Here is a 72,089-nt window from a genome sequence, read left to right as displayed (position 1 = left end):
GAAGACGGAAACACTTGCACAACATAAGAGAGATAAGGATGCATTTGCTTGTATGGAAGAGGAAGAACTCCCTTGCTCGCATCACGTTCTTGAGTAGCATGGAAAATGATGTCATGCGAGAGTTTAGGCGTTTTGAAAATGCCAAGGAGATGTGGGAAGCATTAGCAGCAAGATTTGGTCATACATCGGTGACCAAGCTGAGACAGCTCACTATAAGGTTTGACTCGTATAAGAAGCCTCATGGTCAGTCCATGAAACAACACCTGAGAAAGATGTCGAACATGATTAATGAGCTGAAGGATGCTGGCCATGTTCTGACTGATGAGCAGCAAGTGCAAGCAGTGATTCGTTCTTTGCCTCAAAGTTGGGAGCATATGAAGTTGCACCTAACTCACAATGAGAACATCAAAACCTTTGAAGATGCAATGCGCCACTTAGAGCTAGAGGAGGACCGCCTCTTGGCGGATAAGCCGGTAATTGACATTTACTATGCAGGTTCTAGCTCACAAGGGCCTTCGAGCTCTAAGCGTAAGCGTCCTGATTCGTTCAGAAGGTGGAGAGGTAAAAGAGCGAGTTCTTCGGGGAAGAAACCAAGAGATGAACAACACCAAAGAGGAAAGCGTCCTCATGAGAAAAAGATGTCAAGAGTGAAGTGCTACAACTGTAGCAAGAAAGGCCACTTTGCTCGCGATTGTCGTGAGCCAAAGAAGGTTAATTCATCTTGTATTATTGAGAACTTTGTTTATGTATCAAGTTCTATATTTCTAACTGAATCAAATCCTTTGTAGACTGTAGATTCGGGAGCAACAGACCATGTAGCGAAGGATAGAGAAGCCTTCGTAGAATTCCGACAAGTTCCAACGGGAACTAAATGGATTTATGTAGGGAACAACTCCAGAGCCGAGGTTAAAGGAATTGGCACCTGTCAGTTGATTATGTGTGGTGGACGCACTTTGTTCCTACATGATGTATTATATGCTCCGGAAATTCGTCGGAACTTAGTGTCTGTTTTAGTGTTGATTCGACTTGGTTTTAATTTGAACTTCCATAGCAGTGGTGTAGACTTGTATTTAGGTACGAGCTATTATGGTTGTGGTTATTTTCTAGATGGTTTTATTGTACTGAATGTTGATTCTGTAAATGTCAATGTTTGTTATTCCCACTTCACGTCTTCTACTTCGTGTGATAATGATGTGAATGTTTGGCATGCTAGGCTTGGCCATATAGGCCAACAACGAATGAATAGATTAGCCAAAGAAGGCTTAATGGGCAATATTGAAAAAGTCGATTTGCCCACTTGTGAACACTGCCTAGCTGGGAAAACAACAAGGAAACCATTTGGAAAAGGAACAAGAGCTGAATTTCCTTTGCAGTTAATCCATTCTGACATTTGTGGTCCAATGAATGTGAGGGCTAGACATGGGGCTGTTTATTTTATCACATTTATTGATGATTATACTCGATACGGATATGTCTATTTGATTTCTCATAAATCTGAGGCTTTTAGTTGCTTCAAGATATTTATGAACTTGGTGGAAAATCAATTAGATAAGAAAATAAAAGCATTGAGATCCGATCGAGGTCGAGAATATCTATCTGATGAGTTCATAAATTTGTGTGATGAAAAGGGAATAGAAAGACAGTTGTCTATTCCCTATACTCCTCAACAAAATGGTGTTGCGGAAAGGAGAAACAGAACCCTACTAGAAATGGTTAGGTCCATGATGGCGCAGGCTAACTTACCAATCACCTTTTGGGGTGACGCTTTATTAACTGCTGTCTACATACTTAACCGTGTGCCTTCTAAATCGGTTATTTCCACTCCGTATGAGTTATGGACAAGTAGAAAACCCGTTTTGAGTTTTCTGAAACCTTGGGGTTGTGCCGCTTATACACTTGAATCTTCTCATAAGTATGGGAAATTAGGTCCTAGAGGTAAAAAGAGTATCTTCATAAGGTATTCGGAAACCTCAAAAGGATATGTATTTATAGGTGAGCAAGAAAGTGGGAGTATAACTGAATTTGAATCACGAGATGTCACATTCTTAGAGAATGAGTTTCCTAAGAAGGGCGAAATAGGTGAGAACTACTCACTATTTGAAACCTTGGATCCTGATAGTGAAATCGATAAAGTTCGTCCAAGTGGAAGCAATGTGAGAAGTGAGGAATTGAATTCGACTCAATCTCAATTGCAACCTTTTGATGAGACGATTCCGTCATTATCTAATCCAAGTGGGAGCATAATGGAGAATGATATACCACGTGTACAATCTCCCATACGGCGAACAAGTCGCAAAAGTATTCCCCGACGACGTTTTGACATTGAAGGGGAAACTTTCATGATCGCTCTACAAAATGAAGATGAGCCAAGGAATGTAAATGAGGCTCTAAATTGCCCTAACAAAGAAAAATGGATGATTGCAATGAAAGAAGAAATGGAGTCAATGAAGTCAAACCATGTTTGGGAACTGGTTGATCTTCCAGAAGGACGCAAAGCTATTGGGAATAAATGGGTTCTCAAAATAAAACGCAAATCCGATGGCTCAATAGAAAGATATAAGGCTCGCCTAGTGGCGAAAGGGTATAATCAACAGGAAGGAATTGATTATGAAGAAACTTTCTCTCCTGTAGTGAGATTTACCTCAATTCGCCTTATTCTGGCAATAGTGACAAGCATGGATCTTGAATTACATCAAATGGATGTAAAGACTGCTTTTCTAAATGAAGAATTAGAAGAAGAAATTTACATGGAGCAACCAGTTGGCTTCGTTGTGGAAGGCCAAGAACAAAAAGTATGTCGACTTCTAAGATCGATATATGGCCTTAAGCAGTCTTCGAGACAATGGTATATACGTTTTCATAATGCCATAGTGGCGTTTGATTTTGCAATGATTGATGAAGATCATTGCGTGTATATCAAAAGATCCAAAGATCAATTTGTGATTTTATCATTATATGTTGATGATATACTGATTGCCGGAAGCAATATGGAGTTGGTTAATACTATTAAGAGTTGGTTATCATCCAATTTTGAGATGAAAGATATGGGTGAGGCTGCATATATTCTTGGAGTTAAGATTTCAAGAGATCGTTCCAAGAGATTATTATCTCTTTCGTAAGAGACTTATATAAATAAAGTTCTTGAACGATTTTGTATGCAAGACTGTAAACCCATGGATACTCCTATTGCAAAAGGTGAAGGATTGAGCCATAGGTTGTGTCCTAAGACTCCACAAGAGAAGGAACGAATGAAACATGTTCCTTATGCTAGTGCTATTGGAAGTTTAATGTACGCTATGATGTGTACAAGACCTGACATATGTTTTGCAGTTGGGATGGTAAGTAGGTACCAATCCAATCCAGGTCAAGCACATTGGAAAGCCGTAAAAAGAATCATGAGGTATCTAAAAGGTACTGCTAATTATTCACTGAGTTATCAAGGCAAGGATCTGCGACTTGAAGGCTACTCAGATGCTGATTGGGGAGGAGATTTAGATGAAAGGAAATCTACCTCTGGTTTTGTTTACTTACTGAATAATGGCGCCATATCTTGGAGCAGTAAGAAACAAACATGTATAGCATTGTCCACGATGGAAGCTGAGTTCGTGGCGTTGTCAGGAGCAGTACAAGAAGGTGTTTGGCTTAAGAGATTTTTGGATCATTTAGGTGTTGCTAAGAGTGCTGAAAACTCATTGTTAGTCAATAGTGATAGTCAAGCAGCAATAGCATACACCAAGGATCCGAAATATCATGGCAAGACCAAACATATAGATACCAAGTATAACTTTGTCAAGGATATGGTAGCACGAAAGGATGTGAACTTGCAGTACATATCTACGCATAGAATGATAGCAGATCCTATGACGAAGCCAATTCCTAGAGATGTTTTCAATGGTCATGTAAAATCTCTAGGACTGCGTAGATGCTGATGTACTGAATATTGTAATTTCCCTGAATGTTCACATTTAAATGAAATTGTTATATCATTATTAATGCCTATGAATTTATTTAATATTTATGCATCTTAATGCTTAGTGCATTATATCGAGAAAGTATGTCTGACAGATGAGATTAGCCCACTTACACGGGTAATCGCCTCTATTTACTGTGCGATAAATAGAGATGAGACAATTTTTAGGCTTATTATCTAGGTGATAATCGAGAGCTCAAGCTTAAAAAAAAAAAAATGGTTCCTTAGCTAAGTGCTAAGATGAGGACATAACATTTACTATGTCTGAAAGTAAAATAACCCACATATTTTACTTTATCTGTCTTTGATGCCAGATGTGAGTTCTAATGGATTCTTTAGAGGAGTAGATACGTGAACTCAAGTTTAGACATTAGGTATGTCTGAACTATCATCTGTACGGTATTGAATGTAAAGACATACGCTCCACGGGAAAGGAGTTAATACCGTAATACGTATTTCATACTACGTATGCATTAGACGACCGATAAGAGTGGCAAAAGTTTTTGATCTCAACTTTATGCCGTGTGAGACTCTTGAGAATATGAGTTCCTCATTTAGTGCCCTCACGACTCTAACTTATTCTCAAAGTTTCTATTCAGTGTTCGCTATCTTAGGATGTTACCAATGGTCATGAATGATACGATCTAATGGGGCATTTCTAGAAAAGTGAGCTGGACTGAAATAGAGAGATTGAAGGAAAGAGGAAGATCAGTTTATTATGATGTCACATTCTATGTTTGTATTCACAGGTCGACCAATTATGATTTTAAGTAAATCATAGTTGTGAATACAATATACGAGATACTAAAAGAGATCAAAGGGGATATAAATGTGACTGATTGATCTAGGGGACTACATACTATATCTACTCGGAAAACGTTGTACCCAATTTTGAGCTGCTATGTATTCCTAACAGATGCATCGCAACGAGCTCTCGAAGTATGCTGGTCGCACGGATTATTTGCTAGTATGAATATTGCAAAGAAGAGAGAGAGTTAATGTTTAGCCCACCATGTGCGAGTGGGAGATGATGGATTTTCTTTGTGAAGATGGGCCGCCCATGATGGGCTAACCCAGCCCATGAAAGACAATAACTGCACTTGGTAGTTATTGTCTAGAAACAAATAAGGTGAGAACACACGTAAGAATGTGTGTGCGAGTTGCATTTTTTATCATTAGAAAACTCATTCTCACTAAAAAGACAAAGAAGAAGGAACTTTGTTCAACAATCTAAGGATTGTTCTCTCTCTCGAGGCTGTGATAAGTGCATTTAATCTGTGGCAAAGAGGTATGTTCGTTTATGTGATATACTTCGAACGATCAGTGATTCAAGTATAGAATGGGCACGTTTTTTCCGCAATTTTTGTATTATGTTTTAGGAATATGTTTCCGTCAGAATGTTTTTACGTCTATTGTTGGATAAAACACCTTCTGAGCTATTCAAAGGAAGAAAACCAAATCTATCGTACTTTCATGTTTTTGGTTGTAAGTGTAACATTTTGAAGAATGCAAATGATAATGTCGGTAAGTTTGAACCAAGGTCAAATGAAGGTATATTCTTTGGATGTTCTGCTACTAGCAAGGCATATCGTGTTTTTAACAAAATCAATGTCAGATTTGATGACAATATGATGGGTATCAAAAGTTCCAATGAAGAAGTCGAACCATCACCAATGCAGATTATACAAACTTCTTATAATCAACAGTCTAAGTTACCAGAAAAACCCAAAGAAGAAATGCCTAATGACCAGAGATTTCAATCCAGTCATCCAAAGGAACAAATAATTGGTGATACAAGAGAAGGTGTATGAACTTGATCTTTATTTTGACAGGTTATGTACTCTCTCTCCCTCATCTCTCAAGTTGAACCTAAAGGGATTGATGAAGCCATCAAAGATGAAAGTTGGATTGAAGCTATGTAAGAGGAACTTCACTTCAACAATTCGAAATCAATGAAGTTTGGAAACTGGTTCCTCGACCAAAAGACAATCTTATCATTGGCACCAAATGGGTATTTAGAAACAAATTAGATGACAAAGAGAATGTGTTGAAGAAACATCTCAAAGAAATTTTGATGATCCTAAAACTATTCTTAGTATAATGTTTTACATTGATGATTGCAGATGTTCGTGATAATGTTTACAGAACTGAAGTGTTAAGATCATGGATCTATTCTGTCGGTAAAAACAACACCAATGGATCTTCAAAGATCAGCTACAAGACAATGTTTGTTCTAAGCTAAGAAGATCAGGAAGTTCACGATGTTATAGCAACGGATCATTTAATATGACCGTTGGTTTACTATTATAACCGTTGTTGACTGGACTTATACTAGCAGGAGAGAAGGAAGATCTTAGAATAGGTTGTCTGATAGTATGTCAGAACCAACACGACAAGACAGCAGCAAAAGCCATTTCGGGTAGCCTGCAAAGATTTGGGAAAGACTGTATGAGCAGTCCCATCCTTGGACAGCAGCACCAACGAACTCCTAACGGCTATCTTGCTTCTCCAAGACATCTCCAACGGGTTGTTTGAGGATGCCTATAAAAAAGAAGATCTTTGACACCAAGATGTTAAAGAGACATACAATAAAAAAATCCAGAAATCCGTGATAAGCTGTGTTCTTAGCAAAAAGCTCTTATCTATCTGTAATCCTTGCCACTTGTAATTGTGCTAAAGATTAAGTGTACTGAGTGAAAGCAGCACCTAATTCCTGATAGTGTAATCTATCTTTTGAAAAGATTGGTATGTGCCGATTGTAACTTGTTCAGCAAATTACTAGTGTATTCTAGCCCAACTTGTGGTTGTTCGTGGAGAGAGTGGACATTGGCTTATGGATAAAGCTGAACCATCATATATCTTTATATGCTGCTGTTTCTCTCTCTGTTTCATTCACTTAAGCACACAATCAATTCACCGTTTCCGAAACATCATCTTGACATGATCTTTACTTAGTACCTATTGTTTTCTGCAAAAAGTATAAAAATCTTGTTACAACCTATTCACCCCTCTTCTAGATTGTATTGTTAGCCCTAATAATTAGTATCACAGCTATGTTGCTCTTTGTTTGAAGTGTTTTTCTTTTGAGTATAAAGATCTTCTCTTATGGCTAACATTTGTGGTTTCCTTATCAATAACACTTGCTCATAACAAGCCTCCCTACTTTGATGGAAACAATTATAGCTACTGGAAGTAGACATGGCCACGGGCCGATTTTGGGTCAGAACCGGCCCGGTCAAACCTGGGCCCGCTATTCGGAACTGGAACTGGCCCGGCTTCGGTTCCAACAATTTTGGAACCGGGCTCGGAACCGGCAGTTCCGGGCCCGATTCCAAATTATTTTAAAAAAATTAATAATAATGAAATTTTAAAAAAAAAATTCATTAAAACAATTTGAACTCTAATTGCCATGCATTGTAAGTGTATTGATCTCTAATTACAATGCTTGGCTTGGGTGTATTGAACTCTAATTACAAGGCTTGGCTTGGGTTTTATACACAAAGAAATCCTAATGCCTTTTCGTTTCCATTCGATATGGGACTCTCGGCTTGCCTTGAACACTTTCAATGTGAGACTCTTGGCTTGTCTTCATGCAAATGCCAAGAGTCCCACATTGAATGGGAATGAAGAGATCATCAAAGGGGTTGTGTATAAAACTCAAGCCAAGCCATGATCATGTGAAGTTGTATGCCTTTTGTGGCTATGATCCTTTGCTAGTTAAGAGCAAAGGGTTCCATTGGACCGCCTAGAATCGGATCGGACCAATGGTCCGGTTCCCGGTTCTATGATTTGCAGTCCGATTCCTAGTTCTAAAATTAAGGGACCAGTCTTACCGGTTCGGTTCCCGATTCCGAGCGGAACCGGACCGAACCGGGAACCGATTACCCCTACAATTTACACTTTGATTACAATTTTATTGAATAATTCATTATTTCATAATTTTATAATTCATTATTTTTTTATTTCATAATTTATTTTTTTAATTTTTAAATTATGAACCGGAACCGGCCGGTTCGAAATCGGAACCGGAACCGAAACCGGCCAGTTCCGATTCACACATGGCCACGAATTGAAACCGCCGGTTCCGAACCGTGGCCATGTTTAATTGGAAGCAAATGATGCAATCCTATCTCGAGGCAATAGATCTTGACATGTGGGATGTAATTGTATAGGGAATAGATGTACCTGCTCAAGCTTTCATTCTGACTCAGGCTAAAGAGGGTGCAGCTGCTGTTGCTGCTGTCGTTGCTGCAGAAGAAGCTTGACAGAAAAGAGCTACTCATAATGCTAAAGCTAGACACTTGCTATATTGTTCACTGTCTTTATCTGAATTTAGTAGAATTTCTTCTTGTGTCACAACTAAAGACATTTGGGATCAACTCCAGCTGACATTTGAAGGAACTGATAGAGTAAAGGAGACAAAGATGAACATCTTTCTCGGATAGTATGAGCTTTTCAAGATGAAAGCGGATGAAACTGTAGCACAAATGTTCACCAGATTCACAGAAATAGTGAATAGCCTAGCTCACCAAGGTAAACTCTTCACTGATGGAAAGAAGAGAACAAGCTGCTGAGAGCATTGCCAAAGGAGTGGAACAACGTAAAAATCTCAGTATGAGAAACCATGAAGATTCAACCAATCACGATGAATGAGCTTAAAGGAATATTCACATCCTATGAAGTTAAACACCAAAATGAAAAAGGTAATTCGAAAGATAATAAAGTTATTGTGTTTAAAGCTAATCATGATGACATAGGTGATCAAATATCATTAGAAGATGAAGGTGACGATGAAGACATGGCGCTATTTACTCGGAGATTTAATAGTCTTATGAAGAAAGGAGATAAATTCAAAGGGAAACGATGGATGAAGTTCCCAGAAGAAAAGAGACCATACAAGAACAAACAAGACTTCAAAAGTAAGGATCTTATCTGTTATGAATGCAAAAAACAAGGCCACAAAAAGCCAGATTATCCATTGTTCAAAAAGGAAAAAAAGGCAAATACGAAAAGAAGAAGAGGGCACTGAAAGCTGAGTCATGGAGTGACACCGTGTGTGAATCCAACGATGGAGAGGAAGCAAATCTTTGTCTAATGGAAAATTCCAATTAGAAGAAGAAAATGAGATAAATAATCTTGAACTAACTTATGAAGAGATGTAGGAATTATTGAAAGAAATGTTTGAAGAACACAAAAAGGTTTCAAAAAGGGTTTTAGCTTTAAAGAAAGAAGTTCTTGAGCTCACTTCCAAAAACCTTGATTACAAGACTACTATTGAAAACTTGAAAAAGGAAAACGACCTCCGAGTGAGTGAAGTTATGAAGAGATGCAGGAATTTTTGAAAGAAATATTTGAAGAACACAAAAAGGTTTCAAAAAGGGTTTTAGCTTTAAAGAAAGAAGTTCTTGAGCTCACTTCCAAAAACCTTGATTACAAAACTACTATTGAAAACTTGAAAAAGGAAAACGATCTCCAAGTGAGTGAAGTTAAACTTTTTCAAGTTGAAAATAGTACTCTCAAGGAAGAAATTTCAAAAATCAACACCAAACTTCTCTTGGTTCAAAAAAATTGAAGCACATTCTCTCAATTTAAATTCCTCACTACAAAAAATGTGGTTTAAGACACGAGAAAAATGATACTGAGAAGAATTCCTTTCCAAAAACTCAAAAAAGATTGAAACAAAAACCTCATGTATATCTTTATAAGAACCATCATGTAAGACACTTCACAAGATCTACAAGCAAGTAATTTCCCGATTGTTCGATTTGCAATGAATTTGGTCATTTCAAGTTAGAATGTCCAAACAAGCAAATGAAGCCCAAAAAGATTCACTGGAAATCTATATGGATTCAAAATCTAACAAAAAAGGACCCAAGCTTACGTGGGTACCAAAGAAAAGATTAGAATTTTTTTTGGTGCATGTCATCTTGAAGAAAAACAAATGGTATCAAGACAGTGGATGCTCGCGATATATGATTGGAGACAGCTCCAAGTTTATAAATCTTACTGCTATAGATGGAGGTACTGTCACTTTTAAAGGAAAAGACAAAGGAATGATAGTTGGCAAAGGAAACATTAGGTTGGGAAATTTGATCATTGAAGATTTTTCCCTCAACAAAGGTCTGAATCACAATCTTATAAGTATAAGTCAATTATATGACAAAGGCTACAAAATTAGTTTTGTAGAAGGTAAGTGTACTGGTTTAAGCCAAGACAAGTCACAATCATTCACAGGTAAAAGATATGGTAACATCTACTTCCTTAATATAAATTTCAATGATGTTCAATGCCTAATATCTATAAAAGATGAATGCGATCTTTGGCACAAGAAACTAAGTCATGTCAATGCAAAGCAGATTTTTAAGATATCCTCAAAATATCTTGTTTGTGGCGTATCAAAGATCAACTTCAACAAGTGTGATTCTTGTAATGCATGTACCTTAGGGAAGCAAGTCAGATCCTTGTTCAAATCCATAAATACAGTTGCTACTAACAGGTCTTTGCAGTTATTACACATGGACTTGTTTGGACCAACAAGGACCATGAGTCTAGGAGGAAGAAGATATTGCTCGATGATAGTAGGTGACTACTCACGTTTCACTCGGGTGTTATTTCTATCTCATAAGCATGAGGCATTTCGTTCATTTGAAAAGTTTGCTTGAAAGATCCAGAACGAGAAAGGATATAGTATCACATCAATCAAGACAGACTATGGACGAGAGTTCGAAAATTAAAGCTTTGGTGAATATTGCGATGAAAATGAAGTTGAACACCATTTCTCCACAACCTATACTCCTCAACAAAATGGTGTTGTCGAAAGAAGAAATCGATCATTACAAGAGATGGCAAAAACCATAATGATTGAAAGCGGTACCCCTATATACTTCTGGGCAGAAGGAGTTGTTACTGCTTGCTATACTTTGAATAGAGTTCTTCTAAGACCACTGATAGAAAAGACATCCTATGAAATCTTCAAAGGAAGAAAGTCCAACTTATCTTATTTCCACGTGTTTGGTTGTAAATGTTTCATTCTTAAAAATGTAAACGACATCATCAAGAAATTTGATGCAAGGGCAAGTGAAGGTATTTTTCTTGGATATTCAACTACTAGTAAAGCTTATCGTGTGTTCAATAAAGATTCACAGGTAGTGGAAGTGTCCATAAATGTGAAGTTCAAGGATGATAAAAAAAGAATACAAGCAAGTGATTGCGAGGAAATCGTGCCCATGATTACACCATCGGTTATCAAACAGGAATAACAGCAACAAAATACTGATGTTTTTGAGCAGAAACCAATTCCTAAAGACTGGAGATTCAAGAAAGAACATCCTAAGGAGCAAATCATAGAAATGGTAGATGAAGGAATCAAGATCAGATCATCAGTAAAAAATTTAATGATCTCTCTGGCTCTCATATCTCAATTAGAACCCAAAGGAATGGAAGAAGCTATTCATGATGAAAGCTGAATTGAGGCCATGCAAGAAGAGTTGCAACAATTCCAAATCAATGAAGTCTGGGAATTAGTATCAAGACCCATAGATCATCCAGTCATTGGTACCAAATGGGTATTCCAAAACAAACTTGATGACAAAGATAATGTGGTTCGAAATAAAGCTAGATTAGTCGCTAAGGGCTACTCCCAGGAGGAAGATATTGACTTCAATGAAACTTATGCTCCTGTTGTTAGACTAGAAGCTATACAACTGCTGCTAGCTTATGCATGCTTTTGCAATTTTCAATTATATCAAATGGATGTGAAAACTGCGTTTCTAAATGGTTACATCAAAGAAAAAGTCTTTGTTGAGCAACCCCCAGGTTTTGAAGATTCAAGCAGAACTCAATATGCTTATCGTCTAAAGAAAGCACTCTATGGACTTAAGCAAGCAACAAGAGCTTGGTACGAAAGATTGAGTACATTTCTAGTAGAACATGATTTCGGGAAAGGTAAAGTGGATATTATTTTTTTTACCAAAAAGGCTCTTATCATTCAAATATATGTTGATGATATAATTTTTGGATCCACTAATGAAGCTTTGTGTAAGAATTTTGCCAGCATCATGAAAAATGAATTCAAGATGAGTTTAATCGGGAAACTCAACTTCTTTCTTGGTCTACAAATCAAGCAAACAAAGGATGGCAATCTTATTCATCAAGAAAAATATGCTAAGAAAGTAGTAAAGAAATTCGGTCTAGAAGGATGCAAGAAGGCAGAAACACCAATGTCTTATTCCTCAAGCTTGACAAGGACGAGAAAGGTAAATCTGTTGATTCCAACTTATACAGGATTATGATTGGTTCATTATTATAATTAACAACATCCAGACTCGATATTTTGTTTGGAACATGTCTCCGTGCACGTTTTCAATTTGATCCAAAAGAATCTAATTTATCAATCGTAAAGCATATCATTGGATACATTGGTTTATTTCCCAAGCTAGGCATCTGGTATCCCAAGAATTCAGATTCACATTGCTTGGATATTCAGACACTGATTTTGCAGGATGTAAAATTGATAGAAAGAGTACATCTGGTACTTGTTAATTGTTAGGAAGCATGTTAGTTTCTTGGTTCTTAGAGAAACAAAATTCAATTGCTCTTTCAACCACTGAAGCTGAGTACATTGCACTAGGAAGCTGCTGTGCTCAATTCATTTAGACGAAACAATAACTATGTGACTTTGGAGAAGAAAATTTGAACATTCCCGTTTTATGCGGTAATACAAATGCTATAAACCTAACAAAAAATCCCATATTGCACTCGCGGGCCAAACACATTGAGGCAATACATCATTTTATTAGGGATCTTGTGAACAATGGTGAAATACGCATACAATTTGTTGATTTGAAATATCAGCTAGCGGACATCTTCACAAAACCACTGGATAAGCAAGCTTTTGACTTTATCATAGGAGCATTAGGAATATGCAACCCATTCGAATAAGTTTCATCCAGGTATTTTTTTAAGTATCAACATTTCAAATATTGATCAAGGATTGGATAATCAATGGACATTAGGTACGTATCATATTTTTACCATTACAGTATTTTTTTCTCTCTTCTGCCGGTACTGACACAAATGATCACCTTGAATATAAAGTTTTTACTTCTTTGATTTTCTTGAAATATTTTTGCGAATTACTCAAAATAAATAAGAAAGTTACCGTTATTGAGTAACGGCTAGCCTTCTAAAACGTGGCTAAACTGCTCCTATTTATAAGGAGATAGTGCACACTATGAGTGAGCATGGTCCAAGTGGGTGGTTCTTACTATTGAACCGAGAACCGCCTACTAAGGACTGGTTCCGAAAAATTGAAACCGCGAATCGCCCCTTGGTTCCATGGATTCACCTGAGAACTGAACCGCCGATCCGGTCCAATTCTCGGGTGGGTCCATGAAATCGGTCCCACCAAGCTTCACACAAACAGAGGTGACCGAGAGTAAGAGAGAGAGGTGATGAACGGCCGAAAGCGCGGCTATGAGTTGATGGGAGTTGAGAGTCAAGGCCATGAGTCAATGGGTATTGAACTTGAGAGTCGAGACCATGAGTGAGAAATAGAGAGACGACTCAGACAATGTGAGAATGAGACGAGACGATCACTAACTTGATGGGCGTTGAGCTTCAGATCAGGAATATTAAGGTTTTCATTTTTCTTAAAAATTGTATATATTGCCGGTCCAGTTCGGGTGGATGGTTTACTCCTAGAACTAGAAACCGAACTAGTGCTCACCAGTTTTAGTAAATTGGAATTGGGAACCGGATCGATCCTCACGGGAACTGTCAGTTCCAGGCCGGTCCGGTTCGGTCCAGTTCCCGGCTGTCTGGGTGGTTCCCGATTCCTTTGCACACCCCTGGCATACACGTCATTCTTCACAAAACTGCTCTCCGCAACCGCTTCTGATTCTCTAGGTATTCTAAACCGTCCTCATCTTTTCCACATCTCATCCTCTCAATGGCTCTCAAATCACGAAAAACCATTGGCACCAAAAAATCCTCTTGCACAGCCATAATGCTGGCCAAAACCTCTAGGAAAGGACCTTCACATATTGACCTTACTGATCAACCTGAAGAATCTACTAAGGTGACACAAAGCCAAAGTGTGCCTGTATCTCAATAGGCCGGCGAACATGATGAATTAGCCACTACCAGAACCGCTCTTCCATCTTCAACCGAAGGAATTACAGGAACTGTGAAAACTCCTGAGTCTCGAGCCCGCGCATGAAAAGAAATGATTGTTGCACCCAATATTCCATTATTACAACTCGATGCTCCAATCCCAATTGCATCTACTCCACCGGGGAGAGAAGCACTCATTCAGTAGCAGCTGTTCATACAATTCATGGAAGAGAAAAACGCATTGATCATAGGTGAACAAACTGCCCCAATTGAAACGCTGGCATTACCTGCTTCACCACCTATTGGTGAGCCCTCTTGTCCAAAAGAGCATTCACTGCCTCAAAAATACTCTACTGACAAAAATGAAGGGGAAGTCCCCACTGAGAAGCCTGTTGAAGTAGTGCCACAACAAATTTCTGCTCCACCCATTGAACAAACAGAGCACAGTGAACCAGGACTGAGAAACGCAAAGATGATTACTGGGTATTCCAAAACTTTGAACTCACTGAAAGTTTTGCTCTTGATCCATCTTTTAACTCTGAACTATTTTTAAGTCAAGAACACAGTGATGCTTTTGAATCTTTTGCAACACGTGGTTCTTGTTGGAGTTGGCGAATACTTCAGGGACCCTTGTTTCTCACACCGGGTACGCCCACGTGAGCTTAGGGAAACTGAAGTGTTGTCCGACGACATGTGACCCATGCGTGCGGAATGCGGGGGTTCGGGGGCAGCGCCCCCGACACGGGTGCCCCGCTGCCCGGTCAGCGGGCGGGGGTTCGGGGGCAGCGCCCCCCGACGGGGGTTCCGCTGACCCGTATGGTGCGAGATTAAGAGATTTCATATAGGTTTAGGTTTTGGGCCCGTTTGGGGCATATATATATTTTACTCGTTTTTCTGATCATTGTAACGAGTTGAGTGGCTGTAAACCGAAAATATAGTGAAATCTCTTTGCAGGACGTAGCCCTAATCGAGGGTGAACCTAGGTAAATTCGTGCATCGTCTATTTTCTCTGTTTTTCTGCGTGATCGTTCTGTTTCGGTTCTCGATACGTCCCTTCAGTTCTATTCCTCATCGATTCGCGAATTTCGAGTATCTTGATGCCCATGGCATTTTGAGGCTCTGAACTTTTTGAAGAACTCGAACTCATATTTTTCTACTCTATGAAAGATGAAGTTCATCCTGTTCTTGTGTCGCTATTTTATTCCAATGTTCATTTTCCAAACAGGGACTCTTTTATCTTCTCTTTTGCAAGAAAAATTACAGTGTGACTTTGGATATTTTAGCTCAAAATCATCAAAACTGAGTATAATGTTTTCAAAAAGCTTTCTGTTGAGCCTGATAAGGCTTATAGTTTCATCTTGGAAACTCCCAATTTTACTCAATGTTCCAGAGAAATCATCCCCTTGAACTTGCTACCCCTTAAAGCAAATTTCATCAAAAAGATTTTGACCCTCTACCTACGTCCAAAATTATCTTCGACGAATGATATATCTCGTTATGAGCAACGAGTCATCTAGGCCATTCTCACCAAATCTACGAATTTTTTCCTGACTCACATGATCTTCATCCACATGTACTGCACTGCTAAGAGGAAGACCGGGAAGCTGCCTTATGGAGCCCTCATCACTCGCATCTTTAGGCACTACAACATTGACTTTATGATGTTGCTCCCAAAAGCTTACCCCATGTGGAAATTGAGAAAAAGACCTTCGACAAAATGATGCTGAGAATGACACTCGATGATTGGGTTAATCAGAAAGATGAAGTGATCCTCATAGGACAAAGAGATGATAAAAAAAAAAAGCACGAACTATTCTCCAAGCAAAACTGGCAGCACAAGCTGAGTCAGAGAAGAAAAGGAAGGCCTAGGCACTCGTATAGCGGTAGACCACTCGTAAATCTAGAATTGAGAGATCCCCATCTACAGCCGATGCATATGCTATTCCTACTGTTAAACTGGCCAAGCTTCAGGTTGATGTTCAGGAGATCAAGAACACTTTGTCCTCTCTTACTCGGTATTTGATGAAGATTGAACGGACACTGCGGAGCCTAGATTGCTACAATCTTGTTCGTCCTGAACCTGGAGGTTCTGAACCTCAACCTCCTGCCCCATCCCAGCAGAGAAAATGCCCTCACTCCTATTTTTTTTTCTGCTCATGTTTTCTTATGCTGATGTTTGGTAGTCGCTCTATGTACCCTGACTATATTTTGTTGAATGCAAGTTGTTTATTCTCAAAATTATCTTATCCTTGCATTTTCTCTTTTGCTGATAACAAACAAGGGGAGAGTGGGCCTTGATGTATATGACGAATAATTGCTTAGATCTTCATAGCATCAAAACAGGGGGAGTAACGTGCTGTTGTATTATACTAACATCCTTAGGTATCATGTTGTCTCTCAAAGCCTATATTCTGATGAATTCTTATCGCATTATTCATCATCTTTATAAAGACATCATATTTAAAAAATCTGTGATATTTCGCTTCTTTTATTACAAAAGATTATCTAGACATAATCTCCTTTCATTAACTGAAAATTTTATGGAGATAATCATCAAATTTGTATTTCTCACTAAACATCTTCACATAAGCAGATTTTTATTTTCTATGGCAACCTTATCAAAATTACTACTCACATTTGGGGATAGTTTTGTTGTCATAAAAAAGGAGGAGATTTTTGGAGAAACATCTCAAATTTTTTTTTATTATTCGAAAACTATCATTAGTATAATGTTTTACATTGATGATTGCAGATATTCATGATAATGTTTACAGAACTAAAGTGTTAAGATCATGAATTTGTTTTGTCGGTAAAAACAACACCAATGGATCTTCAAAGCTCAGCTACAAGACAATGTTTGTTGTAAGCTGAGAAGATTAGGAAGTTCATGCTGTTATAGCAATGGATAATTTAAAATGACCTTTGGTTCACTATTATACCCGTTGTTAAGTGGGCTTACACAAGCCAGAGAGAAGGAAGATATGAGAATAGGTTGTTTGACAGTATGTCAGAACCGCAACGATAGGATAGCAGCAAAAGCTATTTCGAGTAGTCTGCAAAGGTTCGGGATAGACTGTATGGGTAGTCCTATCCTTGGACAGTCGCACCAACGAACTCTTAACGGCTATCTTGCTTCTCCAAGACATCTCCAACGGGTTGTTTGAGGATGCCTGTAAAAGAGAAGATCTTTGATGCCAAGATGTTAGGGAGCCACGTTATGCGGCATGCTGCCTCAATTGAATGGATGAGCGGGTCATTGCCTCCGTTTTTTCTGCTTTGGACTCAAATTGTTAGCTTCCAACATGTAGAAGCCTGCATTTTCATGAAATCAGTTGTCTAGAGTGGCCACGAACAATTTACCTTGGATCAGTCTAATGCAGCACTCTCGAGTCGTGACCTCCGAGGCACTCACTCGCATGTCTCGTGTGTAAAGAAAATAATTCTCATCTCCTATTCTCTAAGTCGAGCGTCTGGCCAAGAAAACCAGAAATTTATTTTTGTTTATAAATTTCTCTTCAATCTTCACAAAAAAGAAAATTCTCATCACCTATTAATACCAATAATCCCTATCTTATTTAATATGCATTTCATTAGGGCGGTGCATCGTGAAGATGTGCTCCAAATTTTTTATTTGCCATAGCCCCACTAATAATGCTATTCACATATGTATAAATATATATGCATCGTATATTATTTTGTCAATAAGGCTATTACTTTGGCAGAATTGATTTTTCTTTATCGAATTGATTTTTTCTTATCAAATTAGTTTACTTTATTACACTACGGTAGAAAGAAATAAGTCTGATAAAGATATTAGTTTATTTTTTTAATCGAATTGTTGATAAACAATTAATTTCCTTTACAAAATTAGTTCATTTTATTTTTTATCGACTAGTAAAAGATTTTTTTTATGAGAGCATATCTTTTTATCTAATTTATAATAATAATTCATCTTTCATTGTAATCAAATCAATGTATACATCAATCATTGCACTTTCTTCTCGCCTAGTAAAATATGGAAAATAAATACTCACTATAAATTAAAATATTTCGATGCTAATATCAAATGTATTGAAATAGTTAAATTTTCATTTTTGCAATAGATAGACTTGAAATGTCACGCCCCGAATCTTATGGCACGCGACAACCCTACCGAGGTCGATTCAGTGCGACGTCCCAGGACGCGTCGCCGACCCAACGCCCAAACGACAGAGAACGATGCACAAGCGGAAGCAAACAAACACCCGTACAAATTAAAACCGCATGACCAAGGATAGCAGTAATATCATAAATATAACTTGCACTAATAACGGGGATTTACAATGTCTATTACAACAGAATAAACATATAAAAGCCAAAATGGGTCAACAGCCACCAACATCAAAAGGGGGTACGTGGCTCAGCGGTCAAGCACTATATCTAGCCGGGCTCCTCCCAAAACGTATTGGTACGCCTGCCATCCTCAAGGCTGGGGGTCTGAAAAGTTGGTTTTCAACAACAGTGAGAATAAATCTCAGCGAGTAGGCCCCCTAAACCTAAACTAGGATAACATGCACCTCCTGACAAGCACTAATCAACACACCAAGCAAATCATAAATAACTTAGGCCCTCGGGCCCAAATCCAATACTCACCTTGCCCTGCAGGTTAGGCACTTACAGTTCAAGAATAAAACATAGCACCCAATCACAGCACATGCACACATCACTTGGTCACAACGCATGTCATGCTTATGCTCGTGCAAATACGCGTGCTCACGCCTCATCAATGCATTTTCGCACGCTTGCACTCCAGCACACTTGCAATTATCAATTTCTCCTCCGACCCCCGTTAAACGCATCAGGTCCGACCCGCGTAAAACGCATCAGGTCCATCACTTCGAGATCGATCTCCGGCCCGCGTAAAACGCATCAGGCTCATGACACATAACCCGCGTAACACGCATCAGGTTGGTCATCTTCCGGTAATCCGGGCATCGTCCCGCGTAACACGCCTCAGGACGGGTTCACTACCCCGCGTAAAACGCATCAGGGCTTTATGTGATCACTCATTCACAAACACCAATTGTTATATGAACCCCGCGTAAAACGCATCAGGGCATTTTAGGTGATCACACACTCATGTCATTCGTGCACACTCATATATGCACATGCCATGCCAATGCTCGAGATGCACACTCATGGCCATAACGTTCACACTTGGGCATTCAAGAAATTCACAATGAGCATTCAATTGCACAACACCACTTGTTCAATTCACAACGCAATATGCCCAACGTACACCACACATATTCAATTTAATGAATCGATATGCCCAATCAGTCAATCAATTCAACTCAGCCATGGTACATCATCGGCACACGGAAATCACGCAATTAAGCCATTAAACTCGCACAGGTCTAAGGTCCACCAAGTCTATCCTTCTCAGCCATATAAGTACTCAACAAGGCATCACAAATTGATCACAACCAAAGACAATTCAGCCAATCCAACAGTTAATTCAACCATTCCCGGTAATCACACAATCAAGCCTCAAATTGATCGCGCCTTGTCCAATTAAATCCCGGTATGGACAGCCACCAAGCAGGTCATTCTAGGCCAATAAATATCCTCAAAATACTCTATTAGACTCCCCAAAGCATCACCCGAATCAGCCACCATGAGGACCAAACTAGACGCGTACTATAATCCACAATTGAACCCGAACTTAACCGAATTCGAGCCAATTCAATCCAATACTTCCAGCCATCGCACAGCACATTACGGGCCACTAATCCTCAATTAAATTGTCATACTAAGCCCGTAAAATAGCCACAAAATCAGCCACCATACGGTCCACAAATTTCATCCGCCAAGTCCACAATTTCGCCCAATTCAAGGCATCTATGCTTCGCCACATCACAGCACTCTATAGACCACTAAACCTCGATTAAATCATCACTCTCGGTCACCAAATGCGCCACAAATTCAGCCCCTAGCAACCTCCACTCGGTCCTCAATTTGCACCCGCCAAATTCACATTTTCGCCCAAATTAAGGTGCCTATGCACAGCCACCGCATAGCACTATACGAGCCACTAAACCTCAATTAAAATATCACACTAAGCCTGTATAATAGCCACAAGATCAGCCCCTAATAATCTCAACGATTCAACCCCTAAAATACCCTAATTAACCCTTAAAACCCGTCTAGAAATGTAAATTAGCCTAATTAGGGTTTAGGGTTGTACTCACTTGGAATCCTAGGCTCCAAACCAAGCTGAACAAGCGGCAAAGGCGATTGGACAGCGGCGGTTCCGCGCCGGCACAGTGGCGGTGAGTGGCGGCTCCGGCGAACGGCGGCGACGGTCTAGGCGATTCCACGGCCTAGAGAGGGAGAGAGGGACACGGCCAGAGAGAGAGATCAGGGCTGAGGGAGAGGGGCGAACCGGCGGCGAGCCGAGCTCGCGTGCTCGGGAGGAGAAGAAAGCCGGGCCGGGGCGGAGCTGCCGGGCGACACAGCGGTGCGATGGCGGAGCGAGGAGGACGGCGACGCCGGTAGCTGGTGGGGCGGCGTCGGGCGGAGGTGGAGGACGGTCGAGCGGCGTGCTGCGAAGGCGGGGAGGAGCTGCGGAGGTGGACGGGAGTCGGGGGAGAGAAGGGAGCGACCAGGCGACGGGGGCGGCCGACGGGACTGCTGGCGGCTGGTCGGGCGGCGCGGCGCGGCGGTCGAGCTGGCGACGGTGGCGCGCGTGACGGTCAGGCGAGCTCAGGCGATCGGTGTCGGGCAGCAGGGAAAAGGAACAGAAGCGGACGCAGAGGCTGGAACAGACGCGGCAGAGAAGAAGAAGAGAACGGAAGAAGAAAGAGAAGAAAAGGAGAAAGGAAGAGAGAGTGTGTGTCAGGGTAGGTCTGCATGGGCGTGGCTGAGGGGACGTCTGCATGGGGTGGAGACGTGCGCGGCCAGAGGAGAAAAGAGAGAGGAGAAGAAAGAGAGAGGGAGAGAGAGAAAGAGAGAGAGAGGGAGAGAGACGTGCGTGAAGGGACGTTGCACGGGGGTGGGTGGCGCGGCGCAGAGGAGAGAGGAGAGAGAGAGAGGAAGAAAAAGCTAGTTTTTGTCTTCGAGCGCGATCCAATGGACAGGGTTTAAACTAAAAATCGATTTAACGGTCACGATTCAAATTCGGAAAATGATCTAACAGTCCACGAAAAATCCAAAATAATACTATAGGACAAAGGGCCAAAATAAAATAACTCAAAACACACTACGAGGGAGGTCTACTAGTCCAAATGCGCACCCGGTTAAAATTTCACTTTCTCACTATTCTTGATAATCTCGACGTTGGCCACAATAATATCGACACCGTCCAATTTATTTCGTCCCGAAACTCCCGAAAATCGACTGCCAAGTTCGGGGTCTAAATAATGGCCAAATTCGATCGAGTGCGATTCTAGCAAAATCTCTATTTTAAAAACAAGAACCCAAGAGTGATCAGTTCCCGGGCGAGATTCTATTATAAGCGCACTGACGAATTACACGTTTTATAAATCCCAAAAATGGGCCGAAATTCGGGATGTCACAACTCTTCCCCCCTTACAAAAATTTCGTCCTCGAAATTTCTAATACAACCCAACTATTCGTACAAATGGGGATACTGGTGTCGCATCAACTCTTCACTTTCCCACGTCGCACCTTTGGTCCCATGGTGCTCCCAAATTACTTTGACCATCGAAATTTTCTTGTTCCGCAATACTCTTTCTATTCTGTCCTCGATCCGAACTGGCTTTTCCCACGTACGACACCCTGTAGTCCACGTCTATTTCTTCATAATTCAATACGTGGGTCGGGTCCGGTTCGTACTTCCTCAATATAGATACGTGGAACACACTATGAACCTACGACAAATTCGGCGGCAAGGCGAGATGATAGGCCAACGTCCCAATCCTTTTCAAAATCTCGAACGGGCCTATATACCTTGGACTTAGTTTCCCTTTCTTGCCAAACCGAGATAGTCCTCTCATCGGCGAGACCTTAAGAAATACATGGTCGCCAACTTGAAACTCCAACGGTCTACGCCTTCGGTCCGCGTAACTTTTCTGACGGCTCTGAGCTGTTCTCAACCTTTCCCGGATAGTCTTTACTATTTCCACCGACTGCTGAACCAACTCTGGACCCGTTATACTCCTTTCTCCTACCTCATCCCAACACAACGATGTTCTGCAAGCCCTGCCATATAGTGCTTCGAATGATGTCATTCTGATACTCTGCTGGTAGCTATTGTTGTAGGCGAATTCGACCAAATGCAGCTGTTCCTCCCAACCACCTTTAAAATCCAAAACACATGCTCGTAGCATGTCTTCCAATGTCTGAATCGTCCTTTTAGACTGGCCGTCTGTCTGAGGATGATAGGCCGTACTGAATTGTAACTTAGTCCCCATGGCCAATTGCAAACGTTTCCAAAAATTCGCAGTAAATCGGGGATCACGGTCCGATGTGATTGATACCGGTACTCCATGAAGACGAACTATCTGACGCACATATAATTCTGCCAACCTTTCTAGCTCGAAGTCCTTTCGCACCGCCAGGAAGTGCGCTGACTTGGTCAGCCTGTCCACTATCACCCAAATAGAGTGGTGTCCCCTCTGGCTCCTTGGCAATCTCGTTACAAAATCCATTGTAATATGTTCCCATTTCCATTCTGGGATTTCCAACGGCTGCAACATCCCACCAAGCTTACAATGCTGTGCCTTCACTTGTTGGCACGTCAAGCACTTAGCCACATGCCTGGCCATATCCGCTTTCATTCCGTTCCACCAATAGTGCTATCGGAGATTCTGGTACATCTTCGTGCTGCCCGGATGAATACTATAATTGCTCCTATGAGCCTCCGACAAAATCTCCTTCTTAAGCTCCAAATCATCGGGCACGCACAAACGTCCTCGAAACTTCAGAATTCCATCTTCGGACACTTGAAAGTCCGATTTCCTCTTAGTACCATCCATCTCTAGGGTCTTCTGAATCTCAGGGTCCGTAGACTGCAACGCCTTAATCTTGGCTTGCACTTCCGGTTCAATCCTTAACGTCGCCATTAGACTGGAGAGGTGTCCTACCTCGAATTTAAACTCTGAGTCTCGCGCTCCTTCCAATAAAATCCATTCTTTGACTAATAATTGCGCGATGCTCGATTTCCTGCTCAAGGCATCCGTTACCCGGTTGGCCTTCCCGGGGTGATACAATATGTCACAGTCATAGTCCTTCAATAATTCCATCCAACGTCTCTGTCTCATGTTCAATTCTTTCTGCGAAAACAAATACTTGAGGCTCTGATGGTCCGTGTAGATCTGAAACCTTTCTCCACATAAGTAGTGCCTCCAAATCTTGAGTGCGAAAATAATTGCTGCCAGTTCCAAGTCATGGGTCGGGTAGTTCATCTCATGAGGCCTTAACTGTCTCAATGCATAAGCAACCACCCTTCCATTTTGCATTAGCACACATCCCAATCCTTTGAGCGAAGCATCGCTATAGATTTCATACCCGCCCGGTCCTGAAGGAATCGTCAACACTGGCACCGTCGTCAATCTCTGCTTCAATTCCTGAAAACTCTCTTCGCACTTTTCCGTCCATTCAAACTTCATTTTCTTCTTAAGCAACTTCGTCAGCGGAGTGGCTATTGCTGAGAATCTTTCCACAAATCGCCGATAATACCCTGCCAGTCCTAAGAAACTCCGAACCTCAGTAACTATCGTCGGTCTCGGCCAATCCATTACTGCCTCAATCTTTGTCGGATCCACAGAGATTCCTTCTTCGGAAATTATGTGTCCAAGAAACGCAACTCGACTCAGCCAAAATTCGCACTTGCTAAACTTAGCATACAGTGCATGCTCTCTTAACGTCCTTAGAACCTTTTCCAAGTGTGCCTCATGTTCCTCGGGACTCTTTGAATACACCAAAATGTCGTCTATGAAGACAATGACGAACTGATCTAAGAATTCTTTGAACACCCGGTTCATCAAGTCCATGAAAGCCGCAGGGGCGTTAGTTAGTCCAAATGGCATAACCGTGAACTCATAATGTCCATACCTCATCCTGAATGCCGTCTTTGGGATATCCTCCTTTTGGATCCTTAACTAATGATACCCTGTCCTTAGGTAAATCTTAGAAAATACCGAGGCTCCCTGCAACTGGTCGAACAGGTCGTCAATCCTTGGGAGGGGATACTTATTCTTGACTGTCACTTGATTCAGCTGACGGTAATCGATACACAGCCTCAACGACCCATCCTTCTTCCTGACGAATAGCACCGGCGCTCCCCATGGAGACGCACTTGGTCGGATAAAACCTTTGTCTAGCAATTCTTGCATCTGAACCTTTAGTTCCTTCAACTCTGATAATGACATCCTATAAGGCGGCTTTGAGATTGGCTCAGTCCCGGGTGCCAACTCGATAACGAATTTCACTTCTCTTTCTGGTGGCAATCCCGGCAATTTCTGAGGAAAGACATCGGGAAAGTTACACACCACTGCTATATCCTCTAGCCGCACTTCTTCTGCCGACGAATCGACCACACTTGCCAGATAACCTAGGCAGCCCTCATCCAACAACTTAGTTGCTTCCACTGACGAAACCCAAGGGATCGAGGTTCCTCCCCGACTCCCTACAAACTCGAATCTAGGGTGTCCAGCCGGGCTAAACTGGATCACCCTACTACTGCAGTCCATTACAGCATTTTGCTTAACTAACCAATCCATGCCCACAATCAAATCAAAATCATACATTGGCAAAACTGCTAGGTCTATCCTGCTTTCTACGCCACCAATCACTATCTCGCAATCCGGACATCCTAACGATATGCATATCTTATCCATTAACGGCGTAGTCACACATAATTGCACTTCTAACAAAACAGGATTTAATCCAGCCACTTCAATAAACTGAGCAGATATAAATGAATGCGATGCTCCCGGATCAAATAATGCATACGCGACATGACCGCACAGCGAAACCGTATCTATGACCACGCCCGGCGCATTCTCAACTTCTCTTCGCGCCATGGCGTACACCCGTCCTTGTGCCGGCGGCCTGTTCACATTAGTCGGCGGCGGATTCCCAGCCCGATTCCCAACTCGGGGTTGATGCTGCATTGGGGGTCCTGCGGGGCGCTGCTGGGGACAACTCCTGATCTGATGGTCCATACTCCCGCATTTGAAGCAAGCCCCAAACCTGTTCTGCTGGTGATTCGGCTTTCCGATGTTCTTCCTGATCAGTGGGACAAATCTCCTGTTTCCCGCCATTAGTTTCTTCCCAAAACGGCTTTTGTCCTTAGCCGGTGCGAATCGCGATCCAGATGCGGCCGCTCTATCTACTTGCTCCCGCTCAATAGCCTGAGCTCTCTCATATAAATCCTCATAGGTCTTTAAATTCACAGGTATCAGCTGGCCGCGAATGTCGGCTTTCAGTCTATCCCGAAACCTTCGCGCCTTGTCCTCAGGGTGCTCCAACATCTTTGGCGCGAACCTCGACAGTCTCGCAAATTCTGCCTCGTATTGATCTACGGTCATCAATTCCTGGCGGAGCCTCATGAATTCTGCCAGTTTCCTTTCCCTGGCGCTCTCAGAAAAGAATTTTCCCATGAAAGTCTCAGAAAATACGGTCCAAGTTGGAGCGGTCCCTTCGGGAAATACCCTTCCTTTGGTGGCCTTCCACCAATCATCGGCGTTGTCCTGCAGTTGATACACAGCCAATGTCACCTTTTCGGCCTCGGTACACCCTAGCACTTCGAAAGCCTTCTCCAACCCCTCAACCCAACGGGGCGCGGCCTCAGGATCACCTTTACCATTGAACTTCGGCGGCTTTAATTTCAGGAACTGCTCTACTAACTTGGACATCGGCCTGCCCACATTCACTAGCGCTGGAATTGGATCCTCCTAATTCCCCTGATTCCCATTATTTCCATCATTCCCATTATTCCCATTAGCCCCATTGGCAGCAGCCATTGCGGCCTCAACAGCAGCAGCTATAGTGGCATCTCTCTCTTGGGCTAGTCTACCTCCCAGAATTCCGGCTTCCTCGAGAGCCCTCAAAATTCCATCCACTCTTGGGTCTTCAGCAACCCTCGCTTGCGGACCTATACGACCTCGACCTCGACCTCGACTACTCAAACTCATAAGATCACACCACTCACTTACCTGCTATAATCCCATTTAGGAATTAGAGACCTAAACCAAGCTAAACCGGTCTAAGGTCCTAGGCAGGTATACACAACAGTAGTCAAGCAACTAGCATGCGACCTTACACAACAGCACAACATCTCAACCAAGGAGATTCGCGTACTTACCTCGGGTCCTGCCGCACCTGCACTTTACGGTCAATTCGACAACTAGTCAATCACTACACAAACAGTCAGGAGGTACACGTAGCATGCCAGGTCTCCTTACTGGCTACCCAAGGTCATCGCTCCTTATCACTCCAGGCTTCGACCGAAATGGATCGAGCTGACCTTGCTCTGATACCAAATCAAACGGGGGATGTCACGCCCCGAACCCTATGGCACGCGACAACCCTACCGAGGTCGATTCAGTGCGACGTCCCAGGACGCGTCGCCGACCCAACACCCAAACGACAGAGAACGATGCACAAGCGGAAGCAAACAAACACCCGTACAAATTAAAACCGCATGACCAAAGATAGCAGTAATACCATAAATATAACTTGCACTAATAACGGGGATTTACAATGTCTATTAAAACAGAATAAACATATAAAAGCCAAAACGGGTCAACAGCCACCAACGTCAAAAGGGGGTACGTGGCTCGGCGGTCAAGCACTATATCTAGCCGGGCTCCTCCCAAAACGTATCGGTACGCCTGCCATTCTCAAGGCTGGGGGTCTGAAAAGTTAGTTTTCAACAACAGTGAGAATAAATCTCAGCGAGTAGGCCCCCTAAACCTAAACTAGGCTAACATGCACCTCATGATAAGCACTAATCAACACACCAAGCAAATCATAAATAACTTAGGCCCTCGGGCCCAAATCCAATACTCACCTTGCCCTGCAGGTTAGGCACTTACAGTTCAAGAATAAAACATAGCACCCAATCACAGCACATGCACACATCACTTGGTCATAACGCATGTCATGCTTATGCTCGTGCTCATACGCGTGCTCACGCCTCATCAATGCATTTTCGCACGCTTGCACTCCAGCACACTTGCAATTATCAATTTCTCCTCCGACCCCCGTTAAACGCATCAGGTCCGACCCGCGTAAAACGCATCAGGTCCATCACTTCGAGATCGATCTCCAGCCCGCGTCAAACGCATCAGGCTCATGACACATAACCCGCGTAACACGCATCAGGTTGGTCATCTTCTAGTAATCCGGGCATCGTCCCGCGTAACACGCCTCAGGACGGGTTCACTACCCCGCATAAAACGCATCAGGGCTTTATGTGATCACTCATTCACAAACACCAATTGTTATCTGAACCCCGCGTAAAACGCATCATGGCATTTTAGGTGATCACACACTCATGTCATTCGTGCACACTCATATATGCACATGCCATGCCAATGCTCGAGATGCACACTCATGGCCATAACGTTCACACTTGGGCATTCAAGAAATTCACAATGAGCATTCAATTGCACAACACCACTTGTTCAATTCATAACGCAATATGCCCAACGTACACCACACATATTCAATTTAATGAATCGATATGCCCAATCAGTCAATCAATTCAACTCAGCCATGGTACATCATCGGCACACGGAAATCACGCAATTAAGCCATTAAACTCGCACAGGTCTAAGGTCCACCAAGTCTATCCTTTCTCAGCCATATAAGTACTCAACAAGGCATCGCAAATTGATCACAACCAAAGACAATTCAGCCAATCCAATAGTTAATTCAACCATTTCCGGTAATCACACAATCAAGCTTCAAATTGATCGCGCCTTGTCCAATTAAATCCCGGTATGGAAAGCCACCAAGCAGGTCATTCTAGGCCAATAAATATCCTCAAAATACTCTATTAGACTCCCCAAAGCATCACCCGAATCAGCCACCTTGAGGACCAAACTAGACGCGTACTATAATCCACAATTGAACCCGAACTTAACCGAACTCGATCCAATTCAATCCAATACTTCCAGCCATCGCACAGCACATTACGGGCCACTAATCCTCAATTAAATTGTCACACTAAGCCCGTAAAATAGCCACAAAATCAGCCACCATACGGTCCACAAATTTCATCCGCCAAGTCCACAATTTCACCCAATTCAAGGCATCTATGCTTCGCCACATCACAACACTCTATAGACCACTAAACCTCGATTAAATCATCACTCTCGGTCACTAAATGCGCCACAAATTCAGCCCCTAGCAACCTCCACTCGGTCCTCAATTTGCACCCGCCAAATTTACATTTTCGCCCAAATTAAGGCGCCTATGCACAGCCACCGCACAGCACTATACGAGCCACTAAACCTCAATTAAAATATCACACTAAGCCCGTATAATAGCCACAAGATCAGCCCCTAATAATCTCAACGATTCAACCCCTAAAATACCCTAATTAACCCTGAAAACCCGTCTAGAAATGTAAATTAGCCTAATTAGGGTTTATGGTTGTACTCACTTGGAATCCTAAGCTCCAAGCCAAGCTGAACAAGCGGCAAAGGCGGCTGGACAGCGGCGGTTCCGCGCCGGCACAGTGGCGGCGAGGTGCGGCTCCGGCGAACGGCGGCGACGGTCTAGGCGATTCCACGGCCTAGAGAGGGAGAGAGGGACACGGCCAGAGAGAGAGATCAGGGCTGAGGGAGAGGGGCGAACCGGCGGCGACTCGCGGCAGCGGCGGCGAACGGCGGCAAGCCGAGCTCGCGTGCCCGGGAGGAGAAGAAAGCCAAGCCGGGGCGGAGCTGCCGGGCGACACAGCGGCACGACGGCGGCGCGAGGAGGACGGCGGCGCCGGTAGCTGGTGGGGCGGCGTCGGGCAGAGGTGGAGGACGGTCGAGCGGCGGGCTGCGGAGGCGGGGAGGAGCTGCGGAGGTGGACGGGAGTCGGGGGAGAGAAGGGAGCGACAAGACGACGGGGGCGGCCGACGGGAGGCTTTGGCGGCGGGTCGGGCGGCGCGCGCGGCGGTCGAGCAGCGACGGTGGCGCGCGACGGTCGAGCGAGCTCGGGCGATCGGCGTCGGGCAGCGAGGAAAAGGAACGAGAAGCGGACGCGAGAGGGCCGGGAGCAGGCGGCGGAGAAGAAGAAAGAGAAGAAAAGGAGAAAGGAAGAGAGAGTGTGTGTCAGGGTAGGTCTGCATGGGCGTGGCTGAAGGGATGTCTGCATTGGGGGGGAGACGTGGAGAAAATATTAGGTGAGTTTAATACTCCATGTCACCCATGCAGCACACCATTGAAAAGTTGACATCTGGCAATCCGGGCCCACCTTCTGACTCCTCTGTCTCTCTCCCCTGCTCCGTTGCTTTTGCGTTTATCGGACGTTATCTCTCTCTCTCTCAGTTCAGGACTCCGTTGCTTCCTCTCCGTCCCCCTGCTATTCCCGCTCGACCTGAATCTCCGGAGCCGGAGCCGCATGGGGCACCTCCGACGGCACGATCTCGAGGATCTCCTTCGAGATGGGGGCGTGGCGGCCGACGCGTCGAGGTCGGCGCGGTGCTTGGCGGCGCCCTTCCCGCCGTCGCACCGGTGGGAGGTGAGGCAGAAGGAGAGGAGGAAGAGCGCGACCATGATGAGGGAGCCGAGGAATATACCGACCGACCCACAGGAGGAGGACGAAGATGGAGGTCGGCTTGGACAGGTTGGTGTTCACGAACGACAAGTTGTAGACCGGCATCTTCGCATCGACCCTCCGCAAGAAAAAAATCGGGCCTTTCGGCGAACGGAGGCATGGGTGGTTTCAATCGTGAAGAAGAAGGGAGAGAGAGAGAGAGAGAGCGGAGCCGTGAAAGGAGCAGTGCAAAGAAGACGAGGGAGAGTGGGAGAAGAGAGGGAGTGTCCGTGCATCTAACGGAGGGAGGAGATGAGGGAAAAAGTAACGGAGAGACAGAAAAAAGTAACGAAGAGACAGAGGAGTCAGAAGGTGGGCCTGGATTGCCAGATGTCGACTTTTGAATGGTGTGATGCATGGATGACGTGGAGTATTAAACTCATCTAATATTTTCTCGGGAGACGTGCGCGGCCAGAGGAGAAAAGAGAAAGGAAAAGAAAGAGAGAGGGAGAGAGAGAAAGAGAGAGAGAGGGAGAGAGACGTGCGCGAAGGGACATTGCACGGGGGTGGGTGGCGCGGCGCAGAGGAGAGAGGAGAGAGAGAGAGGAAGAAAAAGCTAATTTTTGTCTTCGAGCGCGATCCAACGGACACGGTTTAAACTAAAAATCGATTTAACGGTCACGATTCAAATTCGGAAAATGATCTAACAGTCCACGAAAAATCCCAAATAATACTATAGGACAAAGGGCCAAAATAAAATAACTCAAAACACACTACGAGGGAGATATACTAGTCCAAATGCGCACCCGGTCAAAATTTCACTTTCTCACTATTCTTGATAATCTCGACGTTGGCCACAATAATATCGATACCGTCCAATTTATTTCGTCCCGAAACTCCCGAAAATCGACTGCCAAGTTCGGGATCTAAATAACGGCCAAATTCGATCGAGTGCGATTCTAGCAAAATCTCTATTTTAAAAACAAGAACCCGAGAGTGATCAGTTCCCGGGCGAGATTCTATTATAAGCGTACTGACGAATTACACGTTTTATAAATTCCAAAAATGGGCCGAAATTCGGGATGTCACATGAAATTTCAGGATGAGGTATTAGTTCACCATCTAATAAAAACTTATGAGAGGATATGTGCTATTATCTTAACTTCGAAGTTATACAGTAAAATTTCAACAAAAAAGAAAATATTATTTTAAAAAGAAAAACAATAATTTTGAAATACTAATTAGCATAAAAAGTTTAAGTCAATCTACGGTATCTCACGAATCCATTTTAGTAGGAACAACAATATAACTTACACTATAAATCCAACGATTTCAAAACTCGTATCTCGCTGAAATATCATGCAACGCTCATATTTTTACTTTTCCTAAGACTCATCGAGGTCGGCTAGAATATTAATGTTTAAGAGATATACATGATGAAATCAGAATTTGTCTATGTGCTATAAACATATAGTTTATATTAATGGTAGTTTAGATGGAAGTATGAAGTCGTTCCATTGAGATGACAGTCATAAAAGTAACAAAACATTACATAATGGCAATTCAATTAGTCTAATCAAAGCTTTTTATTTTCCAGGTTCACATCTGAAAACTTTTGTGCTCTATTAGCATAGCTAATTTGGGAGAGGATGACTCAACGTCCGGGAAAGTAAGCCCCGTTGCCTCTGTTCTCTTACATAACCAATTGAGATCTTATTAAGAGAAAATGAGGAAACTCTACTCTATTATGAGGAAATTCAGTCGATTGATATTATCATTGACATAGATTCCAAATATCTTATCAAATCATACGATGAAGAAACTAAATTTGTTCCCTGAATCAAACAAATTCTTCAAGAAGAAACTTCAATTACTTCTCAATGTTGATCCCCCTCCCCGGATTTCAAAATAGGCACAAGCTTCTTTCCAAAATATTTGGATTTTCAGGACGGAAGTGATGATATCTATACGGATGGATTATTCGTACTGCTCTTGAAGTATTCAATATTTCTATCTCAATGTTCCCAAATGCACGAGCCAATTTAAAAAGTTTGTACGTTTGAGGGTGCCCTTTCGTCTTCGTGTATGTGAGTCGTTAGTTATGCAATTCACACTATGCAAGTAATGTGATTAGTTGGTTAGCCACGTTTGTTGTGATTGACACATGACATACTTTCTCGTGATTGGAGCCCACAGATCCACAAAAATTGGTCTTTCGATACGCGATATTGAGCTTTAATTTGAGGTTGCCAAGTATTGGAAGGTTTGTATTTCTCAAAATGATTAATATTTCCTTTCCATTTTCTTTTGCTAATTGTCTAATATTTCCTTTGTTAATGTCAATCGTCTTCAATCTTGATGCTGGATGACACACTTTTCGTTATATTCTTTCTTAATTGGTTCACTCTTATTCGATGAAGTTACTAGCATATCAATGTAATAGGTTTTGTTTCCTACTGCATTAGGACTACCATTCTTTCTCTAGTTAGCCCAAAGTGTCCTTTCTTTTCACTCCTTTTGGCTTCCGCACCCCACTGGTTGATCCTACTAATTTTGATTTGCACTTTGCACGACATCCCCATGAGCTGTATGCATTCTCCGGCTAAAAGGTCGATTTCCGGAGCGACCAATCTCCTTCCCAACGAAACAGGACCAAATAAAGGACCTTCTAAACACACGCCTTGTGTTGGCAACACTAGTGACCACGGTAACTTCCTCTGCAGGTTTTGCCATTCTTGGAATCGAACTCGCACCCACGAATGAAACCTGATACGGAGCCCCTACCGCCTGATTTACATTAGGAAAGTCTTCATTCGACTTTTGGTTGACCGAACATATGAAATACAATAAATCCTTGTAGGAGTTGGATTACTAGTTTAAGTCGACCAAAACGGGATTTTCTATTTTAAATACAAGTATTATATTTTACAAGAAGTGGTTTTTGGCTTTAACACATTAGAGAAAACAAGAGGAGTGTTAAGGTATTCTATCTGTGAGTTCTTTGAGTAATTGGGTGTTGAAATGTCAATTTTATAATTACTACTTTTTTTCACCAAGATCATATTTTCTCAGTCAGTCCAACTCAAAAGACATTTGAATATATTTGTTAGGCTCAAATATGCAATTAAGAGGGAGGTGATGATTTTGCAAGAAAATATATACTAATTTTGTAGAATCAATCCCAATAAAAATTTGTGCTTTTACTTCAATGTAAATTAGCTTTTATAAACTATGGAAATTAAAAAGTTTAGAGAAAGAGAAATTGCAAACGAAATTTATAAAGTTTTGTTTTGAGTATGTCTACTCCTCTTTCCACCTCTAGCAGCCCAAATAGATTGAATTCCTTTAGCTTTCGGCAAAAGTACACGTATCACCTTGTTACAAGTGGAGAACTTGCAGCCATCTGAGAACTTGACTTCCTTCAACAGCAACCTCGCTGTACACCAAGTATAGTCGTTTTCACACTTTGTACACACAACGCAGTAGATTCTCTCCCCAAATTATAAACCACACACCTCCGAGTATTTACAAAGAGTCCATTGTACACTTCATCTCTCACCTACGCAAATGTCTTCGCTCTTAGGCTCCGTTCGTTTGGCGGAAAATATTCTCCCGGAAAATATTTTCCGGGTTTTCCGGTGTTCGAGGGGCGAAAAACGTTTTCCGTGGGTAAATATTTTCCTTCCCCCCCTCACAAAATAGCTTAAGTCTACGGAAAATGACTTCCGCTTCTTCAAAAGCGGAAATCATTTTCCGGAGCTTCTTTTCTTCTTCTTCACTAAGGTCGGCCACCGGTCGCGGGCCGCCGCCGCGGTCGCGGCCGCCGGTCGCGCGGCCGCCGCCGCCCGGTCGCTGCCCGATCGCCGGCCGCCGCCGCGCCGTCTCCGCGGCCGCCGCCGGTAGCCGGCCGCCGCCACCGGTCGCCGCCGGTAGCCGGCCGCCGCCGCCAGGCGCCGCGGCCGCCGGTCGCCCGGTCGCCGCGGCCGCCACCGCCGCCGCTTGCCCGATCTCCGGCCGCGCCGCCGCCGCCGGGCGTTGGCCGTCGGTCGCAGCCGCCGCCACGCCCGGTCGCCGGACGCCGGACGCCGCCGCCGGACGCCGCCGCCGGCCGCGAGCAGCAGCCGCCGCCGACCGCCGGTCGCCGGCGAAAAATATTTTCCGAAACTTTTTTATATTGGTCGCCGAACACCGGAAAATTATGTTCCGGAAAAATATTTTCCAGGAAAATGACTTCCAGAAAAATATTTTCCAAAAGGAGAATATTTTCCGCCAAACGAACGGAGCCTTAGTAGGTACAACCACTTCTCTCATATATTTAGAAATGGATTTGTCGTTCTTGCTAACTCTCAGGGACAACACTAAAATGGATATTGCAAGCTTACGAAAAAGACGAGCTCAAAAACCTCTCAACCATGTTTAAATTCACTTGTAGTTGTTATATCCATCAAATCATCTGTAAAAAATCTCGACAAAATATCTTGAGAAACATGTGCAGAACCTTGCTTCAAATCTGTGTCGTCAATCAAAACTTCTATTGGTGCAGGTTCTGATCACATCATTTCGACAATCTCCAGAGAATTAGTCCATCATTTTTGGTATAAGTAATCTTTGAAAATCATATTTCATTGCTATGAGTTGGGCCTTTGATTGATAATTAATATGCTTGAATTACAGAACAAACGGATGTAACTTATAAACAAACTCAGATTGTTACATGTTCCGCTAGAGATAAAATTATTTTCGATTTCTATCTGTGAACTTTTACATCATGTTACAACGGTCTCTAACATGCATTTGCATTGCGAAATTGAACAACCTTTTTGGATGACTTTTGGACTATCTATGTCGATTACATAATCATGTCGTGATTCAATCACATCATGCCCAATAACTATGACAAGAACTATTGGGCGATTTTAGTTTTCTCACATTTATTTGAATCTAAGTTACCCTTATTGCACATGATTTAAACTTCAATAATATTCTCACATGACATTTTTGGCTTGTCAATTACGTAGCCATAACTATGTTGTAAAGTAACTCAATTACATGGAAAAATTTGGATCGATATTCGACACAAACAGGAGTTGTGGCCCAAAATCTAAATTTCAAGAGATCGATAACATAACTCAGCAAATATCAAACTTTAGGGCTGTAAATAGAATTTCTCCGCGTTTAAATGATCTTCATTTTCTGGTTGCCCCCACTGAGAAAATCTCCGAGCCCCCCCACCAATTTTCAAGATTGTAGAGTTGTTGAGGGTAAAAGGTGTGCTGACTCATTAGCCAATGCAGCATTCTTTCGAGGACCACATTATGTTATTCATTTGAGTAACCATGTGTCGAACCACCAAGCAAATCCATAGCGTCTTATTAATTTCTCGCACTTAAATTCTCACAACGAATCATTTGTATCTGCAATCTTGTTCAACAATTTTTAAACTCAAAACTTTATGTTCGGATCCATATAAAATTTTGTATGACCACTATTAAATATTATGAAAGTTTAAATACTTAATATTTAAATTGATATAGCGTCTCCTTACACGACCCTTGTTCCCTGCAAGAACTCCATTACTTGCATAGCTTAGGTTAGATGGACGTAAAGCTATTTATAGGGGAGGAGGACGCTGGCATGAGCAACCCGATCAAGGTGAAGGTCACGAAGGATGAAATGGATTCTTTGAAGGAAGAAGAAATCTGGAGGAGTAGACGGGAGAGAATGAATAATGCTCTGGCGGCTGCAAGAACCGCAGCGTGACCAGAACCAGAAGATTTGTATGCAGCTGCTAACAAACTGGTAGATGTTATCAAAGGCATCAATGTGGAAGAGTTCATTTCCGTGATTGAAAGGCTCGCCGATCAAATAGACCGTCTGCCACTTTCAATTTCCAAGGGCGACATCCTAAGGATCCTGCTTGATAATGTCCCTGACCATTTCATAGCCACCCAAGATGATTGGGGAAATACCCCCCTCCACATGGCCACTAAGGCTAAGGCAATTGGAGTCGTCCATATGTTGACCCGCCGGGCAAAAGACCTCCCCAATGTCAAGGACAAGATCCTCCTGAGGATGAAGAACCAAGATGGAAACACCGCTTTGCACGAGGCCGTGCTTACTGGTGACGTTGGCCTGGTGCGCCATTTGTTGAGGGAAGATTTGGAGGCCGTGTACTGGAAGAACGTGGATCAGAAATCTCCCCTGTACCTGGCCCTCGACACCAGGAACTCCGAGATACTTCAGTTTTTATTTTCGCTCTCGCTCGAACCATCAATGATAGAAGGCATGCCGCCAGTTCATGGTGCTGTTGCGCGTGATCAATATGGTACGTACCTAAATCTACTTATGGGAAATATCTATCTATGTGTAGACTGAATTTGTTATGAGTGTTCACATAACATTATATGTATATTTGATTTTTGAGAATGTGATTGTCACATATCATACAGAATTTAAAAGATCGAGAGTGCGATAGTGCGATAGTGCATAGATTCACGAACAAAGTAGACATTGAAATTCGACATAAAATTATATTCCTGTTTAGGAAAAATTCATCCATCTACGCTTTTGTCCACATCAATGTACTTTAAAGATAAATCTTCTATAGCATTTCGGAAGAAAGAAGGAAAAGATCCCTCGAAAATAATGCTGCATGTAATAAAGCTCCATTAAGAAAACCTTACCAAAATGATGCGGCGTATGTCATGTCATCAACTATGTGTAGATTAAGCATGAATAATGCAATGAAAATCAAATGGAAAAAAGCCATAATCCCTAAGGATGAGGCTAACCCTAAAGCAGTCTTACCAGTCTTTGAAACACCCCTGAAATATTCTGAAACAATTGAAACACCTCTACCATATCATTCGATCTTCTTTACTAGCACCTCTAAAATTTTACATTTGGGGCCAAAACTTCTTTTGGTTGAGCCTTTTCCTTTCCGTAATTTGCGATTTATATATAAAAGATGTACTTTTTTCAACCTTAGAATGAGATTCTGGTCACATATTTTACTTAGTTTTTGCTCAAAAGTTTTGGTAAACACGCACTTAATCGGTGTTGTAGACCTTTACGAGAAGATACGTTCAGTCTATAGAGGGTGGAGGAGTTTCAATGGGGATTTTCGTACTGTGCCATGGAGGCTATTGCAATGTTCTTGCGAATAGAATACGTTTGCTTTTATACTTGCCAGAATTTGACGAACATAATAGGAAAAGATAATTCTCCTTTTCTTGATCTTACCCTAGCTATTTAAATGTCTTTTCCTTTTTTTCCTATACCTTACATTTGCGGACTCTATAGATACTTCATAACATGGAAATGCCATATAATTTTCCTTGTCATTTAGTAAGATTTTTAAAGTAAAATCTTAGTAATTATCGATGTCGCATTGCTTTGGACGAAAATGGTCTGAAATTTGTCTAAAGTCTCCCCAAAATACGTAATCGGGATCCTTTCGAAATTATCTAAAGTCTCACAGGTTGTGTTCCATCATGCTAGAGAAGGAAAATCATAATGCTTTGAGATTCACAGCTCGAAGAGCTACAATTTTTTGAACCGAAACTGGGTGCATTTGATTTATTCAATCGAAATTATCACCACTAGTTTCACCATTGCAATCTAATCCCACATCAGCGACTATGAATCCTAATAGTGATTAAGGTGACGTCGAAGATGTCCTTAACCCAAAATGGGTTAAAATACATCAAAGCCAACCAAGCCCCAACCAGTGTCAAATGTTTATGCGGATGTGGTCCCTAATTTGGAGCTCTTGGTTCCAGATTTACTCGGCGAGATACTCAAAAAGAACATGAAGCTATTTGCAATGACCGACTCCAAAGGCGGTAATGTATTCCGTTTATCAGCTTTCCGGAATGAGCCCTGAGTATTCGAACTCTTGCGACCAGAAACTAAATATTTGGCCCGAGAACGGGACCGCAATGGGGATCTTTCCATTCATATTGCGAGCAAGATGGGTCATGTTGCACTAATCGAGAAGCTACATACGGTATCACAGTCGGTAAATGGGCGAGGAGAAACCGTTCTTCATGTGGCAGCAAAATACGGGAGAGATAAAGCAGTGAAATATATACTCAGACATCCAGATCTGGGGGAGATGATAAATGAAAGAGATCATGATGGAAATACACATTCACACTTGGCAGCGATGTATTCACATCCCACCGTTTTGATTCATCCTGTGCAGGATGAAAGAATTAACCCCTCCATTCTCAACCACAAACGCTCGGCGGCTCTTGACATAGCTCCATATCACTTACAAAGGGGGCCTACGTTACAGAAGGTAGGTAACATGAACAGTCACTATTTTATTTATTAACTTACTGGAAATTTCCATGGACTAATACCTTAGTTAAGTGCACAGCTCGTATTCAAATAATTATGTCTCGCAAAGTATTAATCAATTTTCTAGAATAGCCGAGACTCCTCTAGGATTAATATTGCACAAGTCTCTAATTTGGCCTTAATAAGAGGTACTTGAATTTTGCCCATGAATATGTCCGCGGTTAGGAAAAAGTGAATATCTCTGACGAATGCTGAGATAAATTGTTATAAGATCAGGGGTTGTCAATGTTGCAATCTTTTTTTCTTAAAGAGCCAGGGGTCAAGGCGGCAAATTTGACCCCTCTAAACACGGCATAGTGTCATTACATTATCAGTAACTCAACCTATGACAAAGGTGAACCATATTACATTTCATTCGTGCCTATTTTCTCATTTGCAGTGAACTTGTTACTCTAGTCTTAATTCTTCAAACTGAGTAGACACTGCATCTTTCGAAGTAAAAGTTTCCCTTTAAATGAGTACTCTAGAATTTGTTCGAGTTATCGATTCACTAACAATTTGTTCTTTCTTTCCTTTTCATATGTTTCTGATCTCAGGCCTTGGCACATGCGCTGTTATCAGGTGCGTCAGCCAAGAGATTAGATGCAATCATACTTAAGCCGGAAGCTCGAGATGAAGCGTACACGAACAGAGATTTGCCAAACCTTGGCGGACTGAAGGACGGTATCAGTACCTTGTTGCTGGTGGCGACGATTGTGACCACTGTGACTTTCGCAGCTGGTTTCGTAGTTCCTGGAGGATTTGACGGTTCAAACATGGCATCTAAAGATGACCATGGCATGCCTACGATGCTGGACAATAGAATGTTTCAGGCCTTCGTGATTTGCAACACCATCGCGATGTTCTGCTCAATGACCTCGCTCGTTAGCTACGCGTGGGCGTACGTGAGCGAAGTCCACGTAGCAAGCCAGCTTGCAATAGTGCCACTATGAATAGCCCTCCCGGCAATGTCCGTCGCTTTCTTAATTGGTGTCACCTTGACCGTGGCCAAACTCCCTTGGCTTGCCACCACGATATTAATTTTGGGATCCATGTTCGTCCTCATCATCACAGGTGCTTTATTATTTCCGTGGGTTATGCAATTATCATTAATTCCCTTCTTTTGGAGCCACCTTCGTCCCATCCGTCCTCTGATCTCCTGGTTTATCCTCTTTTACGTTTATTTTCTTGGAGTGGAGACGATCATTCCGGATGACTCAAAAGAGGACAATGGGGAGCGGAACCCCTGCTGGTCCGCCTCTGGATGGTGGTGGTAAAGATTGACTTTTCAGAAACATATACACATTTGCCTTGGTGGAATTGGCTCATTCTATAGTAGATTTCCAGTTGAAAAAAACCCGGGGCTTTGTTTGGATCATTGGTAAGGTTTTCAAGTTTCTCTCACCAAACAAAGGGATGCACGCATCTAACAGGGGCCGCCCCGCCTGTCCAGGAAACCCTGATGGACTGACAGGTCTGAGTTCCTTATTTTAACGTGCCAGTGCCCGCACGCTCTGTTCCCCAATTTGGGGGATAATTTTTCTTCCCTCACCCCAGGGAATACCTCTATGTTTTACGTCCTAGAGTTCAGACGTAGCCTTTTAAGGTCTTGCTAAGGACCATATTGCATTACGTTAACGATGATTGCTAAAGTATTTACATTCAACTGTCTCTTCCTTCAATAGCTCTTGTTATTAGAATAGTTGGACGTAGTTCCGCAACATTTCACACGGTATCAAAACTGGAGATTCTCAGTTAAAACCTTTTCAGACCTCCCGTGTTATATATTCTCATATTTTAGACTCGAGCAAAGTCCTCCAGCCTACTCACAAAGGGGAGTATTAAAGTATTCAAACTAAATTATGCTTTGGGCTAAATAGTTTAAGCTTTTAAAATACCTGCGTTGGAGTTTAACGAAACATCACAACGATACATGCGACATGCTGTCCCAGTTGAATGGATGAGTGGGATGAGTGGGTCATTTCATCCGTTTCACCGCTTGGAAATCAAATCTTTAGTTTTGAACATGTAGAAGCTCGCATCTTATGAAATCGCTTGTCTAGACCGGCCAAGGACGACTTAGCCCGGACCGGTCCAATTTATGGCACACTCGAGTCACGACATCCTAGGTGCTCACTCACATGTGTCGTGGGTAAAGAAAATAACTCTCCCCTTCATTCCTCATGAAAAGCATGTTTGTGCAGCTCGATTTGGTGTTTGTACTGCTAGAAGAAGAATCCTTTCACAGCCCTTTATGCCAGATTTAGACGTCAATCCATTGTTCGAATATATGCACAAATGGCTTGGTCTTTAAAACACTCGTCACGTTCATTCAAGTTCCGCCGTCTGCCGTCGTCCTTGTATAGTATGCTCCATTTTCCCATGCGTCTCGGCTGAGCCCAACCACCGTGCCTCTGCTTTCATTTTTTTTGTTTTCTGAGATCGCGGCTATCGCCCGCTCGTCCATGGCCGTCGGGATATTGATCTCACCTTTGAGGCTCGCGGTGATGGACCAGCTGTGCCGTCGGATCAATAGGCTTGGCTCTCCATTTGGAAGCTTGACGCCCTCCCTGGCAGCACTAGTGTTTTCTTCCTTTTTTCGTTTTTTTTTCCAAAAATATTCAACTTTTCTTTTCTCCCAAACAAATATCAGATTTTTATAGAATTATCTTTTGTGTGTCCACTTATCTTTTAAGCTTCAAATTGTACTTTGGATCTATTATATTTCCAAATCAACCAATTAATGTATATTTTTTTATTTTATATGTTCTCTTTGATTTTTTTTGAGATTATTACTTAATGAAATCCAAATTTGAATGATTTATCCTATCGTTCTAAATTTATTTTATATATGAAAATCAAATTTAGGGTGAGAAATTTGAATTTTATGATTGTTGACAGCTAAATTTTGACAACCCAGTTAGTCGTTTATTGCATATGAAAATTAGGGACCGACCCCAAGCCCTAAACAAAAAATATTAGTTAAATTGCATATAGATATTATGAGCATTTCATTAATAGTTAATTAGGCCCGTATAGTTTGCACATTTATCGAACAGACGGCAGATGGACTCGAGCGAATGGTTCTAAGCTTAAATGAAATTAATTGAATCAAGCCCATGGGCGAAAAATATATTGTGCTCAACTTAGAAATTAATGTTACCAAAATTTTGGTCAATTAGCATAATATTTCGAAATGGGCATGATCTTTCGAATACTTGAGGCGGCGATCCTCTTGGTTAAGGGGAAGGAAAGAAATAAAAGGAAAAGGGAGGAGAATCAATAGATTTGGTTTCTTTTGTGTCTACATGCAAAGGGGAAACAAAATAAAGGATACAAAAGAGGAAAGTGGAATTTGGTCAATATAGGGGCATATATTCTTATCAATATCAAGGTGGTCTTCATGCATCCACTGGCGTGAACAGAAAGAAAAGACCACAATAATGGGAAGGAGCTAGAATATAATATATTCTAAAACCCTCATAAGAGGAAAGTAGATTTACTCTCTTTCCTTGAAAGCCCAGGTCTTCCCTACCTATAAAAGGGTCACGTATAGACAAGAACGAGAGAGCTTTTATTTTGGTCTGACCACACACGAGAAACACAGAAAGAAGAGGCAAGAGAGAAGAAAGAAGATTTATCTTCTTCCTCGAGCGTGTGCCTCCACAATCACGATCGAGGGCTCCACGAATAGACGTTGTTTCTTGCTGCTCTCGGACCTCCTCGTGGCTGTTCCTCCGCTCATTGCTGTGTCACCTAAGTAAGTTGGTGTTGGAGAAAGGATTTGATTTGATCCTTTGACTCCACTAATTGATTTAGACAATCGGCACAATCGGCATTAAGGAATATTGATGGAATATTCAGAAGATTAAATAGGAAAATGATATCATGTTTGTTTATTTCCTGATTGCTTATTGTACTATAAATATAGCCATGTACATGTACAAATACATATTGAGAAATACAAATTTCATATTCCTCCTCTTCAATTTCTGTCATGGTATCAGAGCAGTCCTTCCTGGTCTAACTTCCGCTACCTTAGAATTGCCTCCGGTTGGTTTCTGACTTCTTGTTGCGATCCCAATTCTGCAAAACAAATCAGCACCCGAGTAGGAATTCAAATTTTTTTTTGATATCATACTGAATACCGACAATTCTTCAATGGAGGAAACCCCTAACTCGACTCAACATCAAGATTCAGATCTAGTTGATCCGAATGAAGAGGAACGGTCTTCTGCGCAGCACTCTGCCGGATCTGCTCCTGCTCCTGTTCAATCTGCTCCTGTTCTAGTTCAGATTCCTAGTCCAACCTAGTGGCCTCCAATTGATTGGTATCCTATTCAAGGACAATGGGCCATCGGGCCAAGTCAGACAAGGGCACAACATGGTCCACTTGGAGAGGATGGCATTCCAGACCGTGGAACTCTCTTCTGCAGGAGACCAATTCGAATGGAGGACCGGGTTGGACAGCCCCGAATCACGGACCCGAATCCTTTACACCGGGTTTAGGGACGAATCCCTACCCGGCTTTCCAACCCGGATTTCTTCCCTACTCGTTCTCTGTCAGCAGCGGCCGCCCCGAGCCCGGCAACACCCTTCTATACGTCACCGGCCGACGGACCAGAGCTACAGCTCATCAACCTACAGCTCACTGGATCGGACAACTACAACGCTTGGGCTCGGGACTTCCGACGAGCTCTTGTTACAAAAGACAAGGACGGCTTCCTCGACGGAGCCGTCACTTTTCCAACCGAAGAACGACTCCAACGGCATTGGCGGAAGTGCAATCAGTTGGTTCGCACTTGGATCGGAAATTGCCTCGCTTCCGACGTCGCGGCCAGACTCCCACCAACCGAGGATTCGAAGGTAATGTGGGAGAACATCCGTGAAATGTATGGGCGCCTTGACCGAGCGAAGCTATTTACAATCACTCAAGCCTTGTCGGAATTGAAGCAAGGGAACCTTTGGGTCACTGCTTGCTTCAATCGACTCTCGGCTCTGTGGAACGAGCTCGAGGCGGCCGAGGAACAGTTGGAGGGACCCGAGGCTACACTCCGACAATATCGAGCAATGAAGGACATGGAGAAAGTAACACGATTCTTACTCATTCTGAATGAAACATACTCACATTTTAGGTCGCAGATATTGGCGACGGAGCCAATGCCACCGCTCAGCCGGATCTATCAACTGGCCGTCCAAGAGGAGAGCCAGCGACTGGCCACAGCCAAGCACGGACGAGTTGAGAGCATCACTCTCACAGCTCCATCGGAACCACCATATCGGAGCGTTGCAAGCATCGTCGGAAGCCATGGGAGTGTTCCACCTCTAGGGCTTCATCAAGCGGCGTGGAGCAGAAAAGAAGAGGAGAACCCTAGAAGTTCTTTTCGAACGGATGGTCAAGATCAAAAGGTTGGATCCAACGGCCATCATTTGATCAGTCACTTGAGCGAATCGAATGGCTATTATCAGGCCACGTCAGCCCCTGCTTTCAAGCCATCTCATGGCCCACGGAGTGCCACATCATCACAAAGAGGAAGTGGGCCAAATTCCAAAAATAAAGGTAAATACTGTGAATATTGCAAGCGCCCACATCACACTATTGATACGTGCTGGAAATTGCATGGAAAACCAAATGAAAAAGAAAAAAAGAAGAAAGATTTTTCGGCTTACCAAGTTTTGGCACAAGGGACTGAAAGGGCAAATCAGACCATTACTCATGATCAGTATCAACATATTATGAGGACTCTGAATCAATTAAAGAATACCGACAAAAGTGCAAGTTTTTCAGGTATTTCTTTCTGCAATAACAATGCTGTTTCAGTTGATGCATGGATAATTGATTCAGGCGCTAGTGACCATATAATCTGTGATGAACACATTTTTTCTGATGTTCACAGGAAAATTCATTCTTCTGTGACTGTTCGTCTTCCCAATGGTACCATCACTCATGTTACCAAAATTGGAACTGTCCATCTTAGTCCAAACATTATCCTAAAAAATGTCCTCTACATTCCTAAATTTGAATTCAATCTCATATCTGTTTCCAAGATTTGTGAAGACAATTCTTGTCGCGTCATATTCAATTTAGAAAATTGCTTCTTTCAGGACCATTCGACTGGCAAACTGATGGGCTTGGGTAGTGTTGCGCAAGGACTATATTTTTGGATAAGCTTTCCAAAGGATTTTGATTTATCAAAAGGCATTTCATGTAATGCTACCACTAGCAATAAAAATTTTCTTTCTCATCAACGTTTGGGTCATAGTGCTCATTTTCCTTATCCGAACTGTAGAATCTGCCCTTTGGCAAAGCAATCACGAGCACCGTTTCCAAAAGGCACATCTCGAGCTACTAGTATTTTTTCTCTAATTCATGTAGACATCTGGGGTCCCTATCACACTCCACATCATGATGGGTCTCGGTATTTTCTAACAATTGTCGATGATTATACTCGCGCTACTTGGGTGTTCCTCATGCAATCCAAGAGCCAAACCTTTTCCAATCTGTCGAATTTCTTTTCCTTGATCAAGAATCAATTCCATAAATCCATTCAAAGAATTCACACAGACAATGGGCGTGAATTTTTCACTACAGAGTGCAAATCTTTTCTTGCTTCTCATGGGATACTTCACGAAAGCTCTTGCACATACACTCCCCAACAAAATGGGATTGTAGAACTTAAACATCGCCATCTCTTAGAAGTAGCTCGAGCACTTAAATACCAAGCCTCAATTCCTGAAACCTTTTGGGGAGATTGTGTGGTTACAAGGGCCTATTTGATCAATCGCATGCCAACTCGAATTCTTGAAGGACAAACTCCTTTTGAGATGCTCTTTGGGAAACAACCAGAGATTGGACATCTAAGAGTATTTGGCTGTTTATGTTATGCAACGACTGTGGGACTGTAACGCCCCCAACTCGGGGTCATTAACGTGACGTCCCGTTCATTGTTATCTTTCTTTATACACAAGCGGAAGTATAATTCAGGACAATCACATTCAGAACAAACAGCGGGATTAAGACAAACAGCATTATGAACAAACCTTATGTTTACAGGACAAGCAAACATATTTTACAAACCAACTTAGCCGATTTTAGCCATTTACACACAACAAACGTTATGGCTTGGGTGTCCTAAGCCCACTACTTCGGATTCACAGCTCTTAGCTTTCCCCGAACTCCAACATGGCTCGAACTCCCCCTGTCACCGCCGTCCGTTCGACCATCCTATGGACCTGAGAGGGAAAAACAACGGGGGATGAGTCGGGGAGACTCAGCAAGTGAAAACACTAATGTCAAGCGAGGATAAATCGATCGCCATTAACATGAGTCGGCCCTTACTGCACCGGCGTCGATGGCAAATCAATAGCAAAGTTCATGCCGACAAATACTAGAGATGTCCAAGGATGGCTATATCATGTGAACATCACTAGCCAAATTCCGGCTTCTATCTCGAGATATGAACGTCAAACATAAGACATAAACAAGCCAAAGAGATAACCAATCAAGACCGAACACGGTCCAAGTAAACCACGTCACAACGCATCTTATCATCCTTTCCCGAGATTAGGGAATTCACTTACACAACAAACCACTAGGACACGAAAGACTAGAAGAAGAAGTAGCTGGTGGCTTGGCTTGAGCACGGAACAAGCTTGATTTCGGGAGAGACGGGGCCTCGGGCGAGACTCGGGTGTGATTTTCGGGCTTCCTCCTTGCTTTCTCCTTGTTTGGCCGACCAAGACTATGCCTACCAAGGCCAAACCGTGGCTCTTGGATGGGAACGAGTAGGAACACGGGCCAGTTCGGGGTTGGTTTGGGCGTGAGCTTCTCGGCCAAAAGTGAGAAAATAAGAAACAAAAAGGGAGAGGAAGAAGATGGTGAGATTGGCGTGAGAGAGGAGAAGGGGGGGGGGGCTTCACATGAGGCTCTCCCTCTCTCTCTCCCTTTCTCCCTATTAATAGAAGACTTTTCTTGGTCACTACTCAAGACCATTAATGCATGTCATCATGGAGAGGCCCTAAAGTCTTGATTCATTAATGCAAGCCATCATGAAGGGCCGCCAAAGTTCAACTTTAATAAATGAAAGCCATAATGAAGCTTGGAGGATAAGCTTTGACTCGGTCAAGGCCTTATCCTCTAGATTCTTCTAACAATTTCCAGACCGTGGACTCCCTAGAGTCTTCTGGATTTACTGAATTCTCACGCAAATGACTCGGGCCAATCGGGTCACACGAAATAGACCAATTGGCACAAAAACCACAACCCACGCCATACTTAATCACAAGATTTTCTGAGGGTTTTCCGCGATAAACACGCATAATAATCGCATTTAACCCGAGATTCGACGCGGATATGTTCTCAAATATCACCAAAAGACATCAATTCGAGATTCCAACGTTCTCGTATAGGAATTTATAAATCTTTGAAATCTGACAAAACCGGACAGCTTTGTACTGTTCATTAAATCGGGCTTGAAAACATAGTAAATGGACTCCGAAAATTCTCAAATTTGAATATGTCATAAACAAGACCTTAACAAAAAAAATTCATGAAGAACATGAAATCTGAATCTCTCTGTAAACACCATTTTTAGTAGCTCAAAAACAGACTAAAAACAGTTCGCTGGAACAGAATTCTTGTTTCTCAAATTGAGCTCTGTCCATAATCCAAATCATCTCGGAAAATTCCCAAATTTATATACGTTATAGAAAAGGAAGTTTTAAACAACTTTTGTGAAGGAAACTTTTCCAAAATCGGCCCAGAAAAGCTTGTAGAAAATAAAGACGGTGTGAACATCACCGAAATACCCATTCTGGGCAGTTTCACATGGTCCGAAAATCAGGCCATCGTACCACTCATATCAAGTCCAAAAATTATGAAATTAAAGTATGTAAAACTTCATGATGTTTGGAACAACTTTCAAGAATAAAGTATTTGGAAATTCGGATCACAAAGGTCTCCCAAAAAATAAAAAACGAAGGGGTACAAAGGATCTGAAACTGGGTTTTCCAAAACGAGAGTAAAAACTTGGTTCCAATTGGAAAACCACCAAACTTAAACCATAGCCATTTCCCATGGACTGAAATTGAGAATGTTACAATTTACCTGCGGCTTTCCAGGCCTAAAAATCGGGATGTGACAGGGCCCTCAGGACAAAATGGATCCTCGTGCCCTCCGATGTGTTTTCATGGGATATCCTCATCTACAGAAAGGATTCAGGGTTATAGAGATATCTACAGGTCCCTTCTTTGTTAGCCGAGATGTTGTTTTCCATGAAGATATATTTCCGTTCGAGGATTTGACATCTTCATCTCATACATTTATATCGGAGCCAAATCATCGTCAGTTCTTATCAGAAGAAGATTTATCTGCAACCCCACAATACATCTTCGTTCCACCGATTCAGATGTCAACAATTCCTGAATCATCAAACCAAGCAGTCGATTCCCCAGTAGCTTTACATGAGGAGGACACTTCATCTGCTCCGCTTGCACAGCCACATATTGAATCTTCTTTATCACCCCTACAACATTCAATTGCCGAGCAACCCCGACGCTCGAGACGTCCTGTTCGTCCACCTACATGGACTAAAGACTATATATGCCCCACATTGGAGTATCAAGGTACACATTATCCTATTTCTTCATACGTCTCTTTTAGTCGACTGTCAGCAGAGCACATGTGCTGTATTAGTCGCATCTCTGAAGAACAGGAACCAACTTCTTATGAAGAAGCGGCACGTGACCTACGCTGGCAACAGGCTATGAAGGTCGAACTAGATGCCCTTATTAAAAATCATACTTGGGACATAGTTCCATTGCCTTCACATAGGAAATCAATTGGCTGCAAATGGGTATATAAAATCAAATACAAAGCAGATGGTTCAGTTGAACGCTACAAGGCTCGACTAGTTACGAAAGGATTCACACAACGGGAAAGTTTTGACTATCATGAAACATTTTCCCCCGTTGCCAAAGAGGTGACTGTGCGTTCTTTTCTATCCATTGCTGCATTTCGTAATTGGCAGTTGCATCAAATGGACGTTCATAATGCTTTCCTTCATGGTGATCTAGACGAAGAAATCTACATGGAACTTCCACAGGATTTACGACGACAGGGGGAGTCTCGGGTATGTTGTCTTCGTAAATCCCTATATGGACTTAAGCAGGCATCTCGACAGTGGTATGCAAAATTCACCGATGCACTCATGCATGCGGGCTTTAAGCACTCCAAGCATGACTATGCTTTATTCACATGGACCAAAGGTGCTTCATCAATTTATTTGTTAATTGTCGCGACCGAACTCCCGAGCTCTTTTTTATCGAACATGCAAAAAAAGGGGGGCTCGCTTGGTACGTGCTAAGTCTAGGTTTGGGACTTAACTCGGGCTCTCCCAAGCCCATACCATATCGCGACTTAGGGTTTAAATTTTTAACATGCAAGTGATTTATATCAAGGAGTCGCCACTAATCGATTTGGGGTGGGCCGATTAGAAACCCAAATAGGGTGATGGGAGAATCACCCTATTCCTACGAACCAGAGATTAACCGAGTTCGGGGACTTGGTTACACTAGTTGGATAACTAATGCCCTTTCGGTACCTTTTTACCCTGTTCATTTCATGAAAACATTTGTCAGGCAATTTAGATTGATTTTAGGACCTTTCTCCTAACATGTGAGGTGATCAAGCGAGTGCATAATCAGAAACGATCAGCAGTCAGGAACACAATAATTCATGCAGCCTAAGGTTCTAACCTTAACTAAGTCAGATGACATTCAAAAACACAACAGCTCATGCAATTGTATTAAAAACAACATAACAATACAACGGTAATAAAAACTAACATGCAAAATACTACCGCGCAACCTCAGGCTTGTCTAATTTAAATAAGACAAAAACTTACAAAATAATACCACATTAAATTAAAACAACAACAATATATCGCATAAAAAAAAACAAAATACGAAACCTTTTTTAAATAAAAATAAAAAGGGAGGAAAAAATAAAAAAAAAAAGAAAAATAAAAAATAAAAAAAATTAATTTTTTTAAATTTTTTTTAATAAAAAAAATAAAAATAAAAGAAAAAAGCGGATCCGGACCGGGTCGGAACCGACCCGGGTCAACGGATCCGACCCGGTGCGTTGACCCGGGTCGGATCAGCTGAACCGGGTCGGTCGGACCGATCCGGGTCAACGGATCCGACCCGGTCGTTGACCCGGGTCAGATCTGTTGAACCAGGTCGGTCGGACCGACCCGGGTCAACGGATCTGACCTGGTCGTTGACCGGTCGGGTCAGATCTTGAGCCAAGGTCGGAGTCGAACCCGTGGAGCGACGCGGCCGTGAAGCCAAAACGGCCTCTGCCGTAGGCCAGACCCGGCGCGCCGCCCCCAATCGGCCTCCACGGGAGTAAAACCAAGCCTCTCCACCCACCGGAATCACCGTCCCCGCTAGTTGCCGGCCGGCGACCAGCAGCCGGTTTCATTGAGGACTTTTGTCGAGCGGATGGTGTGCGCGACTAAAAACGGCATATCTGACTGTTCGAGCCGGAGGATTCAGGCGACCCAACCTACCTTCGGTGAGGACACACGGACGGCGGGGGACGACGGTATGGGCCGGGACTCGCGTGAAACGGCCGGCGCCGGTCCCGGCCAAACCGAGCACAAAGACAGGGCAAAACAGAGCACCGAGGGAGGCTCACCGTTCGGCGACGCGACTAGATGTTTTCCGGCTGGTTTGCGGTCGATGGCGCGGCTATGGGAACCTGCAGAAACTCGAATCTCTCTTCTTTCTCTCTCTTTTCTTTCTGATTCTCTCTCTGTTCTTTCTCTTCTCTCTGTCTCTGTTTTTTCTGGAAATGGCCGACCGGAGCTCTCTCTCTCTCTCTGGCTATTTATAGCCGGACGACGGACGATGGCTTCCCTCTCCGTGGCGTTCGCGTGACGATGGCCTGCACCAGCCTAGGCTCACATTCGCGGCCATAGGCCGGTGCGAGAGGGTGTCGGTTCAGGATGCGAGAGGAGAGAACAGAGAACCGGGAGAGAGGGAGGGGGATAAGGGCGAGCCGGGAAGAGCGGGGAGGACGGGATCGGCAATTAATGCCGGTCCGTCGGCGTGCTCATCCGGCCACTTCTGCGGCCGGATAGCGGCGGCGAGGAGCGGCCCGCCGTACGTCACGTGCCGTCGAGCACGAGAGGTGAACAGGGCGGTGAGAGCGACAGTGGGAAGAAGGAAGAGGGCAGCTGGGCCGGGCCAGGCCCAGCTCGCGCGGAAGAAGAAGAAGAAAAAAAAGAAAAAAAAAAAAAAAGAAAGAAGAGAATGGGCTGGGCCGCGCGGGGAGGAAGAAAAGAAAAAGAAAAGGGAGCGGGCCGGGGGCCCGCGCGGGAAGGGGAAAGAGAAAGAAGGTCGGGCTGGGCCGGCCTTGGCCCGGCCCGATCCGATTTTTTTTTAATTTTATTTTTTTTAATTAATTTTTTTTAGAATTTTTTTATTTTTATTCTAATAGACCCTATTAATGCAAAATGTGCCTAATGTCTATATGCAATGCATTTAAATAGAAATATTTTTGTTTTAGGAATTAAAGAAAATTAACTCCTAAATTTTGTGCAACTAATTTTGGGCAAATTAAAAATAGGTGTCAACAGCTACCCCTTTTTGAAGGTGAGCTCGCAGAGATTGAGCTCGCAGAGGTTACGTTCAAAGATAAAAATGGCACCTAAATTTGGCCCATGCATGTTCAATGAATGTTATTTTTGGCGAGACCGGAGTCCCATTTTTATGATGCGATATAAGATGATGCATGCTAAAGCAAATAAAAACATACCTGGGGCTACTTACCTTGCCGAAGGGTAGAGTAATTCCATATAGTTGATATTGTGTGTCGAGGACCCGAACCTGTCTTCGGTCGCCTTGACGGGAAAAATGGTTTGTCTAGGACTCGAACCTATCTTCGGTCGCCTTGACGGAAATTGCTTTTGTCTAGGACCCGAACCTTTCTTCGGTCGCCTTGACTGGGGAAATCGCTTGCTTAGGACCCGAACCTTTCTTCGGTCGCCTTGACTGGATTTCGTTTGTCTCGGACCCGAATCTACCTTCGGTTGCCTCGACTGGGGAAATCACTCGCACAGGACCCGAACCTATCTTCGGTCGCCTTGAATGGATTTCATTTGTCTAGGACCCGAACCTTTCTTCGGTCGCCTTGACTGACTGGATTTTGTCTGTCTAGGACCCGAACCTTTCTTCGGTCGCCTTGACTGACTGGATTTCATTTGTCTAGGACCCGAACCTTCCTTCGGTCGCCTTGACTGGATTTTACTTTACCAAAGTACCTGCATCATAAGGGGTACCTGAAAAGACTTGATGTGAACAGAGGGAGTTAGTCCTGTGCTCAGAGGGTGAACAACGGGGTCAATCCGATGTTCAGAGGGTGAACAACGGGTTCAATCCGATATTCAGTTGGTGAACAACGGGGTCACTCCGATGTTCAGAGGGTGAACAACGGGGTCAATCCGATGTTCAGAGGGTGAACAACGGGGTCAATCCGATGTTCAGAGGGTGAACAACGGGGTCAATCCGATGTTCAGTTAGTGAACAACGGGGTCACTCCGATGTTCAGAGGGTGAACAACGGGGTCAATCCGATGTTCAGAGGGTGAACAACGGGGTCAATCCGATGTTCAGAGGGTGAACAACGGGGTCACTCCGATGTTCAGAGGGTGAACAACGGGGTCAATCCGATGTTCAGAGGGTGAACAACGGGGTCAATCCGATGTTCAGAGGGTGAACAACGGGGTCAATCCGATGTTCAGAGGGTGAACAACGGGGTCACTCCGATGTTCAAAGGGTACTATAACAATCGTAGGTACATGGATTTTTGGAATCAGGTATGGGTAAAATGTACTTACCTGGGCACGTTCATGCCTCTTAAGGGCGTGTCTCCTGTTAGACAAGTTTTTGTGCAAAGACATACGTATTCATCGGAGAAATAGACAACTGAGGCTATTCTTTGAATATCGTATGAAATATCTTGACTAGCTAGTCAAGATGCTTTTCTTTTTCAAAGAAACACCCTGTTTACCTTCTGGGTAGTTTGAAAAGAATTATGATGAAATATCTGGGATTTCTTACCCGGAGGTTTGATGTATCATCTGCTGAATACCCGACCTTTTTCAGGGCATCTCTTTTGTGATGATAATGAGGGCTTCTCCAGCGCCCGAATTTTCGTGTTCTATAACTGGGGATTAGAACTCTGAGCTGCAAAAGCATGCTGTGTCAATTCCACTTGGGGAGCGGAAGAAATTTTCTGTGACATCTTTGGAGACGCTCCAAAGGTCTATGTTCTTTGAGTCTTTGAGGATATTTTACCTGTCAAAGAGAGTTAGCGCAAACATGCATGCATTCATCAAGGATAGACAAGCTAGGCTATCCCAGAATGTGTATTTGAAAGTTCATGCATGATGATTTTGCCATGTTTGCATCACCAAACATCCACCGAGGGTCAATTAAGATAATTTTCACTTGGGAGGTGGACTTCTCGAGATGCTGAACGAGGGATCCTCAGTCAGAAAGGACTTTCCACTCGCTCTCATTGAAAATGGCTATTTGTCCCGTCCATTAATGCGGGAACATCGAAAACACTCAATTTGACCGTTATCACATCCGCAAGGGTCTAAGTTTTCTCACAAGCGGTACGACGCTGCCAATCTGAGAGGTCTTCTTCAGGGTCGTAATGTAGGCTTGGTCAATGGCTTAACGAAGGAGACTGTCCGAGTCAAGGCCATGAAAGAAAATATTCTGCAGTCATCTCCGGGTTTACAAGTCAAGAACCCTGCAAAACGAGATAGAAATAGTCTTGCTCGCACTTCCTCGAGCGTTGTTTATAAACATTTGAAATTCCACGTTAAATCAAGTGCCCTAGTCAGAAGAGACTTCATGAGGGATGTAACGTGGGCTCAGTTCACAGGTTGAGAAATGAAAGGATCGTTAGGCTAAAAAATGTGTGTAAGGGTGAAAGTTGGTGATCATCTTGGCGTTGTCACCCGTCTTTTTCTTCACTGTCAGGATCCTCTTGGACAATTTCCTAGAGTAATTTGGCACCTTGGCTTCTTGGACTTTTGTCCAATAATTGCAAATTTGCTTGGGCATAACAATTCCTTTACAGTCGGAATTTACTTTTTGATTGCTTTTTGTTTGTGGGCATTGGCCTTGCTTTTTCATGCCCCTAATTTTCAACACATTTTTTTGCTGTTCTTTTGGTGTGTTAGGGTTAACCTAAACAAGTTTGAACAGAAAAATATTATTAGGCTCTTGGAGTTTTCATCTTGATTCGGTACTTTGAACCCTGATGCTCAAGCTGTGGTGACTTTTGCCTTGCCCCGGTGTAGGGGATGATCACCAACTGGGTTGGTACGAAATGAAATCGCCGGCTCAATTGGGCTAGCAAGGGATATAAGTGTTTGGGATAGAAGAACAACTGCTCTTCGTCATCCTAGGGCACTCAAATTATCGTGAGAGTTCACCTGCAATAATAACACTCAAAGATTAATGCAAGTGAGAGCAAGAAAATTTCTATTCATCTTTTTCACCTTGTGAGAGCTGTTGCAGCTGATGATCATAGAAAATTTTAGATATTACAAACTCCTCATCCTTCTTGTCTTGCTCAGTTCCTAGGTGAAAACCTCACTGTTATCAATGAGATGTTGGCATTTTGAACAGGCTTTAGTTTGCTGCTTCTCTTTTGACAAAGCCCTCTTAGCCTCGACTGTTCAGCCGTCGATGGTGTGCTTGTCTTGGAGGACTCTGTCGAGGACCACCGGATCCGTAAAGACGACGAGGCCGAAGTCACAGGGGCGGTGATCGAAAGGGAGGGACGCTCTTCTTGCTCCCTCTGAATTTGAATTCTCCCTGTGATGCCGATTTACCTCAAGCTGCCCCAATGTGGGGTGGTTCTTGACAGGGGTGATTTAAAAGGAACCTCCAAGTGTATGGGCTCAAATGGTCAAGCAAAGGATAAACAATAGTGTATGGGGTAGAGAAATGAACTGCTTATTGTCATTTTGGCTACCATACCTTATGCGAGAAATCCCTTTACCTTGTAGAAATGAAACCTTTTCGCTCATCTTGCAAGGGTTTGGTACTTTGAGAATGTGTTTAGGCTAAGGATTGCCTCTCATCATCCTGACACACCTCGTTCAATACATCGGAGTAGTTTGACACCATTCATCGACTTGTCAAGATTTTCACAGGGAATTGGTGAATTAAACAGGTAAAATTACCATGCAAAATTCCTTCCAAAAGACATGCAATGCACTTGAGGGAAGGTTAAGCATTTATTTGCTTTAACATGTTTCCTCTTTCTTTTGATTCTTTCAACTCTTAAAGTTTTAAGGGAAATAAATACTTACCTGGCTGCAGCATCGACGAGGTAAACCTGTAAGGCAATAAGAAAGACCGTGTTAATGAACGGCACTTTGAGGGATATGAATTGGGAACGATACAACATTATCCTTCGTGACTCCCTTCATTTGAGATTAAACTGACAACTCCTTGAGTTTTCTCGGATGTTGATAATTCCCTTTTGACAAAAATAGGAGCTTATGTTAGAAATGAGAGGATTGAGGGTAAATTGAGAACGATACAAATTACCCTTCTTCCATTTTGCCTTCAAAGCTGGCAGAATCTTTTCTCCTCTTTACTTTGTTCAGCCTTCTTTGTCTCAGTCTGCTCCTCCATATTCTCAGTCTCGAAGCTCGAATGAAATCCTCTATAATTAGGGGTGCTCCCGAATATAGGGTTCTATTGTCAGCGGATGCTGTGTCAATGCGGCTCCGGTACGTCAGGGAGTTTCTCGGGAATCATATGATTCCTGACATGCATAGGGCATGTGCAATTGCTTGCATAGGGATCTTCGCAGCAAAGCTAATCTCTACTTTAAAGGTCTTTGACGGATATGGGCGTGACTACCATCGAGACTTCCCTGGTTGTCAGGATCGGCCTTGACGCCATTTTGTCATGTGCGAGATCCTTTCCGGTTAGACTTGCTACCATGAGTGTTCTTTACTCAATTTTGTCCTATGTAAAAGGGAAAGATATGTCATTTCTATGCTAAAGTGGATAAACTTTAGGAACGAAATACACCCTTTTTTATGGACTGGGAGATTGCATGCCCCCTAGTCTACTCTTCCAATTAAGCACTTCTTCGTCATATTTCATTTGAGAGGTCCCAACATTGGTGCTCTATCCGGCTTGCTAGCACGTCTGAGTCTAGCATGTTCTCCAGTTCATTATCTACAAAAGAAAAGGGATGGAATGTCATTTCCACAATTTGTTAAGGAATAAGACATACCTTTTTCTTTCAAAAAGGGTAATCTTTTCTTGATCTGTCCCTGACTTTTGTACGAAATGATAATTCGCTCATCATGGAGTCAAGGAATGGTCAGCATTCTCTTTGACTTTCTGGGGTTGATATCACCCACTGGTAGTAGTGAGATTTGCCCCATGTTTCATTGAAGGTTGGATGATCTTCGCTCGGACTACCCCTATCAAATGAGTTGGTCCTCTAGCATCATCAGGGTCTGGTGTGCTCTTCAGCTTGTGTCATTTTCAAATGTCCCCTTCGTAATAACAAATCAAAAAGGAGTATGCTCTGAGACACAAAGTGAGCGAGTTAGAAAAACAAACAGGGCTAAGAGCATGCACGCTTTTCCACCACCGTTCTTTTTTGCCCTTTTGAAAAATGATAAAACGTTTGTTTTATTTTCAAAAGCTTAGAAACAAGGAAGCATGAGGAAGCCCGGGCCTCAGAACACTTTCCTTTACATGGCTAGATATCATCAACGGGCCGGTTTGGGATACTTCCTCAGGCCCTCAAAACAAAACATTTGTAATTCTTTTGAATAATTCAGGCGAATTACATTTGTTGGAATGGAAATTGCAATACTAAAATTCCAAGCATAATTACAAATTCAGAAAACTGGGAATCTTAGAAAACAACTGGGACTTTAGAAAGCAAGAAAAGCTCCTACATAGGGGAGGATTCAAACTATTAAATATGCCTATATTCTAAGGGAGGAAAATTGAGTCTTCAGTTTACTCAATGATGACATCCGCGCCTCCTGCTTGATTGGGTGGTGCGTTGCGGAATGAAAACATCTTTGCATCCAACAATTTCTGGACCTTATTTTTCAAGACAACGCAGTCATTGACGGAATGTCCCATTTCGCCCAAATGATAGTCACATGCCTTGGAGGGATCGTAGTTGGGAAAACGCTCAGGATTTTCACGCTTTGGCTCTTTAGCAAGCAACCTCTTTTCCAGGAGAATAGGCAGGATCTGAGACATAGGCCAAGGGAGTGGCGTGAACTGCTTTTTGTTATTTCTCCTTTGGGATGGAGGGATACCGGGTTTGTATTGTTCACGTTGTATGAACTTTGGGCATAAGGTGTTCAATTCCTTAGGATCAGGGGACTCGTGGACATTGTCAGCCATGACATCTTTACCCTTTTGGTTGAGACTGGAGGGCTCCATTTGAATCATCACCCCTAGTCTTGGATGGCGAAGTGGAGTCATGGTGAGTTGGTCTAAGCGGACTGACAGATGTTCCACTTGTTTTGAGAGTTGTTGAAGAAAGGCGAAGACTTGCTTCATTTCGGTCTCCATGTCCGCCACACGAGTTGTCATATCTTTTTCAGCCATTTTTACTTGGCGGGTTGGTATAATTCGTAATTACCTGTTAAAAAATGGCAACGAATGAGTATAAAATCTTATAAATGATCAGTCCATGACTTAGCCTAGTATTGCATCTGTCTATCACGCATTTTTTATTTGTAAAAAATATCAGAAGCAAAAAAAGTTTTTATTTATATATTCATTACAAACGGCGTCCCCGGGGTTCGAACCCCGGTCGCCTCGGACCACCTTCACTCCCGGGTACCACCAGGCCGAAGCGCCGGTAGTGTTACCAGGGTGCGTTTTTTTTATTTATACACAAATTTTTCCTTTTTTGAAAACTACAAGAAATCGTATGGGAAAACAATGATTTGTAATGTGTTTATAAAAATAAAGGTACAAATTGGAAGTACTTATTATGGGAAATGATGATTCTGCCATTAGAAAATTCAAGGATTATCTGCATTCTACTTTCCATATCAAAGATTTGGGACCTCCCAAATATTTCCTTGGTATTGAGATAGCTCGATCGGACAAAGGAATATCACTCAGTCAGCGGAAATTCGTTTTGGAAATCATATCAGAAGCAGGATTATCAGGATGTAGGCCGGCTGTCATTCCTATTGAACAGAATGTCAAGCTTACGACGCTTGAATATGATACGAGTTTATCATCATCTAATGAGGATCCAATGCTTAAAGACCCATCAGGATATCAGCGACTTGTGGGAAAATTAATATATCTCACCATGACTAGACCTGATATATGTTATGCAGTGCAGATACTCAGCCAATTCATGCATAGTCCGAAGCAGTCCCATATGACAGCAGCATTGAAGGTTGTAAAGTATTTGAAGGGATGCCCAGGACTTGGAATTCTCTTATCTTGTGATTGCGACATGAAGATGACAGCTTATTGTGATACGGATTACGCTACTTGCCCGATGACCAGAAGATCTATCACAAGCTTTTGCATTAAATTGGGAAGATCCTTGATTTCATGGAAGACAAAGAAGCAATCAACCGTCTCATTATCATCGGCCGAATCTGAATATCGAGCTATGGCAAAAACTGTTTGCGAAATAGTTTGGATACGGGGTTTGCTTTCGGACCTTGGGGTACAAATTGATGGAGCAAGCAAACTATTTTGTGACAATGATGCTGCACTTAAACTAGCAGCAAATCCAATCTTTCATGAAATGACGAAACATATAGAAGTTGATTGCCACTTCACTCATGAAAAAATTCAAGAAGGAACTATCATAACTCGAGGAATTGGAACTGCGGAATAACCTGTAGATATTTTCACTAAGCTGTTATGCCAAAGATAACATGCGTATCTGTTGAGCAAGCTTGGCGTCTTCGACGTATATAAGCCGCCAGCTTGAGGGGGAGTGTTGGAGAAAGGATTTGATTTGATCCTTTGACTCCACTAATTGATTTAGACAATCGGCACAATCGGCATTAAGGAATATTGATGGAATATTCAGAAGATTAAATAGGAAAATGATATCATGTTTATTTATTTCCTGATTGCTTATTGTACTATAAATACAGCCATGTACATGTACAAATACATATTGAGAAATACAAATTTCATATTCCTCCTCTTCAATTTATGTCGGTTGGCGGCAGTCCGTGAAGAAGTTGCTACTGCTATGCCCACCTCCGACAACGACGACGACGAGGAGCCGCTACGACCTCTAGCCCTCAATGTCCCTGCTGTTTGTGCTGAACCAACGAGTCACATTGTTGAAGCTCTTTGTCCCGTCACAACCGCTACGACCTGCTTCCTGGCCTGGCCCCAGTGACGTTGCTCCTATTTTGTTCCGACGAGGACTCGCTGTCCACGAGCTGTTTCGCCCTCACTTGACGTTGTCCTTGTCACGAGCCCAACCAAGACTGAACTTCTACGTTTGGCTCGGTCTTCTTTGATTTTGCAGGTTCACCCCAAGGCTGGCCTATTGTTGACGGAGTCAAGATACTACGTCCAAGCAAAGTCCAATTTGCTGATACCCTTGCCGAATTACTCATCATTGTTGCTGTTTGCCTCTTCACTGTGAGCCCCTTTGCCGTTGGCCATTTGCTTTGTCACCACCACGATCCACGAACCACCATCCTCCAGTGCAAACTTGGAAAGCAACTATTCATATTAGGTAAAGATCTCATCTAATTTGATTTTCGAGTATATTGTTTCCTTGTTTGGATTATTACAATCTTGTGTAAATCTTTGAGTGATATTGCTGTATCCAAGAAATTCCCGAGTAAACTTTAAATTAGGAATTGTTTCCTGATTTCATAACGTGTATATGATCGTCAGTCCGATTTCATGCCTGAATATGACTCGCGATCGCAAGGAAAATCGTTAATCCGATCTCCCGCTTGAGATATGATTCGCGATTGCGTGAAAAATTGGCCAATCCAATCCTCATGCCCGGGATACGATTCGTCAATCTATTGTTTCTAAATTTAAATGGATATGACAACTATTGATTTGGTGTAGTAAATTTGATTGCTATTTCTTTATATTTTTTTTTAATTGAATTGATTGTCTTTCCATAAAAAAATATAAAAAAAATTAGGTAAAATTTGAATAGATAATATATTGCATGTTTAGGATAAATTTTGATTATTTTCTTAGAATAGATTATATTATTTTCTTAGATATTATTATTATATGTTTAAATTAGGCTAATTATTTATTCCAAATTTAAATTAAAAAATATAAAAAAATACCACGTGCATGTCATATTGGAGTAATTGTATATTAATTAATTCTTGTCATTAGAAATTTCATGTCTAGGTTAGTTTGCATGCCATATTAGAGATAGTGCATTTAATTGTTGTCAGAATTAGGATATTTAGGTAAATCGTATGTTGCATGTCATGTTAGACTAGTAGCATGCATTGCATATAGTTTAATTTTCACTAAATAAGAGAAAACTCCAAAAAAATACATTGAGTGGAATTGTGTGTTAATTCGAAATCATATTAGGGTTGTCAATGTGATTTTCTAACTAACATTGCAGGTGCTTTAGTTGCTTTGAGGTAAGTCCCTATCTTGCAATTTATTTATTACTTTTGCATTATTGAGTGTTATATTATTGATTGCGCACTTGCATGATCACCTCGCATGTTAGTGGATAGGTTTAAAATCAATCCAAGCTGCCTGCAAATATTTTTTTAATAAAAGAGAAAAGGTACCGAAAGGGCACTAGAGTAATCTAGTGTAATCAAGTCTCCGAATCCATAATCTCTGGTTTATAGGAGTAAAGTAATTCTCCCGATACTTTACTTAGGTTTCTAATCGACCCACCAAAAAATAGATTAGTTGCGACTCCTGATTGAAATGATTTACATGTTAAGAACTTAAACCTTAAGTCGCGAGTTGGTAAGGGCTTGGAAGAGCACGAGTTAAATCTAAACTTAATAATCCATTAGCCGAACCCCTAGGTGGTCCATCCCGAGGGTAGGTCACGACAATGATATTATCGTCAAATGATACAATTAGTACCAACAATCTATGTCGTATTTGATATGCATTTCATTATTGTGGTGTATCGTGAAGATGTCATGCATACTTTGCCAAACCCCTACTAATAATGCTATTCACGTATATATGAAGTTATAAATTCTAAATATTATTTTCTTGATAAGCTCTTACTTTGGTAGAATTGATTTTTCTTGATCGAATTAATTTTTTCTTATTAAATTATTTCATTTTTAGATCTAAGATCAAAAGAAATTAAGTCTGATAAAGACATTAGCTTTTCTTGATTAAATCGTCGATAAACAATTAACTTCCTTTACAAAATTAGTTCATTTTATTTTTTATCAACTCGTAAAAGTTTCTTTTTTCATGCCGAGCATAACTTTCTATCTAATTTTATTCACAACGATTCATCTTTCATTGTAATCAAATCAATATATACGTAAATTACCGTGCTTTGTTATCGTCCAATAAAATATGAAATATAAAAACTCACTATAACTGAAAGTACGTCGATGCTAATATCAAGTGAATTGAAATTTTCTTTATTGCAATCGACAGACTTGAAATTTCAAAACGAATTATTACTTCACCATCTAATTGAAACTCATGGGAGAGGATATGTTCTGTCATCTCAACTTTCCATGATATACATGCTAAACCTCAATTAGTGCACGGTTTTCGGCGAACATCACATGCTCTTGCTTTAATTAAATTGTTTTAGAGGCCTTCCTTTCTCTGCCATGCACCCCTCGTTGATGTACCACGCAACGCTGAGATTTTTGTTTTTACTAATAGAGCCATCGTGAGCTGTCAAGAAGTATAATATTTGGGTGACCCTTTCCGATTCAAGTCATGAAAATCAATCACCGCATACAAAATTTCGCATAATTTTAAAAAATACAAGACAGTTATATATATTATATATACTTATTGTTTATGGATTAGCTAAATAAATCAAATAACTTGTTGGGCTTGATAACAACATGATATCCTAGGAGCATACAAATGTATTCCTTGATTTAACCTCTTAAATTCCAATATATGGATGAACCTATCTCTTTCGCCCCTTTGATGAATATAATTTATTGGCTAATCGTTGAATTAAGATCTAGCATTATTATGATATTTCACTTGCGTGAATGTAGTTTCGATTTAATAGATCAAATGAACATATTATGTCAATTCAGACAGACAACCTTTGCTTTTTCGCTCTTCCTAGGTAAAAAAAATCCCCTTAAAGGCCAAATGTATGATGATACTCAGTACCTAAGATCCCGGAGTTCACTCAAAAAAGGGTCAACAAGTCAAATTTTAGAAGAATTATCGGGAGTATTACCAGTTGGAATCGGTCAAATGAGGCTCTTTGTAATGTTATCCATCGTGCTAAAGTTGGGGTAAATGAACAAATTGGCCACAATTGAAATTTCTTAGAGCATCTGTTAACAAGATAACCTCAAGAATTTGTCATCAAATGAAACACCCCAGACCAAAACGGAATTGATTTCGACAATCATTTGGACTGAAGAGGGGAAAAAGCTTGCTCAAGAACTAATTGTGAGATGGAGAAAGTTCAAACTTTGGGATAGACAATTTTGGGGCTGATGATAAAAACTAGAAAAGTATTTGGCCATCTCCCACACATGCCAGGTCTTTTTTCACGTGCAAGCGACCCTGGTCTATGTCTCAGCCTCTTAGGTCTCTTCCTAGTCTTCCTCAGAATGATAAATCAGACTTTCATTGAACGTGAGCCTCTGGCCGACATCCTTAAGTTTCCACATTCCATCTGCACATCAATCCCATCTTCCTCGCTGACATAAAGTCATCTTCAATTTTATCCCTTAAAAAGAAATCCACAATTACCTCATGAATCGGAAGCATATACATTCAGAATGTCTTTTGAATGGAATAGATGTCACGTGAGGTCGACCGTATTTAATAACGTTTTTGTATTTGGCTACGTGCATTATGTGAGAGTAAAGTGTAATTCTACCATCACAGTTTTGTTAATTCACCTCTTTGATCCGAGATTAATGTTGACATTGCTTATAAAAAATCAAAACATACCGACCTCCTTAGTAAATTGACGGGTGACAAGGGTCGACAAAAAGGACAGCATCTAAGTTAACAATTTGGGGATATTAATATTTGTGAAGGAGGATATCGACTTTTTATGTGGCAGAATCTTTACGACATCTCACAATCAGCACTTAAGCAAGCTTTTTCACCTTTTTCTTTTTCAAGAAACAACAATCACCAGTTTTTAGAGATAGACCAAGCGTCTATCCGTTCGAGGGGAAAACTGTTTAGGAAAATTATTTTTTGATTTTTCGATATTTAGATGACACGTAATTAGTCGGTTTACAGAAAGTGTTTTCTATATGTATTGAAAACAAAAAATTCATATTAGGGAAAAATGGCTTCCGCTTATGGTTAGAAGGAAATCATTTTTCCTGATTTCTTGCTAATTTGTATTCGTTAAATTAGCTTAAATTAGATTATGTTAATGCATTTTAGTGGACTCAGCTATTCATCAAACACCATAAACATAATTTTTCTTAACTTGATTTGGCACAAACAAACACACACAAAAAATGATTTATTTTGTCTGAAATTGAATTTTATGAAAATCTTTTTCAAGCGATAATAAGCTTTTATTGAATCAGACACATCCTCTTTCTCTTTCTCTTTCTGCTGCTCACTCTTCAGTAGCTGTAAAGGCAAAAAAAAAAAATTGAATGTGACAAGCCATTAGACACCTAAAGTAGCTTTATCTTCGATCAAAAAAAAAAAGTAGCTTTATCGTACAGTTTGATGACAAGGAGCAACCCATATTCCTTAACCAGCTGTAAAGGCCAAAAAAATAATAAATTAACATTCCAAAAAATCTCAAATTATATTTATTGTGACATAAATATCCTTAACCTTAAACTTATCAATTATAATACAAATACCCCAAATTTTAAATTTATCCTAGTGGAAAGGGTATATATATCACGCATATATAAGTTTGGATTTTTTCGTGACACAAATTTTTTTTTTTTTGTATTTGTGTCATAATGGTCAAGTTTGGGATTTTTTGTGATAAAAAAGAGTTTGAGGTATTTATATCATAATTGACATACTTTAATGTTTTTTTGTGGTATTTGTCCAAAAATAATTGAGTGTTACCAGCCATTATGCACCTAAAGTAGCTTTACCCTACAGTTTGATGACAAGGAGCAACCCATCTTTGTTTACTTCACTCCAATCAGTGTCGGCGAAATAGGGATACCCACTTCAAGTCCCTTTAACTATCGGACTTTCCACTCCGGAGAATCGGCATCAGCATCGTCCTCCACTCCCAACACCATACTTCTTCTTCTCAAGTCCTGCCCTTCTTTTGTCTTCAGGTTCTGTTTCTTTGATCTCTTGACTCATTGCTTCTGTTCTTTGATGTTCTTCGTGTGTGTAGCATATTCTGTTAGATCTGCATTTTGGCAATGGTTTTCTTTGTCTTCGGATTGATCTCTTTTGACGACCCTTGAAACATTATAAGTTTGTTGCTTTTTGAAATATGCATTCACATTCAAGTATTCAAATTGCCTGCTCGCAATCACATGCTCTTTCTGCAATTACAATTAGCTAGATGAACATTCGTTTTGTTTTTGTGAACTTCGAATGCTTTGGATTGGCTAATTTCGATCTGCATTTAGCTACTGCTAATTTCTGCCTTACCACAGCTTCTAGATTGCCCTAAAAAATCTGGTCATCTGAATTTTATTGTGAACATAATTTGAATTTGCAGTCCACAACCTTACATGTCCACGGCGAAAATTCTAAAAATCTGTAAAAGTGATGATTTGCATATTATAAAAAAATTAGTAATTTCATAGGAATGCTACTAAATTACTTGAAACTTGAGTAACTCGTAATTTTTTTTAAGGTTAATATCACAAAAAACCTCAAATTGGTACACTTGTGACAAATTTACCCCAAATTAATTTTTTGACCACAAAAAACTCCAAACTGGTATACCTCTAATAAATTTACTCTCTGTTAGTTTGTGTTAAATTTTACCGTCAAATTTTTGAGCTGGATGACGTGTGGTAGTTAACAAGTGTACCAATTTGGGGTTTTACCCTTATTTTATCACAGGTGTACCAGTTTAAAAAATGCTATTAATTCAATTTATCGGAAATTAAGGTATGGTAAATTTGTTATAAATATACCAGTTTGGGGTTTTTAACGATAAAAACATTAGTTTGGGGTAAGTTTATCACAAGTATATTAATATAAAATTTTTTGTGATAAAAAATTAATTTAAAATAAATTTATCACAAATATATTAATTTAAAATTTTTTCATGATATTAACCTTTCTTTTTACTCATAACTTTTCTCTGAGATGATAGTAGTTACTCAATTGTCTTTAATGATTTGCGTCCATCCTTAATGAGCAAGATGCTGTCTTGTAAATGGCGTAATTATATGACTGTTTTGGGTGTCGAATGGTCACGATCATAATTATCATCACTTTTTTTAAAGTCCAATCATGACATTGGCCAGAGATAAAAGGAAATGAGCATAAAATATGGTCGGCGTTGGAGTCGTAATGCGTCGGGATCAACGGGGGATGGACAATTATTGGATAGCTTGATGGGAACGCAGAGTTAATGTTTTTTTTCTTCGAAAAGGCACTGCTTAGAAATCTGGTTAAATAGTAGTTTGACAGTACAAAATATTAGCTTGAGAACAAAGCAACTCCAAACGGCTAAAAGGAGATAAGACACCTAATTAGAGGGCAAGATTTTGTTGGGATGGATTTTGACGACCCAACCCACAACCTTATTATAGTCTTTCTTACAATGAGTTATCTTCGGATCGTGGAATTTTGTCCAGAGTTAGTTGGGCCATCAAAAGATGATATGGCGGACCCTTTTTTTTAATTTTATCAAAGTATGCATTTTAATAAATTATAGTTGTTCATATATTTATACATGTATATTAATATATAGGATTTAACTCCAGTCAATCAGCAAAATTTTGTCGCATCACTATAAATTATTTTGAAAATTTGATATGTTTTAATATTTTCATACTTAAGTTTAGATCTGGCCTAAAATTTAAGATTAGGTACACTTGGCCGAACCACCACATCAGTCCGTGGCATCTTATTAATTTCTTTCATTTATATGATCGCAAGAAACCGTTTGTATTTATTCATGCTCTCGCGATCTTACACAACACTTTTAAACTCGGAACTATTTGCTATGATGGCATACACAATTTTGTTAGGACTTCTATTAGATTAATACTTGAAAGAAAAATAACTAGATTAATCTATAATGCAATATTTTAATGATATAATGTCTCCTTACACCACCTCTGTTCCCTTGTAATAACTTCATTACTTGCACCGCCTAGGCTCAATGGAGGTAGAGATATCTATAGAAGAGGAGAACGTTGGCACGGACAACTCGATCAAGGAGGAGCTAAAGAAGGATGAAGAAGGAGCGTTCAAGGAAAAGTTAGAGGATGAAATGGATTCTTTGAAGGAAGAAGAAATCTGGAGGAGTCGACGGGAGAGAATCAATAATGCATTGGAGGCTGCGCGAAACACGGAGCGACAAGATCCGGCAGAAGTGTATGCAGTTGCTGGAAGACTGGCGAGTGTCATCCTCAGCGCCGATGTCAAAGAGTTCGTTTCTGAGATCGAAAGGCTTGCCAATCAAACCGACCCGTCTGCCGTTTTCAATTGCTTGTCAAAAGCAGGGAAAGGTTCACTGCTCCACATTGCGTTATATACCAGTAAGGACGACATCCTGAGGCTCCTTCTTGATTATGTCCCTGGCGATATCATAGCCGCCCAAAATGACAGAGGAGATACCCCCCTCCACGTGGCAATTATGGCTAAGAGACCTAGCGCTACTGCGATGCTGATTCGCCGGATAAAAGACCTCCCCAACATCGAGGACAAGAACAAGATCCTGAGGATGAAGAACAGAGATGGAAACACCGCTTTGCACGAGGCCGTGCTTAATCGTGACATCGAAATGGTGCGCCATCTGTCAAACGAAGATTTGGAGCCCGTGTACTGGAAGAACGCGGATCAGGCGTCTCCCCTGTACTTGGCCATTGAATCTCCAGGCACCGCAATATGTGAGGTTTTGTTTTCACTCCCGCTTGAGCCATACAGGATCCAAGGCTTGCCGCCCATTCATGGTGCCATCATACGTTTACGCCGTGGTAAGTACCTAAAATCTGTTTACCGGAGTTATGCATGTGTAGACTAACCTCGTTCCAAGTCCGTGCAGCAACTTTCTGCCTTTGCCAAAACCTCATGCGGTTTTTCACATAAAATCCCATACCATGCTTATTAAAGTAGTTGGATAACTTTGATAAAAATAAATATAAAAAGTAGTCGGATACCCATTGGGTGCTCGCAACCAGCCATATAATTCTTTTAGTGAACAAATTATCTCATATTAGAGCATGATAGGTCAGCTTAAATTTACAGACATCAACCATTTTACTAAGGAGAATGAGCGGGTGATGGTCCATTACTCTTATTGTCAATAACGTAACCACTACAGCCACAATACACTTTGTAGAACACCGGATGACTTACTCATCAGGTTTCAGAAAATTAAAATATAAAAACCAATTTCTTCTTTTGACGTTTCTTTGTACAAAAGGCAAGTCGTGCTCATGGAAAAAAGTGAAGGAAAACGAGAAGAGGACGGTACCGTTAATTTGAAAACGTGACGGACCGATTTTAACCACAATTATTCCACAGAAACCTGATGCCTTTTTTTTTAATCCAGATGCAAAGAAGATTGGGGCTATATGGCTGTGACCTTTTATAAAACAAAAATTAGAATAAATGAGAAAATTATCCAAAAAGTCCTAAACCTACTACATTTTTTCCAATTTGGTCATAAACTTTTTAATTTTGTCAATTGAGTTCTAAACATTTTCACATTTTACCAATTAAGACAATGGGGCCAATTTTGGCTAGAAAACGCTCATGTGGACGCCGGCCGTGCCATGTAAGATGGCCGGCACTGACAATGCTAGATAGTTTTTAATAATATTTTATAAATTAGTTATTATTTTTTTCCTTTTTTTCTTATGTTTTTTTCTTCCCTTATTACTCCTCTAGCTAGTTGCCAACCATTGGCAATGGCTGATGATCGTGGCTAGGCGAAAAGCGACCTTGCTAGGTCTGGCGAGGCCGAGCCTCGCCCAATGACGGCTAGGTCAGGCCTTGCCATGACTATGCAAGGCGCGACCTCGCCAGATCTGGTGAGGTTTGCCTCGCCTAGCAATGCCAAGGTCGGGCCTTGCTATGGCTGGGCGAGGCTCGGCCTCAACGACCACTGGTGAGACTTGCCCTCACCGGTGGTTGATGGGGGTGAACTCCGCCAGAGGCCCGTGACCAACTAGGGCTAAAGGAGGAAGAAGGAGGAAAAAAAGAAAGAAAGAGAGAAATGAAAAAAGAAAAATTATTTAAAAAATATTATAAAAAATTATTTACGTCAGTGTCGGCTGTATCATGTAGGACGGCCGGCATCTATATCAGCAATTTCTAGCTAAAATTGATCGGATTGACTCAATTGGCAAAATGTGAAATGGTTTAGGATTCAATTGGCAAAATTGAAAGGTTTACAACTGAATTGGCAAAGTATGATAGATTTAGGGCTTTCGGGACAATTTTTCCAGAATAAATGCATTATACTATTCTAAAATTATGATCTATATACATATTGCCTTATACACAAATTTGGGCATTCAAATTTAGTTCTCTTTTTTGTTCCTGAGTATTATTTGAATGAAACAAATTTCACACCAACATTAATTTAGGAGGCAAAGCCTGAGTGTTATACCGTTACTCCTCTAATAAAATTATCAAGTCAGATCTCTTATTAGAAAAGGAAGTATGTCCACTCATGTGTGGTATTAGTTATAAGGGAAAATTGTCTAAAAGTATGAAACTTATTGCACTTTTGTCAATTTAGTCATAAACCTTTCAATTTTACTAATTGAGTCTTAAACATTTTTACATTTTGTCAATTGAGTCGATCTGACTAATTTTGGCTGGAAATTGCTGACGTGAACGCCAGCCAACATACGTGACACAGCTAGCGCTGACGTGGATAATTTTTAATAATATTTGAATTTTTTTTTGAATTTTTATTAATTTTGTCCTTTTTTATTTTCATCTCTTTTCCTTCTTTACTTTTTCTTTTTTTTTTTTCCTTTTCTCTTCTTTCTTTTTTCTTTTTTTCCTTTTTCCCTCTGCTAGCCACTGCCGGGCCTCGTCGATGCTGCCGGCCTCAGTGGAGGGCAACTGTAGCCCGAGGTCGGTGAGGGCGGCCTTGCCATGCCAGCAAAGGCTACCCTCGCCCAATCCGATGAGGGTAGCCCTCGCCTGAGGCCAGCAGAGGTCGTCGACCATTGACGAGGTCTAATGGCGGCCAATGGTGGGAAAATGGGAAAAAGAAAGAAGAAAAAGAAAAGAAGAGAAGAGAAAAGGAAAAAAAAGGAAAAGAAGGAAAAGAGAAGAAAAGAAAAAAGGAAAAATAAAGAAAAATAAAAAATCAATAAAATTTTTGAAAAAAATACTAAAATATTATGAAAAATTGACCACGTTAGCGCTAGTTGTGCCATGCAAGATGGCTGGTGTTCATGTCAGTGATTTCCAACCAAAATAAGCCAAATGGACTCAATTGGTAAAGCGTAAAAATATTTAGGACTCAATTAACAAAATTGAAAAGTTTAAGATTGAATTGGCAAAAGTGTCATAGGTTCAGAACTTTTTTAACAATTTTCCCTAGTTATAACATGCCGAAGGCACTATTTGATAACTAGTTCACATAAAAACACAAATAAATCTTTAATAATTTGACCTAAAATTTGGATGAAAACAAAAAAATTGTGTTGTTATTTGATAAGAAAAGGAAAAAGACAGGACGAAGAGAATAGTAGAAAAGGAAAATGAAACCGTGAAGGAAGTGACATCGATAAGAGAGATGAGCGAGGAGAAAGAAACGTGGTTATAGTCATTAATATTAAATTATTACTTAATTTGAGTATTGAGCATAAAAGCATTTTAGTCACTTCAAATACAAAGTTATGGTTTCATCCAAAATAGGATGGAAATTGCCCCATCCTTCGCAAAATTATATCTTTAGTTTTGTTATAGAGTAAATTTAATTTGACAAATGATTTATCATTTTCGGGTTTCAGATTTACCTATCTCAAATCCTAGAGTTAGAAAATGCATACTTACTAATTAAAAAGCCTAAGAAATATCAAGGAAGTAAAAGCATCTAGTAATTACTACAAATTAGGTTCGGATATCAGATTTCCCAATTATAAATCATAAAAAACGTCCCAAACTATATAGCACTTTTAGAATTTCAATAAATTTTTCCTAATTCTCCAATAAAAACGTGTTTACTTAGGTGGCTATGTATAAAGATAGTGGTTAGTGGGTAGTTGTAGGTATAATACAAGGATAACTTTAGAAAAACAAAATTCTCACAAGTCATGTAGTACGGATAAGGGGGTAATGCTGCATATATTAAAGTTCTACTCAGAAAACCTTACTAAATGATATGGTATTTGTCATGTCATCAACACTGTGTAGATCAAGTAAGAATAATGCAATGAAAATTAAAACGAAAAAAAGCCATAAATTGAACAAGATCAAGGCTGCCCTATTCAATCAAAATTATCACTACAAGTTTCAGCATTGCAATGTTATCCAACATCTGGCAACTGTCAATCCTAGTTGTGATTAAGGTTATGTCGAAGATATCCTTGTCCCTAACTTGGAGCTCCTCATCTCAGATTTAGTCGACCTGATACTCAAAAAGAACATGGAGCTATTTGCAATGAACGACTCCAGAGGCGGTAATGTATTCCATTTAGCAGCTTACTTGAATATTGCCTTCGTGTTCGAACTCTTAGGACCGGAAACTGAACATTTGGTCCAACAACCGGATATGAATGGGGATCTTCCCATTCATATTGCGAGCAAGAGGGGTTATGTTGATCTAATCGAGAAGCTACTTCCGATATCAACTGGGTATAACGGGCGAGGACAAAACATTGTTCATGTGGCAGCAAAATATGGGAGAACTAAAGTGGTCAAATATGTTCTTAGACATCCAGAATTGTGGACGCTGACAACTGATAGAGATCATGCTGGAAATACGCCTTTACACTTGGCAGCGATGTATTCACAACCCGCCGCTTTGATTCCTCTTGTGCTGGACAAAAGAATTAATCTTGCCCGTGTCAACCACGAAAGCCTGACTGCTTTTGCCATTGCTCAAAATCTCTTCATAAGGGCGCCTACAATACGGAAGGTAGATAACATGAATCGTCACTGTTTTATTTATCAACTTACTGGAAATTTTGATAGACTAATACCTTAATTAAGCGCAGATCTCGTATTCAAATGATTATGTCTCCCAGTCGATAGCATTGTTGAAGCATTGATCAATTTTCTGGAACAGCCAAGACTCCTCTAGGATTAATGCTCTTTAAATCTCTAATTTAGTCTTAATAGTAGATAGCTAAAGCTTGTTGCCATGAATATGTCTGTGGGTAGAAACAAGTTAGATATCTCCGACAAATGCTTAGATAAATTGTTATATATCTTGATTAATTGAGCCTATAAATACGGTCACGTATAGAAACAGGGAGTTGTGTTGCATTCTTCTTATTTTTTTCAAAAAACCAGGGGTCAATGTGGCAAATTTTTACCACTTTGTATATGGCATAATCTCATAACATTATGGTAAAGTCAACCTATGACACGACAAACCATATACATTTAATTATTGCCTTTTCTTTCGTCAAAAAAGAACTTGCACTCTAGGATTAATTCTGTAAAAAGAGCGGACACTGCATCTTTAGAAATAAAAGTTTCCCTTTAAATGAGTACTCCAGAGTTCTTTCCCGTTATTAATATGGTAACGATTTGTTCTTTTTGTTCTCTTATATGGTCCCGATCTCAGCGATTGACATTAATGGTGTTGGCATCCTCGACACTTTGGAAAACTATAGCTGTGAGCAGAGACTTACTTATACTTAGGCCAGAAGCTCGAGATGATGCGTTTTCATACACCTGGCGCAAATCGAAGCTAAACATGGACGACCTGAAGGATGTCGTTAATACCCGTCTGCTGGTGGCAACGCTTGTGGCCACCGTGACTTTCGCAGCTGGTTTTGCAGTTCCTGGAGGATTTAACGGCTCGGACACAGCCTCCAAAGATGACCGGGGCATGGCTACTATGCTGGACAAGAGATTGTTCCAGGCCTTTGCAATTTGCAACACCATCGCGATGTTCTGCTCAATGACCGCAGTCATCAACCTCGTCCCTGTGGAGGGACACGACTTCGAAGCTGCAGTGGCTGCATTGCGGCACTCAATGCTGCCGCTAGCAATTGCACTCCCGGCAATGTCCGTCGCTTTCTTAACTGGTGTCACCTTGACTGTTGGCAAACTCCCTTGGCTTGCTAACACTATATTTTATTTGGGGCTCGTTTTCCTCCTAATTATCTCAGGCGCTACATTGATAGAGTACCCTCCTTTCCTTCGGAGTCATCATCGTCCTATCCGTCGTCTAATATTTTGGCTTGTTCTCGCTTACATTTATTTGTGGGGAGTTGGGACGCACCTTTTGGATGACTCGGAAGAAGACGGAACGGCGAGCGGGACCTCAGCTAGTCGGCCTCCAGATGGTGCTGGTGATCGAATGACTGACAACTCGGCGACAGCAAAATGTGAGGACGTGCCACGTCCTCCCAGAAACT

At 41.5% G+C, this 72,089-nt stretch overlaps 2 protein-coding genes, 1 long non-coding RNA gene and 1 pseudogene across 3 annotated transcripts in view; 2 read left to right on the top strand and 2 right to left on the bottom strand.

Moving 5' to 3' along the window:
• LOC130136734 (uncharacterized) overlaps positions 1 to 25,944 on the bottom strand; it is a 29,069-nt gene extending 3,125 nt beyond the window's left edge. Inside the window, exon 1 of the mRNA XM_056306985.1 lies at positions 25,280 to 25,944. Within this exon, the coding sequence (XP_056162960.1) occupies positions 25,280 to 25,944 (665 nt within the window). The remainder of the gene's footprint in view (positions 1 to 25,279) is intronic.
• Positions 25,945 to 35,377: 9,433 nt separating this feature from the next.
• LOC115664679 (uncharacterized) lies at positions 35,378 to 39,409 on the top strand (annotated as a pseudogene).
• Positions 39,410 to 41,993: 2,584 nt separating this feature from the next.
• LOC130136752 (uncharacterized) lies at positions 41,994 to 43,458 on the bottom strand. Its single transcript, XR_008815512.1, has 2 exons — positions 43,254 to 43,458; positions 41,994 to 42,211 (listed from the first exon to the last, which is right to left on the bottom strand). It is a non-coding gene; the product is annotated as an uncharacterized LOC130136752 (long non-coding RNA).
• A 21,366-nt stretch (positions 43,459 to 64,824) lies between these two features.
• LOC115693826 (protein ACCELERATED CELL DEATH 6-like) overlaps positions 64,825 to 72,089 on the top strand; it is a 7,267-nt gene continuing 2 nt past the window's right edge. The window contains exons 1-4 of the mRNA XM_030620892.2: positions 64,825 to 64,929; positions 65,685 to 66,506; positions 70,116 to 70,636; positions 71,291 to 72,089. The exon at positions 71,291 to 72,089 is cut by the window's right edge and continues 2 nt beyond it. Coding sequence (XP_030476752.2) covers positions 64,839 to 64,929; positions 65,685 to 66,506; positions 70,116 to 70,636; positions 71,291 to 72,089 — 2,233 coding nt within the window. The 5' untranslated portion in view covers positions 64,825 to 64,838. The remainder of the gene's footprint in view (positions 64,930 to 65,684; positions 66,507 to 70,115; positions 70,637 to 71,290) is intronic.

The sequence above is a fragment of the Syzygium oleosum genome, unplaced genomic scaffold (assembly GCF_021117445.2).
Source record: "Syzygium oleosum isolate NSW1041296 unplaced genomic scaffold, Sole_v2.1 Sole_v2.49, whole genome shotgun sequence".
Taxonomy (NCBI): Eukaryota; Viridiplantae; Streptophyta; class Magnoliopsida; order Myrtales; family Myrtaceae; genus Syzygium; species Syzygium oleosum.
Note: the sequence above shows the minus strand (reverse complement) of the source record. Positions and strands in the feature narration are given on the sequence as shown.